Source organism: Pongo abelii, chromosome 2 (genome assembly GCF_028885655.2).
Source record: "Pongo abelii isolate AG06213 chromosome 2, NHGRI_mPonAbe1-v2.0_pri, whole genome shotgun sequence".
Lineage (NCBI taxonomy): Eukaryota > Metazoa > Chordata > Mammalia > Primates > Hominidae > Pongo > Pongo abelii.
The window spans coordinates 59,745,008-59,817,096 of NC_085928.1; the positions used below are offsets into that span (position 1 = coordinate 59,745,008).

At 33.9% G+C, this 72,089-nt stretch overlaps 1 long non-coding RNA gene across 2 annotated transcripts; it reads right to left on the reverse strand.

The window, feature by feature from the left end:
* Positions 1-3,213: 3,213 nt before the first annotated feature.
* LOC129058511 (uncharacterized) lies at positions 3,214-56,926 on the reverse strand. Of its 2 annotated transcripts, XR_010139399.1 has the most exons (6): positions 56,838-56,926; positions 46,755-46,851; positions 36,412-36,601; positions 35,325-35,451; positions 31,387-31,468; positions 3,214-3,431 (listed from the first exon to the last, which is right to left on the reverse strand). It is a non-coding gene; the product is annotated as an uncharacterized LOC129058511 (long non-coding RNA). The 2 variants fall into 2 exon arrangements; XR_008523657.2 differs by lacking the exon at positions 46,755-46,851 and having other exon boundaries at positions 3,218-3,431.
* Positions 56,927-72,089: the final 15,163 nt, after the last annotated feature.

Sequence of the window (72,089 nt, forward strand, 5' to 3'; positions counted from 1 at the left end):
TTGTTTTCTGCTAGACTTAAGTAGTAAATGTTTGGGGTGTAGCTAACCTGAAGGTGGTTATTGGATTTTCCTTTACTTAGAAAAGAATGCTGCCTAAGACCACTCTATAACTTTGCCCCCCATTTTAACAAATGCGTTATCACTTTAATGATTCAATGCAGTGGGTTTCTTTTATGCAAAATATGGATTTGCAGAGAGAAAAAGAGAGAGAGAAATCAAGTAGATAAAAAGTTTTTTCTCATCTTCTGCTGTATTTTATGGCAAGAATACAGTAAGGATATGACAGTTTGGGCATTCTTTGATGTATGGATAAAGAAGTCCATTTTATTATAAACACTGAAGTCTTGGTACCTGATAAACAAGTTACTTTTCATCGTGGATACATAGTATAGTCGACCTCACCTTTTCAATTTCTTTAATATGTCTTCTGTATGTAGTTTTTTTGTATGTTTTTTACACTTTTAAGAAGACTTGCCAACAATATTCTGTCATCTTTAATATCAAGTAGGACATCACTGACTTAAAGTTGCTTGGAAGAACAAGAGTACATTGCAGACACACATTGTTGAACTGATTCCTAGATAAAATTTGTGTTGATCAATGTCAATTCTTCCAGGATGCCAGATGGCATTTTGACTTACCCTTTCTTACATCAGTGGTATTGCAGAAGTGTCTGTCAGTAGGGAAAGATATAGGAAAGATGCTCTTTCAAAGGGAAGGACTGGTATCAGACCTTAGATACAATTAAGAGGAAAAAATAGGAATATTTAAAATAACCATTGTTTAAAAAAATTAATTGCACATGAGCTAAAGTAAACTAGTTTGCTCTTCCAGGAGAATCACAAAATAATTTATTTCCAACTCCATTTGAAGCCTGTGATAGTGAAGATATTCAAGGGCCTTTCAAACCATTAAACATCTTTACATATCATTTAAAATATTCTCATGTGCCAAGAATAATTTTGTCAAATTGTTCAAAGAAAATAATGTTTTCTGAAACTTGTCATCTGTACTTGGTTGATAGTTCAGGATAAATTATTAAAAATAATTTCACACATTTCATCTCAAATATTGCTTAATCCATTAAGTATGTATTGTCTTATAGTCCAGAATCTGTGTAGATTATCAATCAAACTGAAGTAATTTCTACAGGAGAAGTGTCTGACCTAACTGCAAATGTCAAATAAATATGTTGGAGAGAAAATTATTTGATAAATTTCAGAAAACATTTTCTTTTCTTGATGGGTGAAAAAACACTAGTTTGTGTTTACAAACATACGTGTGTGTTTGATGGTCAGTTTTTTCACATAATGCTACTGAATTCAAGTTGCTAGGGATATCTCAGGAAGAGGTACTAGCACTTAATATCTACTGTCTTTCAGTTCTTCTTATCATCGCTTTAACCCTCAGAATAAAGTGCTTTTTAGGACTTCTCAGTTTTATAGATGAGGAAGCTGAATTTGGAAGAGAATAAGAGACTTGCTTAATTAAGGTCACACAAATATTAGATTGGTGCAAAGGACTGCAATAACCACAATTACTTTTGCACCAATGTAACTTTATTGCTGGAATGTCAATAGAAGTTTAAGTTCAGAGACTATTCTAAGATATCTCACATCAAAGGCTTCTATGGCCCCGTTCTTAATTTACTCATAGGTTTAGCTCTAATTTCTACAGTACAAATGATCTGTTTTCTTTATAAATTTTCTGTTCAGATTGTATCTTGTTTTCCAGGGCAATGCCTTGATTTTATGGGCTAGAATATGTAAGCTGGTTAACGTTGCAGAGGCCTCAGGTTATATAGACCTGATATCAATAGAGGCAAAGATAAATAAGATCAAGTTGATATTAATTTGGTGGATAGGCATATTTCAATATTCTCTTGAGTTCTCTGCAGAAATCTGATTTTACAGGCTGATGATAGAATAGATTTGTGTGGGGAAACATTTATGTAAATAAATATTTTAATATTATACTTCTTGCCATTCTACTAATTGATTTCAAATGGGTTTGTTGTTGATCATATTTTTATAGATTTCTAAGAATATATTCTCCAAAGTAAGTAAAACTTATTTTACATGATCAAGTTTACCTTTTAACTTAAAACTTTTCAATTTGGAGTTGCATTACACCTCATAGAATAATTTGTATAGAAGGTAAAGCATATTTAGGTGGAGGTTTCTGCTGTGGCTTCCCCTGTTAAAGGATGGCTCATTAGCATACAATAATGAGAGAAAGAGCAGTAATTTGTGACTATGTCCCAATCTTATTTGTTTAGACTAGGGCATTGCCTGACTTCCCTATGTGATGGATTTCATGCATTAATAAAACTTTCTGCTTTTCTCAGACCCAACTTTTCTCTCTTTTTTAATTATCCAGTGTTCCAAAAATTTTTTTCTATTGGAATGATAGTTCCTGATTACATTAGTCTTCTCTCAGATCCCCACCTTCAACTTGTAAGTGATGTTATTCAAACCCATGATTTAAGCTTTTTTTGTTTACTAAAGCTATTTCTTAGTGATTTTTCAGAAACATACCTATCTTTCATGGACTCAGTTTAATTGTGATTGCCATATTCTGTAAGCTCTCACTTTACCTTCCTTAACTCTGTGAAAGTCTTCTTTTTTTAAAGTGTAGAACTGAGAGTAAAACAGTTCATTTTTATGAGTGTTCCTTAAAAATATTATGACAAATAATGACGTAGGTCATTAGCATATGACGTCATAATATAATTATTTTTGTTAGTAATCTGCCTGCCCTTTGAAAATTGCCAAGCCATTGTCTTAAAAAAAATGATTGAAGGTTGTTATTCTTCATATAGCAAAGGAAAGTGCTGGAAAAATTCTCTTTAAATTTAAGAGAAAGCAATAATTATTTAAAAAATGGGCTCCCTGAGTAGTTCCAAAACACTAGAATAGTTGCAATAAATTAGTGAAGTCATGTCTTCTTACATTAATTAGATGCATTGTAAAGTAAATGTCTTCATTTTTGTGTAATTGGGAAATATAATTTGAAGAATTAAATAATCTTTTTATGTAAGACACTATATTCAGGCAGCACCTAATTATTTGAATGTTTCATATTTCATATTTAGGTATGATATGTTTAGTACGGGTATGGGATCACTTATCCTATGTGGCAGTGGAACTTTTGATGTGTCTCAATCATAATAAGCTATATTAGTCTTCAGTCAGAAAAAAAGTCTCCATGTCTATATGGCTTAAAACAATTAAAGTTTATTTTCACTCATGCTACATGTTTATAGTTATTGGCTGGCAGCCTTCTTCTAAATGTCTTCTGTCTGGGACACTGTCTGGCAGAGCCTCACAGCAATATTCCTCAATGTCTAATGTGCACATAAATCACTTGTTAAAATTCATATATTGGTTCACCTTTGTGGAGGTACCTGAAATACTGGATGACATCTGGGCCTAGAACAAAAACAGATTTGGAAAGTATGAGCCATTGCTGAAAACCTCCGACTTCTAAGAACCCTTGAATTCCTGCCATAGTGAACTTAACTTCAGATTAATCCCCTCTCATACTTTTCCCAACATTTCAATAATAAAAGAAACAGTCCTCCAGTGCACCCTTTTTCCCCTCAGCAATTAATACCCTATTCAATAGTGAAAGTTTCCCTTACAACAGAAAAATTTGATTATGGCTTCTAATACAAACTTTGCTCTTACTTTAACAGACTATTGCTCAAAGTTCTCTTTGTCTATATTCAGTATTCTTCATCTTCAGAGTGAAAGTTATAAAGAAATCTAAAATGTTTTAGCTCCATTAAATAATCTGGCACACCCATGCTAACGAAATAACAATAACATAAAGATGCATCGTTGTATCTACACATCAGCTTGCAAATTACTCAGGTTAAACACACTGGCTTTCTCTGCATTTGAATATGTGGTCTCATCTACTACTCATATTAACTTCAGCTCACTGCTCATACATGTTAATCATCCAATCCCCTTGAACTGTCAACCTCCTTCTGACTGTTTTTTTAACCAGTCAAGACCTGATATTTGTTAAGACGCAGTTTCCAGGCTGGGTGAGGTGGCTCACACCTGTATTCCCAGCACTTTGGGAGGCCGAGGCAGACAGATCACGAGGTCAGGAGATTGAGACCATCCTGGCTAACATGGTGAAACCTCATCTCTACTAAAAATACAAAAAAAAATTAGCCAGGCATGGTGGCACGCACCTGTAGTCCCAGCTACTCAGGAGGCTGAGGCAGGAGAATCACTTGAACCCGGGAGGTGAGGTTGCAGTGAGCTGAGATCGCACCACTGCACTACAGCCTGGGCAACAGAGCAAGACAAAAAAAAAAAAAAAAGATGCAGTTCCCATATGTACCCAACAATGGAAAACTACAGGCAATGGTAACTCTATCTGGAACATTGTTCTGGCCTTAATTACTCTCTTAATGTAAGAAAGAACATAACGTTTGTATCTTGTGATTTCCTTGTACTTCTCAGTACTACCAAATCCACGAAACATATGAAGGGCAATAGATTATTTAAGAATATGGACAAAAGACCCTCATGAATTGGCTAAAATAGTGTAAGGCATACATCATATGAAACAGTTGTAAACAGAAGGAAAATGAAAAAAAAAAAGTATATTCGGCCAGGCTCAGTGGTTCACACCTGTAATCCTAGAACTTTGAGAGGTCGAGGAGGGCAGATCACCTGAGATCAGGAGTTTGAGACCAGCCTGGCCAACATGGCGAAACCCCGTTTCTACTAAAAATACAAAACTTAGCCAGGCATGGTGGTATGTGTCTGTAATCTCACCTACTCGGGAGGCTGAGGCAGGAGAATCATTTGAACCCAGGAGGCAGAGTTTGCAGTGAGCCGAGATCATGCCACTGCACTTCAGCCTGGGTGACAGAGCGAGACTCCATATCAAAAAAAAAAAAAAAAAAAAAAAAGAAAAGAAAAAATATATATCCACTATCTCTGTGAATGACATGCCTCTGCCACTTACCTGAAAACTGAACATATAATCTGATATCAATTAGCATTACAGGTCATCCAGCTATCTAAAACAAATTTCCAACCTTCTGTGCATGTATTTCCTCTTTCTCCATTCCCTACCCTAATGAGATAAGGCATTTTTGAATAATATTGTAAACATCATGGATAGCTTGTAATAGGAAAAAGTTTGTACATTGTAAGATAATTAATTGGAGAAGATGACAAGACTAGGGTCAAATCCAGGATTTGATTTCAAGGGACTGATAGTTACAGGAAGCATATAACCTAAGAAATGTGCCCTAATAGCCTATGTTATCTGAAAAGATGAAAATACTCATTGAGTGACAAACAAATTCTGCATATTTTACTACTTAATAAAATGGTTTCTTGGCCCTATTTTTGATTTCTCTTTTTCCTATAATCCTGATCAGTATATCACATCCTCTGAATGAGCTCCTCAATCTTCATTGGGGTATCAGTATGGGTAGCTGTGGAGCCAGAAAACCATGTGTGTGACATCATTATGGTGGCAATATGTACCTTATCATTTTATTTTGTGGGGAAGTTATTATATTCAGCCTTAGCAAGAAGCAATAAATGCTCTAGAGTCAATTGATAATGGAGGTTCAGATCTTGGGAGAAAGGTCAGAACAGAGTTTATAAAATTTGGAGTCATTCCCATAGAGGTAGTAGTTAAAAAGATAGAACAGAGCAAATAAACTGTAGACAGCAAAGGGTCATGGAGTGACTCCTTGGATAACACCTGAGTTAGTAGAGGAAAGGAGAAATGCAATTCAGCAGTAGAGACACTAGGAAAAAAAATAAGTCAAGAATAGAAAAATTGCAATTTAATGGGCTGAGGAATTAGAAAATTGATTTCATAATGTAGCCATCAATCGTGATGAATGATACAGAGAATTCAAGATAAGGTAACTTTATATCTTATTTATTTTGGATTTTGATTTCTAATAAGAAAGGGTCAGTTACTATGCAAGCTCTGCAATTAGACAACCCGGATTCCAGCCCACGTTCTGACACTTGCTAGCTCTGTTGTGCCCTTGGGTGATAGTTTCTAAGTTTTCTACACTTCTAAATTCTTACCTGTATGTAGGTAAAATTAGATAATCCATGTGAAGGCTTTAGGTGTTATGTGGCATAAAAAGCCCTCAATAAATATTAGTTTAAAAATAATGACATGATTATATTTGTAAGAGCAGTTGTGAAGAATGGTGAAAATCCATCCAGTTTGCAGCACAGTTAGAATTTCAGTGTAGTTACGTACACTACCATGTACTATGGTAAGTGGACACTACTTGTCTAACTGCAGTAGTAGAGTGGTACATCTATCACCTTCGATGAGCTGACAATTTGTGCCGTTTTTATTACTAGTTTTTAGAATAAGTCTCTCTTGAACATATTTTCAGTAGATTGAAAGGAAGAAGTAAAGAAAAAATTATTTACAAAGACAAAACCATACATGATAAGATGAATCAGAACCTCAGTGGGAATATTAGCTTTGGTAAGTGAGACTAATAGATATTCATCTGAACCCAGGGTGTAGGGGAGGAGTAAAGAAACAGGTATATTGATATTAGAAAATGGAGTTTGTTTTTTTTTCAAATATCCTCAGTCTGAAAACATAATAAGAAAGGTCAGCTATAGAGATTAAGAGTAGTAGAGATGAGGTTTCATACTAAGAAAGCAGAAAAAGGTTGGGATAACACCAAATAGAATATTAGAAAGTGTCATTTAATAATGACTAAAAAAAAAAATTCCAGGATTAGGAAGATAACATAGGGAGGGTAAAGATCTATAATATGCTTTCATCTAAATCACAGGACTTGGATGTAATTTTGCAAGCATTAAACAGTAAACAAAAATAAAGTTAATAACAAAAAATTAAAATTGAGAATGATCAATCTCAGAGTACTATAAAAAATATATTGAAGGAATGATCTTGAAACAAGAAGACTACTAAAATAGCCATCTTCCATGAAAGAACTCAGCGTGCAAGGCAATGGGAGTGAAAATGGGGGCAAGAGGGATGGAATGAATGGCAGATGCATATTCTTCTGGTTGAATGTAGTCATTTAGCTCTAAAACCTATCATAATAAAAATGTAACTGTCTGATATTTTCTACTTGCTAACAAATAATTATATCATAAAGTATGTCATGTATTTGAAACAATTAATTTTCAAATCAAATTAAAATATTATGGGTAAACTTTCTTCAACCAAGCAACTGACTGCAGTATGAGGAACCACAGATTTACTACACTGAAGATACAATTGATTAGCATGGTTTGAGGCAACGGAATCAGAAGTTTGGCTTATTTAATGAGGACCACAGTCTATCATGTTTTCACAATTACACTAACTCAACTGTTAACTTTCTTCAAATACAAAGCATATTTAAAAATATTTCTATATTATATATAATTGTATATAGAAATATATATATGTATATATAGCTTCTAAAAGTCTCTTGAGTGTGTGTTTGCAAAATTCTCATGAACTCACTGCTTCGTTTGAGTGTTTGTTTTGTTTTGTTTTGTTTTGTTTTTAAGTTTGGGGCTAGTCCTTGGAATCAAACTCACAGACCAATATAGTCATTTAAACTTTGTTCTAAAATGAATGAAATGAAAATACTGTTTGTGGAAGAAAACCATGTTTTTTTGTGTGTGGAGTTTTGTTTGTTTGTTTGTTTTTTGGTTTTTGGTTTTTTTGGTTGTTTTTTGTTTTTTACGTAGAGGAAAAAGCAGCAGAAAATTCTTCCCCAGAGAAAAACATTCCTTGTTGATTTATGTCTGCAATAGGAGAATAACGTAACAGATGTATACTGCCTGGAATAAAGTATATTCAACACATAAATTTAAATCACATACAACTTATGTTTTATCGTACAGTTGTGAATTGTGCTTTTTTGTTTCTATATGTAATTAGAAAGTAGAACAGATGTGAAGGTTAATTTTAATTTAGTGCGTCCATTACAAAGAAATATATATACTGCCTAGGGAAAGGAGGAATTTTGTTTCTTGTATAAATGTTCAGCTCTAGTTAGATATAAGAGCAGAGAAGTGGACTTTAGGACTCACTATTAGGAAACATACATAGTAAGACGAGTCACAAATATTGTAATAGTAATTTATGAAGCATACTTTGTATTATGTGGTAGATGGGGAAGTTGGAGTTTTCTGCTTTGAGATTTAGAGAGGTAAAGTACTCATTAAAGTAATACATTATTTCATAAGATATTTCTGCTTTGGGCTGGTTTATTGTGTGCACCTGCTCTTCGGAAAACATCTTTCTCCTCCTCAATCCCAATAATAGGATTAGAGGGTACAGCAAGCTCTCAGACAGGCTTTCTCTCCTTCCAACTGTGTATATTTTGGCTAGGGCTATTGCCAAGTGTCTGCTGCCTTGTAGGTTGGCTATGTCTTTGATACTAGAAAAAGTAGATAAAATAAATCAAGCCATGGTAAAAAGGCCCTAGAGCAGACTGTGGTAATAATTGTCAACTTTATATTTGCCTCTCACTGGATAAAATAGGCCTCTGTGTTTTTCCTACCATTAATTTAATTCATACACACCAAATTTTATGTTTTCAATTTGCATTGGAAGACAAAAATAGGATTGATGATGATCTGCCAGTTTTACCCTGAGGTTTAGAATAATACTCTGCACTAGATGAGGAAATGGCCAACTAAAAATATTTTGCACAAGATCATTTTGCCTTCAGCTTTTCGAAAGTGGAATTTAGGAAAGCTCTGTCTTAGGTGCCAAATTCTAGCTGCACATGCCATATTTGAACTTTGGATCTACTTTCCATATGAAAGAAGTTTTAATTTCAGAAAGAAAATTTCTTTAAAAAACCTCCTTATATTCTAAAAACCAGAAGTCAGGAATATAAAAACATTTGCTCCACAGCATTTTCTAAGAAAACAAGTATTTGGCATTAACTGACAATGATAAAGGAAAGAAAACTTTTAAAATTATTCCAATCATGGTCAAAATATGCAATGCATTCTTGGAGTTCAATGTTTCTTAATATTAAAGATCTATAATAAGACCAGTAAATAGAATTGTGCACAAAATACATAAAGAAAAGTAAAATATGAAATCCATGGTGATAAATTATTCCTAAAATACCTGAACCGGACTGACAAGATGAAGGTAAAACTTGTCATTTGTGACATGCTTTTTGATGCCATTGAGAAAAGATATTTTCAAAGACATCAGTTATCGTCTAAACACACGAAATGTACAATAGCACTTCACTTCCTCATGTTTTTATGTATAATATGGATAGTAATACCAATTTCACCATATTATTGTTAGAGTTCAATAAAATGTTGTATTAAACAGTATTGCTCTGTGACAGGGTAGCCATTCAAGACTGAACCTTCACTACATAGCTCCCCTTTGCACATTGACACTTATTTTGTTTCAAATCCAGGCCTCAGCAACAGAAGCTACTATTATTTGTAATGAATCATCTGGATCAATACATATACAAATATTTAAACTTGTCATCCAAGATTCACCTTTAACTTTGTCCTCAAGTTCTATCTCACTGCCTAATGTTTCCAAAAGCAAGAAAAATCGTCCAATATCTGCAATAATTTTCTCTGCTTCCATCAGCAATGTGAATCACAGCTTTCATTATTATTTGTTCTAAACTCTTGGACCTAAATAACCTTCATGCTAACATTTGTTGTTTGATCGTCAATTACCAGAGTGTATATTATATGGAGATAGAATTAGATAAGTACAGGTGCAGTTTCTTATTTAAAGCTCTGTGGGATTTTTCTTTAGTGAAACCATAGCAAATGGTAATAGCTCCAAATAGATGTTATTTGCTAACCTACAAGAGAACAAAGTAAGTTTTAGCAGCAGGTGATGGTCACAGTGTTCCAAGGAGGACCACATGAGCTATGGATGAAGGATTGAGCCTGGATAATCTTGCCTTTGTGACGCTGCCCAGTTCTGTAAATGACTTTCTCACTTCATTCAACCCCCTCCAACCAGTCATTGGCCAGCCTATTCTGTTTAAATTATCCTGTCTCAGCTTCTGGTCTAATCAGAATGGTAGTCAGCACTGCTCAACTCATTGTTCCTGCAGTGTTGAGCTCCACAGGAGCCAAAACTTAATGTACCTACATAATAGATGACTGAATTGGAAATAAAAATAAGCTATTTGTTTGAAATTTACCTCCCATTTATTATATACTTGCATAGGAGGTCTCCTAAGAGTCTGTAGGGGAGCCTTGTCTGGAAACGTTATATAATATATGTTTATGTGCTGAGAGCAGAATACACATGTGATTACAATACTGTTTCATAGCACTGATTTCTTTTCTTTTCTTTTTTAATTTTTTTTGGAATATGTCCTTGAGAAAATTGGAATGCAAGTTCTATCACCAAACATATGCCTAAATAACATTCTAGCCTTGAGACAAAGAGTTCCATAGATGCATATACACATAGATATAAATCACAGATTATAATTGCAATTTCTGTCATTAGAGGGTTTCAAATGTTCTTCAGCTTTGTGGTGTGCATATGATGGTCTTACCAAAATAAATGATTTCTCTATGCGTACTGTGAGCTCTGTCAAGATTGAGAGCCCATTGTCTAATAATTTAGAACATTACAAAGGTTTGTTTTCTGTATCTGAAAGAGATATTACTTCAAGCATAAATGCTGTTAGTGGGAGGAAGAAAATTTATCCATATTTCTCCCTATGTATCATTGAAAATGTACACGTATACATTTTACATTACAGGTCCCTCCAGTTGAACACCAGAAAGCTATGAGCTAGTATAATTTGCCAGCTCTGGAGAGGACTGTCACTTACAATTTGTGACTCTTAAATGGAAATTAAGGATGATATACAGAAGTTTATGGAATGAGTTGCCTTTGTGGGAAGAGGGTTAACATTAGTAGCCTGACAAGATTCAGGTGTTTCCTTAAAAGTCTTTTCAGCACAAAACCTTTATTATAGAAGCCTGTGTGTGAAAACTTGTGAACGCATCTAAACCATGCATTTTTTTTATTTTTTTGGTCAAAGTGTTAATAAAAAGCTTTATTCATTTCCAGGATTTCAGATGTTAGTATAAATCCTCTCTATATATACTAGAGATTAAGTTAGGTTATTCCACAACTTAAACAAAGGAAACAACAAAAAAAACATTGTGGTCGAAACTGAGTTAGGAAAGTCCACTGCTTTTAGCTATCTACAGCAAATCATAAAAATGGAGTGACTAACTCATTCCACTTTTCCTGGGACTGCCCGGGTTTTAAACCTAAAAGTTCCATATTCAGGAAACCTCTTTATTACTGGGAAAATTGAAATGGTGGTTGCCTTGGATGGTGACAACTAGAAAATGACAATGGCTCTTAATTAGAAACTTCTTATATCTAAAAATGGGGTGGTAGGAAGTAAACACATTTTATCTCCCTACCACAGACCACAAAGATACACATGCAAACATGCATGTACAAATGACTGGGTAAGATCAACAAAGAGTAACCGAGAGTTAGAAACTAGAAGTGAGTGATAAACACATTTTAAATGCAAAACGAAGTTTAAAAACAAATCAGTAGTATTAACCTTAGCTATGCTAATTATGAATCTCAATTCTCACAGATAGATGAAGTGTCTTCAGCATACTCTGGTGGTTAAGAGCATAATCTTTGAAGTTGGGTGACTTATCAAACATGAATGAAGATGTATCTCTTTTTATGAGTTAATACATATAAAGCACCCAGAATATAATGCGTGTTACTGCTATTCCTTCATCTTCAGTTTGTCATTTGATATGAGTGATGGTATATTTGCTGTTGGCTTTCTTTACAATTGCAAATTTGTCTCTTGAAACTGAGATGGCATCAAGCAATAAGCAAAATTAAAATGAGATGTCATATATTTAGATATTAATATTCACAACTTTTTTTCATATTATTTTAATCTTGATTCACATTTTCGCTGTTCTCAGATACATTTATACAGGTTCTTGTAGATATTTCACTTTGAGTTAACAGTTATATAGATGAACCATATTTGTATGACCACAAATGCAACACTAGTTGTCCTCTTTGTAAAACACCATTACATTATTAAAACGTTTGATAAAAATAATAAACATAAAAACATTTATTTTGCATTAATTGTATTAATCACTCTTTGGTTATAGGTATGCATCCCCAAGTATCATATTGGGACAGTCCGTGGAAAAATAAAAATTAAATTAACAACATTGGTTCAGCATTTAATTGCAGCTTTGCCAACTTTATATACAAATTTGTGTCTCTTGAATAAAATTCAATGAAAATATTGTGCAAGTCGATGCTGCTTTAAAAGCATCAACTGTAAATTTTAATTTACAGACAAGCTGAAGGATACACATAGTAAAGAATGGTGAGTAAATTGGAATTGGGATGTATTAATGAATTGTAGTGCATTAATAAAGCTTATATTTTCATTTTTAACCTATGAATAATAGCAAATAAAATATTTTAGAATCAGATTTATTCATTACACCAAATAAAATTTTAAAAATATCAGGGTCATAAATTACAAATACACAGGCATCTGCTTTTGCCTTTCCTTATCTCTGTCACTTCAATCAATATTGTGGTTTATGAAAGAAAGGAGAATAGCAATATAAGGAAAAAATAGTTTGCTTTATAGATAGGATTAAAAATAAAATTGATTAGATGTGTATTTGAAGGGATATTTCTGTTTTCCTTCCTACTGCATCAAATATTTACAAGAATCTATTTTGAGTTATTGGGGAATCTTCTATCATATTAACTCAACAAAGCAGATTTTTAAATAAAAATCTTATACCTCTATTATTAGTGCATAATTCAGTTGAGGTTATGTTTTTATTCATAAGTTATTGCAAGTTTCATGGACATTTACGTATATATATGCATTTAATTGTAATAATGTTCATTAATGGCTTCAAAAATTATTGTGTCCATAATTAATTAGCTACAGTTGAAAACATTCAAATTAAAGCCTGCTAAAGCTTATAAAAAATACACACATTTTATATAGCTAAAGAAAATATCTTTCCCATATAAACAAAAAATGTGAATTTATAAAAGATGCTAATGAAGACAGCACTATGAAATTAAACTTAGGGTGTGTTTTTTTCTTTAACTTCCTAGAGAAATGACAAACTGATATAGACTGATAGCTCCTTCCATTATAATTTACTCTGTAGAAACGATGAAAAAAATTACTAAACATGAAGCCAAGGAATTAAAAATAACTGTTAGAAGTACTTGTAGAGGACGGGCACAGTGGCTCATGCTTGTAATCCCAGCATTTTGGGAGGCAGAGACAGAAATTACTTGAGCCCACGAGTTTGAGACGAACCTGGGAAAATACAGCTAGACCCTATCTTATTTCAAATTTCAAAAATTAGGCCAGGCACGGTGGCTCCCATCTGTAATCCCTGCACTTTGGGAGCCTGAGGTAGGCATATCACGTGAGTCCAGGAGTTTGAGACCAGCCTGAATAACATAGAGAAACCCCGTTTCAATTAAACAAACAAAAAAACAAACAAAAAGTACTTGTAGATACTCAGTTTTTTTGAACTGAGGTAGAAGTAGGATACATTTCAGCAGCTAGGGATGTTGGTGGTAGGTTTATCAGAGGAATGATATATTGGAAAGCAGATTAAATTCCTGCTCTTGAAAGGAACATTGTATTCCCCACTTCCATTGTGAGTTGAAAATAAGCAGCAATAGTCCATCCCATGGGGAACAGGTTGTATGATACAAAAGGAGTACTAAGCCCAGCTATGGAAAATAACTGATGAAAACTGCTATAGGAAATCAATTACCCAATACTCTATCCTCTTTTGAATATTCGAATTTTGATGATTACAAGCTAAGGAGTATATCTTTTTCTAGCAATATTTGTTTCCGAAAGTTTAAATGAGATTTTCTAATTAGAGAAGTTGTTTGAGGCAGTGGTAGTAAACTGAGCTGCACATCAGTCCATCTGTAATACCTAGAATCTATCGACAGTCCTAACGTCTTATAGCACCAAGAGAGACAAAACTGGAGCCTGAAGGTCAGCTTTTCCTACAGTATCCAAGCAGAAACAAGGTTGCCAAAACCTCCAGAAAACATGAAATTGTAGATAAAAAATAATTAGACATCTGTAATGACAAAAGACCACTATAAAAATAAGCAGCAAACACAGCAATAGAGAAGCAATGAAGCAGTGGAACATAGATATCAAGGAGAACATATATATTTCATATATGTTTTATGTGCTATACATAAATATATATAAATTATACATGTATATATAAAAAAGGAAATACATTTATTTTGTAAATTAAATAAAATAAAGTCCAAAGTTGTGAGAAGGAGCACATAGAAGATGTTAGAAGGAGAACAAGAAGATTAGAGCCAATGGGAAAATTAAAATTATAGTCTAAAAGAGCATATTGAATAACTCTTCCAGGAGATGACAAGTTAGAATAAAAAAATGAAAATTAAATTAAATAGTTAAGAATGATAAAAATAGGAGAAATATAATCATATAAATAATTGAAGTTTCTACAGAAAAAAATGTGTATTGAAAATGTTTGCAAAATTAATGAAAATATTTTTAGAATGAAAACAATATAAAAACATAAGATAGACTGCTCAATAAATGCCAAATAAGATAAAAAATGAAAGATATACTAAGATATATTATATTAAATTTTTAGAAATTGAGAGATAAATGATTTTAAAACCTTTCAGAGAAAGACTACCACAAGTAACAAAAATTTAGAATGATAATACAGCCCTATACAGCAATCATAGAGCGATCATAAAAATGTTTTCAAAGTATAAACAGAAACATTTGAATACTAATTCTGCAAAATTGTTGTCTATATATATGTGTGTTTCAAATATTTAGACATTAAAGACTTCAGAAGTTTTTTCACTATAAGGTCATTTAAAAAACTTGCTGCAAGGAAGAACTGAAATAACAATAAAAAATAATTTCTTCCAGATAAAGGGGTATTACAATCTGAAATAACATATAAATCTTTGCCTCTCTAAAATAAGAAAACTAAATACTTTGACCTTATAAAAATATGCAATAACAAGTAATCTGTGGAATATCTTTACCTAATGAAAAAGTTAACTAAGTTAGTTTTTTCTTAGATTTAGATTTCTTAGGTTTATTTTTTATAGAAACTGGTCTAAATATCAGTTTCTAGAAAATGCAAGGAAGAGCAAGACAAATAATATTATGTCATAAAGAAGTACTCAACTTTCAGCAACCTAGCCCAACTAGAAACAAACTGACAAGATCTGCCTGGCTGAACTGGCATATTCAGCATCCTTGTCTTGACTAAATCGTAAAGGTCTATCACCACCAAAAAACTTACAAAGGCAAGAAGATGTGCATTTTTCTTCACGTGCACACACCAATGCAAGGACACAAGAATTACAAAGAATTAGGAAATATGAAACCATCAGAAGTGCTAGTAAATCAATAATGGATATGGAGGAAATGGAGATCTATGAAATGACTGACAAAAAATTCATTTTGGAAAAATAATTTTGAAGAACTTCAGGGAACTCCAAGAAAATATGAATAGGAAATTAAGTAAAAATTGAAAAAAGGCCATGAACAAAATAAAAAGTTTAACAAATTAAACAGTAAAAAATAGAAATACTAGAGATAAAGAATACAAGTACTAAACTGAAAAAATCAATAGAAAGCTCACATAACAGATTAGGTCAAGTAAAAGAAAGAATCAATAAGTTCAATTTTGTACAACCATTATGGAAAAGTGTATGGAAATTTCTGAAAAAATTAAAACTAGAACTGCTCAATTATTTAGCAATTATGTAGCCAATTATTGGCTACATATCCAACGAAAATAGAATCAGTATGTCAAAGAATATCAACATTTCCATGTTTATTTCAGCATTATTTATTATAGCAAAGATAGGAAATCAATCTAAGTGTTTCATCAATGAATAACTGGATAAGAAAACCTAGTATATATGCCAAATAAAATAATATTCAGCTATAAAAAAGAAGAAAATCCTGACATTGGAGACAACATGGATGAACTTGGAGAACATTATGCCAAGTAAAATAAGCCAGGCACAGGAAATCAAATACCACAGGGTCTCACTTATATGTGAAATCTAAAAAAGTTGATCTTCTAAAAGTAGAGAGTAAAATAGTGGTTACTAGTGGGGTGGTTGGTGGGAGGTTGGGACATATTTTTCAAAGAATATAAAATTTTAGTTAGGTATGTGGAATAAGTTTAAGAAATCTATTATATAATATGGTGACTAGACTTAAAAGAATTTCGAGGGAAGATTTAGAGAAAAGGGTCCAGAAAGCATTTTTAAGAAAATGATGGCTAAACATTTTCCAAATCTGGGGAAATATGACAACATCCAGGTACAGGAAGCTAAGGGGTTTCCAATCAAATTCAACTCAAAATGGGGTTCCCCATATAATGTGTTTACATTATAATCAAACTACCAAAAATTAAAGCCAAAGAAAGAATTCTAAAAGCAGCTAGAAACATGAAACCTATCCCATTCAAAGTAGTTCCAATACAGATATTAGTAGATTTTTCAGCAGAAAGCTGTAGGCCAGGAGACAGTAGGACACTATATTCAAAGTGCTTAGGGTGCCGTGCTGTTGGGCTTCCCAGCCTTCAGAACCATGAGGCAAATAATATTTTATTTTAAAAAAACATAGATTACCCAGTCTGTGGTATTCTGTTTTAGAAACAGAAAATGGACTAACACATAGGAAAAAAAATGTTTATGGCCTTGGTCTAGGCAATAATTTTTTAGATACATTCCTGGAAGCACAGGCAACAAAAGCAAAAATAGGTAAATTCAATAAAAACTGTGATGTGTTTATCAAAATGTTGAGAGTTCCAATATATCTATTAGAGAACAGAAAGAAAGAAAGTACAGACTAGACACTCAACTTGAATACAGAGGATACAAAGATAAAGAGCAAGGGAGCACTCTCCAAAAAAAAATACATAAATAAAGAATGAAAGTAATGACAGAGATTAATGATATAAAGAAAAGCAATAATAAATAACAAATATACTCCTAAATTTTCGGTTATTTGAAATATTATTAATATTATTATCAGAGATTGATAAGTGAATACAGTAGTGGAGATAAAAATTAACAAAATGTGAAGTAAAAAACTGAAATTACTTTGATACCAAATATAAATAAAATAATAAAACATTAAAAGCCGCTATAAAGTATAAAATTCTTATAAAAGTGCATCTATTAGTCAAGGTTCTCTAAAGAGACAGAACGAAAATGATAGATAGATGAATACATAGATAAATAGATATAGATAGATAGATAGATGTATGTGAGGGTATTTATTAAGGGAACTGGCTCATCAATTGTGGAGGCTGAGAAGTTTCACAGTAGACTGACTGCAAGCTGGAGACCCTTAAAGGCCAGTGGCACGGCTCAGTGCAAGCTTGATGGCCTCAGAACCAGGAAAGCTGATGGTGTAACTTTCGGTTCATGGTTGAGAACCCAGGGGCTCACTGGTGTAAGTTTTGGGGTTCAAAGGCCAGGGAGCCCAGAATTGATTTGTCCAATAACAGTAGAGAGGCCGGGCACGGTGGCTCACACCTGTAATCCCAGCACTCTGGGAGGCCGAGGCGGGCGGATCACCTGAGGTCAGCAGTCTGAGACCAGCCTGCCCAACATGGTGAAACCTCGTTTCTACTGAAAATACAAAAAAATTAGCCGGGCGTGGTGGCGGGCGCCTAATCCCAGGTACTCGGGAGGCTGAGGCAGGAGAATCGCTTGAACCTGGAAGGTGGAGGTTGCAGTGAGCCGAGATCACGCCACTGCACTCCAGCCTGGGCGACAAAAGAGAAACTCCATCTCAAAACAAACAAACAAACAAACAAACAACAACAACAAAATCACAGTAGAGAAAAAGCGTATCCCGGCTCTAGAAGGCAGGTTGACACATTTATTTTTCTCTGTTTTTGTTCTTTCTGGGTCCCCAGCAGATTGTGTGGTTCCTGCCTACACTGAGGGCAGCTCTTCCCCACCTCCTCCACTCAGGCTCACTTCCTAGTCTCCTCTGGAAACACCCACACAGATACCCTCACAGACACACCCAAAAATTATGCTTTCTCAGCTTTTTAAATATTTCCTAATCCAACCAAGTTGACAACTAAAATTAATAATCACAGAATACTTTACTGAAATTGGACCATTACAAAATAGAAAATTTTATTATTTTAATAAATATTAAAGAAACAGAAATTACCTCCCTTTCCACAAGAAGAAAAGAGAAAGTCCCAGATATTTTTATAGATGAGGTATTTTGAACTTTTATGAAAGAGATTATTCTTCTCTTACACAATGGTACAGAAAATATAAATAAGAAAACTCTTTATTTCATTTTAAAATAAAATCAAACCTTCATTATACAACTAGACCAGCAGTTAAAGAGCCCATTTCAGTTATAACTAGATGTGAACATCCTCAATAAAATATTAGCTAACTGAATCCAATGACGTATTAAATGAACGCTTTATGTTTAAATTAATAGGCTAATGAGAAAGAAAATCATTTGAATTACATCAATAGAAGAATGATTAATATTTGATGGTGTTAAGCCTCAATTAGGGTTTTTAAAAGCCTTAGCAAACTAAAAATCAAAGTTAAAATCCTTATTTAAGACAGATAAAACTTTTAAAAATCTGTAGCAATGATTATCCTTAATGGAGATACTTCCTGTACAAATATTCTGTTTTCAATGTCAGGGACAAAAGAACAAAGACTATCAAAATTAATAATAGATATATGCATAAGAAGAAAATAGATAATCTATTTTTATTTAGAAATGACAAATATGTGTGTTAAAAATAGATTTTAAAATTTGCAAAATCAGAATTTTTAATATGTAATGAATTCTAGCATATTTTAAATATGAAATCAATTATAAAAATTATTATTTGTCCTAAAGATTAATACAAATAGTGTATATAATTAAACTATGAAACCAATAAGAAGAGTAAAAAGCTATAAACTATCTAAAAATAAAGCTTAAATACACAATTAAAATCAAGTTCAGAATCTATAGTAAAAATTTTTAAATTTTATCAAAAATTACACATAAAAGTTTAACAGCTAGAGAAACATTGCATGCTCTTGGATAGGAAAATTTAGTGTTGTAAATATTTCAACTGAAGTTTTCAGTAAGTTTATTGTAACTCCAATAAATATTGCAGTTAGACTTTTGTATAATTTAGTACATATATTTTGCCTTTTGCATAAAAAGATACATTTCTCCGACAACATAGGAAAAAGGTTCAAAGATGAAGACTTGCTTGTTGGATATTAAGACATAAGAGAGAGACAGCGGGAAAGATGTTTTTGGGAAACCTGTAGATTATATATAGAATAGCGACAATTAACTTTAACATGTAATATGTACAAAGATAAACTCCATGGGAATTCAAAAATTAAATGTTGAAGCTAAAATTAATCAACTTAAGATGAATTTATTAGTATGTTAATTAAGTTAATATGATAATTAAGTTAATAAGGCCAATAATAATGCATGCAACCTAGGTGTTCAAAATTTCAAAGTCAAAACCATGACTTTAGTTTAGATGAATCAGCATTGGCATGTCTGCTTGAAAGCTGGCTGAATATATATATACATACATACACACATTAATATACATATACAAACACACATATCTTCAGTGAATCTTGAAAAAATAGCAAAAATATCTAATTTGTTTTTCTAAGAATTACCATCCACTCTTTTGTACTATAAGCATCATATTGCATCAAGAAAATAATAAATTTTTTATATGTACTATATTCATTAACTACCTAAAAGAATCGAATAGCTCTAAAATATGAATTTCTAAATATTTTAAATGTATGAAATACAAATGAATAATATTCTGTTTTTAACCCAAAACTGACAACATAAAACCGAGAATTTATTCTTATGTTTTTGAGGTCACATATACTCTCTTTTATTTTTATAGTAGTAAAAACTATAACATAATTCAAACAAATCAGACTTTTAAAAGTATTGTGGTTTCCTGTATTATTTTCTCTCCAAAAATGCTATTTTGTGATTCATTTATACCAATAATATGCCTTAATTTTAAGCTGTGTTCATTTCTACTACATGTCAAAAGAGTTATGGATGGAAATGAGGCAAGAGTGAAGATTTCTTATTATCCCAGACTCCTGCCCAAGTGAACTTCTCCCCATGACATTGCCACAATGTATTTCCAGCTCCTCTTCCCACATTTCTTTCTTAATATACGTGTAGGTAGCTTCTCCAAACAATAATACAAACAGCTGTGGAATCATATTGTTGGGGTTTGATAATAACTATTTCAATTAAAAATTTTGTGACCATGGAGAAGTCATTTTAAACATTTCATGCATAGTTTTTTTTTATAAGTAAAATAAAGATAATGTCAGTTCTGATCTTAAAACAGAGTGTGTTTTAAATCAGGGGTCCCCAGTCCCTGGCCACAGACAGGTACCAGTGCGTGGCATGTTAGAAACCTGGCCACAGAGCAAGAGGTGAACTCTGCGAGCAAGCATTATTGCCCAAGCCTTGCCTCCTATCAGATCAGCAATGGCAATAGATTCTCATAGAAGCAGGAACCCTATTGTGAACTGCATACGCGAGGGATCTAGGTTGCACATTCCTTATGATAATCTAATGCCCTATGATCTGAACTGAAACAGTTTCATCCAAAAACCCATCTTAACTGCACCCCTCCCCACACCGTGGTCCGTGGAAAAACTGTCTTCCACAAAACTGGTGCCTGATGCCAGATAGGTTGGGGACCGCTGTTTTAAATGAACTCTGGTCTCTGTTCCAGAATGGTTGGGCACTGCTGTTTTAAATGAACTAATACTTACAGAGTACTAGTATTTGCATGGGACATTGCACAAACTTAGACAGTATTGACTGTTATTAAATATTTCTTCTCTCCACTGCAATAATAGTTTGCATCATCTACTTTCTAGAATGGTGGGTTTTGGCATCTGGTGAGCATAAAAATTACTGACAGAAGTGTGCTAAAAATAGATTCTTGGGTTACAAATTAAACATACTTAATCAAATCTATTTTCTCATTTATGGCTCAGTTTAATTTGTTTTTTGTTTTGTTTTTGAGATGGAGTCTTGCTCTGTCGCCCTAGCTGGAGTCCAAGTGGTACAATCTCGGCTCACTGCAACCGTTGCCTCCCAGTTTCAAGCGATTTTCCTGCCTCAGCCTCCTGGGTAGCTTGAGCTCCAGGGCACCCGCCACCACGCCTGGCGAATTTTTTTGTATTTTTAGTAGAGACGGGGTTTCACCGTGTTGGCCAGGATGGGCTCGATCTCCTGACCTCTTGATCCATCCGCCTCAGCCTTCCAAAGTGCTGGGATTACAGGCGTGAGCCACCGCGCCTGGCCCTGCTCAGTTTAATTTTTAACCAACTCCCAAAGTGATTCTTAATCACTAATGTTTAAGTGCAGCCCAAAGGGAGGCGTCTTATGCAAACAAACCACCTGTAGTCATTTATGACATTAACCCAGTGATACTGTCCCTGAAATTAGTCCCACCTGTAAGGCTCTGATCTGTATAGCCGACCTATCTTTCTGCTCTCCTGAGAAGTTTTACTTAAAGGCTTGTAACCTTGCTTCAATGCACAATGCAAAGGTAGGGGACAATATCTTTTTCAGGAAGAGAAAAAAATGCCACTACTAAAATTTTTTTTCTATTTATAATTTTATATTTCTATGTGCCGATAGTACCCTCTGTAATATGGATACACTATATTTATTTATTCTTTTTTTTCTGATTTTTTCTAAGAAGAAGTAGCTTCCATGGCTTTTGTAACCTTAAAATGAAAAGCAGCCATTCTTTTTTTTTTTTTTTTTTTTTTTTTTTTTTTGAGACGGAGTCTCGCTCTGTCGCCCAGGCTGGAGTGCGGTGGCGCCATCTCGGCTCCCTGCAAGCTCCGCCTCCCGGGTTCACGCCCTTCTCCTGCCTCAGCCTCCGGAGTAGCTGGGACTACAGGCGCCGCCACCACGCCCGGATAATTTTTTTTTTTTGTATTTTTAGTAGAGACAGGGTTTCACTATGTTAGCCGAGATGGTCTCGATCTCCTGACCTCGTGATCCACCCGTCTCGGCCTCCCAAAGTGCTGGGATTACAGGCGTGAGCCACCGCGCCTGGCAGAAAAGCAGCCACTCTTAGAGATTTGCTTAGCCTATGAAGAATTTTATAGAAGAGTGATAAATGCTAGTGTCTTTATTCTCAGTTACTTTTACAAATCACATTCCTCAAGTTGGATGCAAAACTGTGTTAGAAACTAAAGACACGTAGAATGAAATTTTTGTCCCTATTTTTAAGGGAAAATGACTCAAGCTTGTTTTTCTCCTTAGCAATTTCAGCTTGTAAAGTACTGACATAAAATCTCCTCAAACAGAACTTTAAAATCTCTCATTATTAAGACAAAAAAAGAAACTCAGAGACAATGCTCTTTCAAACTGCAACAATTTTTGCCTGAGAAGTAAAACGGTGAATATCGGTTCCGAAAGCAGTTTTTAAATAACGTCTTTGTCTTAATTTCATAATGTTTTGCAAAATACATATCAACTATGAATAAAATATAAAACATTTTTGTAGAAAATAATTCAGGGTTTTATTTGATTTATATAGATGAAATCCCAGTAAGTTACTAAATGTTTTCAGAATCATATTTCCCTTCCTTTTTAAAAATTAACATTTATTCTGAAGACTGCAATTGCTGAGGGTAGAAAATGTCAGTTTCTAAAATACTTGTGTCCTGGGCAAACATTATTAACTTTCAGAGGAAGCATGCCATCTTCGTTCTTTCACAATCCTGGTATCAGCCTGGGCTTAGTTCAAGTGGTGGGAAAGGGGATATTTGAATTGCCCGTTCTTAACAGCAGCTGAGCAAATTCATGGCACCCTTAAGACAATATGATATGTATTAATGTGAGAAGCTGGAGATTCATCCCTAGGGAGATCAGGCCAATGTGCTGCAGGAGACAACACAATACTTAACACCCTCAAGAGAGCTTTTGGAAGCCAGCAAACATAAAAGCAAAAGCAAACCCAAGAGAGCCTGCATTATCCTATTCTTGTAGAAAAAGTTAGTGCACCTGTACCTTGAATACTGCAAGCATTTCTGGTCATCACATTTAAGAATGAGTACTGGAGAAGATCCAGAGAGATAAAAGTAAACAGTGAAAGGATATATAAAGGCACTTGAACCTAGTGTTTCTCTGATGATGGGGAGAGAAACAAGAAAAACAGAAATGAAGTAAGGCACAATTTTAAAACATAATAATTTAAGAGGCAAACATAAAAGATTTAAGGATGTAAATTAATAAAAACATAAATACATTACACAGAACTTAACAAAGCATTGGAATTTCTCACTGCAATGCATAACCCAAGAAAATTTGTAGTTTTAGGAAGGGCTTTGGAAAATACACAAATGGTAGCATGTAAAATAAATTCACGATGTTTAAGTAGGGTGCCCATATACTTTTATCATCTAAACAAGGATGATATTTAGAATAATACAATGGTTAGAAATAAGTTTGTAGAGACAAGTGTAAACCAGGATAGTCCCTGACAAACTGAGAAGTATGCTCACATTATATTTAGTAATATATTCTTTGGTTTTTTTAAGTTTATGTGAGGAACAAAACACATCTGTTGTGCTACAGCATAGAATAATGTTCTTGTGGCTACTGCTAAAGTAACTTCTGCCTTAAATATAGGCATTAGAGATTGTTACCTGAGAAGTATGGTGTTTTAAAATAAATAGAGCTAAGCTATATATCCTCTCACTTGGAAAACATGGATTTTTAAATTGCATCCTTAGAGTGACAATTCACTGAAAAGAGAAGGGATTCTCTATTTTCTAACCTGTTTTAAATAATTGTATTCTTAGAGTGATAACATATTCAATCAATTCAATATTGTGTGCTTATAACTTTTAAGTGTGTTTTTTATTACTGTAAGAAGGACCTAGGGAAAAGAGAATAGTAAACTCTGGGAAATCTGCAGTAGAGTGTGAGTCTTAAGAAGCATTGCATTGAAAAAGATCAATCTAACATGCATGACCAGATTCTAGGGAAGAGCTCAAACTTTAGATTTTTTAAATTATTATTATTATTATTATACTTTAAGTTTTAGGGTACATGTGCACAATGTGCAGGTTAGTTACATATGTATACATGTGCCATGTTGGTGCGCTGCACCCACTAACTCGTCATCTAGCATTAGGTATATCTCCCAATGCTATCCCTCCCTCCTCCCCCCACCCCACAACAGTCCCCAGAGTGTGATGTTCCCCTTCCTGTGTCCATGTGTTCTCATTGTTCATTTCCCATCTATGCGTGAGAATATGCGGTGTTTGGTTTTTTGTTCTTCCGATAGTTTACTGAGAATGATGATTTCCAATTTCATCCATGTCCCTACAAAGGACATGAACTCATCATTTTTTATGGCTGCATAGTATTCCATGGTGTATATGTGCCACATTTTCTTAATCCAGTCTATCATTGTTGGACATTTGGGTTGGCTCCAAGTCTTTGCTATTGTGAATAATGCCGCAATAAACATACGTGTGCATGTGTCTTTATAGCAGCATGATTTATAGTCCTTTGGGTATATACCCAGTAATGAGATGGCTGGGTCAAATGGTATTTCTAGTTCTAGGTCCCTGAGGAATCGCCACACTGACTTCCACAAGGGTTGAACTAGTTTACAGTCCCACCAACAGTGTAAAAGTGTTCCTATTTCTCCACATCCTCTCCAGCACCTGTTGTTTCCTGACTTTTTAATGATTGCCATTCTAACTGGTGTGAGATGGTATCTCATTGTGGTTTTGATTTGCATTTCTCTGATGGCCAGTGATGGTAAGCATTTTTTCATGTGTTTTTGGCTGCATAAATGTCTTCTTTTGAGAAGTGTCTGTTCATGTCCTTCGCCCACTTTTTGTTGGGGTTGTTTGTTTTTTTCTTGTAAATTTGTTTGAGTTCTTTGTAGATTCTGGATATTAGCCCTTTGTCAGATGAGTAGGTTGCAAAAATTTTCTCCCACTTTGTAGGTTGCCTGTTCACTCTGATGGTAGTTTCTTCTGCTGTGCAGAAGCTCTTGAGTTTAATTAGATACCATTTGTCAATTTTGGCTTTTGTTGCCACTGCTTTTGGTGTTTTAGACATGAAGTCCTTGCCCATGCCTCTGTCCTGAATGGTAATGCTTAGGTTTTCTTCTAGGGTTTTTATGGTTTTAGGTCTAACGTTTAAGTCTTTAATCCATCTTCAATTGATTTTTGTATAAGGTGTAAGGAAGGGATCCAGTTTCAGCTTTCTACATATGGCTAGCCAGTTTTCCCAGCACCATTTATTAAATAGGGAATCCTTTCCCCATTGCTTTTCTCAGGTTTGTCAAAGATCAGATAGTTGTAGATATGCGGCGTTATTTCTGAGGGCTCTGTTCTGTTGCATTGATCAATATCTGTTTTGGTACCAGTACCATGCTGTTTTGGTTACTGTAGCCTTGTAGTATAGTTTGAAGTCAGGTAGTGTGATGCCTCCAGCTTCGTTCTTTTGGCTTAGGATTGACTTGGCGATGCGGGCTCTTTTTTGGTTCCATATGAACTTTAAAGTAGTTTTTTCCAATTCTGTGAAGAAAGTCATTTGTAGCTTGATGGGGATGGCATTGAATATGTAAATTACCTGGGGCAGTATGGTCATTTTCACGATATTGATTCTTCCTACCCATGAGCATGGAATGTTCTTCCATCTGTTTGTATCCTCTTTTATTTCCTTAGCAGTGGTTTGTAGTTCTCCTTGAAGAGGTCCTTCACGTCCCTTGTAAGACACAACATACCAGAATCTCTGGGATGCATTCAAAGCAGTGTGTAGAGGGAAATTTATAGCACTAAATGCCCACAAAAGAAAGCAGGAAAGACCTAAAATTGACACCCTTACATCACAATTAAAAGAACTAGAAAAGCAAGAGCAAACACATTCAAAAGCTAGCAGAAGACAAGAAATAACTAAAATCAGAGCAGAACTGAAGGAAATAGAGACACAAAAAACCCTTCAAAAAATTAATGAATCCAGGAGCTGGTTTTTTGAAAGCATCAACAAAATTGATAGACCGCTAGCAAGACTAATAAAGAAAAAAAGAGAGAAGAATCAAATAGATGCAATAAAAAATGATAAAGGGGATATCACCACCGATCCCACAGAAATACAAACTACCATCAGAGAATACTACAAACACCTCTACGCAAATAAACTAGAAAATCTAGAAGAAATGGATAAATTCCTCGACACATACACTCTCCCAAGACTAAACCAGGAAGAAGTTGAATCTCTGACTAGACCAATAACAGGAGCTGAAATTGTGGCAATAATCAATAGCTTACCAACCAAAAAGAGCCCAGGACCAGATGGATTCACAGCCGAATTCTACCAGAGGTACAAGGAGGAACTGGTACCATTCCTTCTGAAACTATTCCAATCAATAGAAAAAGAGGAAATCCTCCCTAACTCATTTTATGAGGCCAGCATCATCCTGATACCAAAGCCTGGCAGAGACACAACCAAAAAAGAGAATTTTAGACCAATATCCTTGATGAACATTGATGCAAAAATCCTCAATAAAATTCTGGCAAACAGAATCCAGCAGCACATCAAAAAGCTTATCCACCATGATCAAGTGGGCTTCATCCCTGGGATGCAAGGCTGGTTCAATATATGCAAATCAATAAATGTAATCCAGCATATAAACAGAACCAAAGACAAAAACCACATGATTATCTCAAGAGATGCAGAAAAGGCCTTTGACAAAATTCAACAACGCTTCATGCTAAAAACTCTCAATAAATTAGGTATTGATGGGACATATCTCAAAATAATAAGAGCTATCTATGACAAACCCACAGCCAATATGATACTGAATGGGCAAAAACTGGAAGCATTCCCTTTGAAAACTGGCACAAGACAGGGATGCCCTCTCTCACCACTCCTATTCGACATAGTGTTGGAAGTTCTGGCCAGGGCAATTAGGCAGAAGAAGGAAATAAAGGGTATTCAATTAGGAAAAGAGGAAGTCAAATTGTCCCTGTTTGCAGACGACATGATTGTATATCTAGAAAACCCCATTGTCTCAGCCCAAAATCTCCTTAAGCTGATAAGCAACTTCAGCACAGTCTCAGGATACAAAATCAGTGTACAAAAATCACAAGCATTCTTATACACCAACAACAGACAAACAGAGAGCCAAATCATGAGTGAACTCCCATTCACAATTGCTTCAAAGAGAATAAAATACCTGTATATTTTTATTTATTTATTTTTATTTTACTTTTTTTGTGACAGTCTTGCTCTGTCACCCAGGCTGCAGTACAGTGTCGCAATCCTGGGTCACTTCAACCTTCTCCTCCCAGGTTGAAGCAATTCTACTGCCTGAGCCTCCAGAGTAGCTGGGACTACAGGGATTCACCACCATACCTGGCTATTTTTTAATTATTATTATTATTTTGTAGTAGAGACACAGTTTCACCATGTTGCCCAGGCTGGTCTTGAACTGCTGACCTCAGGTAATCCACCCGCCTTGACCTCCCAAACTGCTGGGATTACTGGCATGAGCCAAAGTGCCCAGTCTTAAACTCTAGATATTTCTTAGGAGATATGTTAATTCTATTTAAAAAGTACTTTGGAAGGTGCAGTATGTTAGTAATAAGTGATTTGGTGAAAATATACACAAATATAATAACATATCCTGTAGTAAATTAATAAAATTAATGATTAAATAATTATAATTTAAAGCAAAAAACATTCATGTAATATATCCTACATATGCAAGAGCCTATTTAACATTTAAGCTTGAAAATCACAGAAGCCTCCAATCACATGTTAAAAATTTACTGAGCTTCCAAAGACAGTCAGCCAAGAAGAGAATTCCAGACTCTGAGAAGGTTATATCCTTGATATAATTTTCTTGCTAATTATTCTGTCTAATAATTCACCAAATTCTGTTGACATGACTTTAAAAAAAAAAAAAAAAAAACTCTCATCTGTGAGCCTCTATCCACTTTCACCTTCAACTACAAAGAGCTACCAGCATCTCTTGCCTGAATTATGACAACAGCCATTTAAATATTCTTCTGCATATTCATGTTTTCCCAAATTCATTGTACACTCTGCAGCCAGTGCAATCTTTTAACATAATCATATCAATCTTCATGATAATTCTTTGCTGTAATAATAAAGACTAAGATCCTTCCTTCATATTGCAAGACCACAAATCCTCTGTTCTAGCCTGACTCTCCAACCTCATTCCAGATACTTTTTCTCTTAGTCTCTTTGGTCTAGTTTCACTAGCCTACATGAATGTTGATATATTTTCATGCCTCTATCTGTGCATATTATCTCTGCCTGAAATTCTACCATACTATCTCTACTTCATATCAAATCATATCGTATCATTACTTGTATTCATTCCTCAAATATGAGCCCAGAAGTTATTCACTGACTACCCAAAATCAAATGATGCCTCGAATATCTCTCTGGAGTTTTTCTTTATTATTTATAAAAAATTTATGATTTTTTTTCAAGTTTATTTTACAATCAGGGGTTTCCCGTGGAGATTTGTTACAAAAGTATATTGCATGATGCTGAGGTATGGAGTATGAATGAATCTGTCACCCAGTTAGTGAGCATAGCACCTAGTAGGTAGTTTTTTTAACACTTGTCCCTTCCCTTCCTGTCTGTAATTATGTTTTTAAAGATTATGTGATTAATGTATGTTTTTATTATTAGACACTTAGCTCAATGCAATAAAGATTATGTCTATCAATACATGTAAATAATTAATTTTGAATAAAAGTGTATCTCCAGTGCCTATATCTCCAGTGTTTATTTCATTGCTTAACATACTAAGGTTGTAAATAAATAGTTTTGAATAAAAATTGCCTCTAAATAAGGCCACTAACAACTTCTCCCTTCCCTGTACACACATTTGAACTTGCATTAAGCAATGGGATGCCACACAAGTGATATTCTACAGCTTCCAAACCCAGGCCTTCAAAATATGGCAGCTTTAATTTATCCTATTTTGTAAAACTAGCAATGCTGTAAGAAGATACAAACTATCCTGCAAGCTAGAGTGAGAGAAAACAAGAGGACGCCCTGGAGAGTAAGAGGACACAACGGAAGAAAGTGTCCATGTGGAAGAACACTGGAATGCCAAACATGTGAGTAAAGCCTGGTTGAACTTTTCAGCCTAACCCACTTGCCAGCTGAATACAGCCAAATACATTTTCCAGCTGATGTCACAGGAAAAGACTAAACACCTGGAGAAGCCCTGTCCCAAATCCTCATTCACATAATCATAAGAAATAATAATTTGTTGGCTTACAGCACTAAGTTTTAGGGAAATTTCTTACACACCAATTGGCAATTAAAATAAATAAATAAATTAAGACTCATTATTCAAGTTATCAGAATGGTACAATATGTTTTTAAAAGTAGTACTTAAGATTTATAATTTTAGAGTGGATATAGGAAGTGGTGGAATATAAAAGTTGAAATGTAGAGCCTCTTTAATGTTGAATGAACAATGGGTATAAAATAAAGTGTTTCTTGGTAGAATAGTGATGGTATTCACTATTCTTTAGCAACACTACTCTGTCTACCATGATACTGATAGATTTTTTCTTTTTACTTAGATAGCATTTTATTTTTATAGGACTTGGTAAAATACATAAAAGATAAAGATATATACATATACATAAATTGTATATATACACTATACATATATATGATATATGATATATGAAATGTTTTGATACATGCAATCTGTAATAATTACATCATAGAGAATGGGGTATTTATCTTCTCAAGCATTTATCCTTTGTGTTACAAATAACCCAATTACACTCTTTTAGTTATTTTTAAATGTACAATTATTATTGGCTATAGTCACCCTGTTGTGCTGTGAAATACTAGATCTTATTCCTTCTTTTTAAATTTATTTGAAATTTTAATTTCCGTGGGTACATCAGTGTATATATTTATGGGGTACATGAGATATGTTGATACAGGCGTACAATGCATGATAATCAATTGTGCAGTTTCTCTCATCTTAAACAAGGATGATGTTTCCCTCCTTTAGAATTCTACCTTTAGAGTACTACCTCCATAAACAATCTTAACTTGTTCTCGCAGAAGACAAACAATATACATGCTACCACTTATAATCTGTCCACATTTTCTATATTCTTGCACAAACATTAACGAGTAATTATCTAACTGGGTTTTTCTTGGTAATAGCTTCTCTATTTTCATATTAGAAAGGGTGCTTCTTGAAAGACTCCACAATTCTTATTCTGTACATATGGAGTCAAATATATTTTAGAATTCAACATTTTGAGATTGTAGAACTTTTATATTATCTCTCTCTCTCTCTCTCTTCATATATATATATATATATAGATAGATAGATAGATAGATAGATAGATAGATAGATAGATCGATCCATGGGACCTGCAGGAGTACTCTATAATAAAGCATATTAATATTACTGTTGCAAATATACAAATATTCACATAAAATGAGATTCATAAAGACTATAAATAATTTTAAGTGAACTTTTCTCCCGACATAATTTGGGAAAGATCATGTTTTGCTTTCAGATCAAGTTATTAAAGATATTTTATATTTTAGCCTATTTCAGATATCAAAACAATGGTTAATAATTGTGTTTCATCTTGCTGGATCATGTCTCTCCCTAAGGTAGCCATTTCAATCTCACTAAATCAATTCCCCACCTTTTTTTTTTATAGGAGTTGTATGGTTTCCAGTCATGTCCTTTTACAAAGTAAACAGTTAAAACTTCCTTTTTGCAACCTTACCTTGAAAAACATATTTGATATGTAAATATCTTGGATATATCCCTACTTTTCCAATTTATATTAGATTATAGATCTAATAGATTTATCCTCTGAAGCTTTAGGTCTCATTTGAAGTATGCCCCCCTGCTCTTTTATTACTCTTTTATTTTTCTGCCTGTCCCCATCTAGTACTGGCACTATTTCTTGAACCACTATCATTCTTGAACCACTATCTATTCATTTCAAGTATCCTATAATTTATTTGTCTTTTGTTCTACTTCCTTTGCACTGTGACTAATTATCAAATCATTTCAGAAGAAGTACTGTCCTCTGTGAAGATATCTTGGCCTTAACATTGTTATTTGTCTTTCTCTATCTCTTTTTTAGTATTGGTTCTATCTCCAATATGGTAGGGTGGTCTGTTACCTTTTATTTTTAAGAACGGTGTTTCTCAGATTAAAGTCAGAGGAAAGCAGGTCGATGCTTGTAGTTCCAAGGCTGAAATTTTCTAATGAACAAGACCACACAGAGAAATCATTAGACTGAGTAAAATTGTTAAATTTACCAATGCCTGTAAAGGTTATAAAGAGAATTTCCTTTAAACTGGGCTTTAAAATTAACTAAAATCGAATAATTTAGTTCAAAGGTTTTGGAGTCCAGAAGCTAAACCAAAAGACTCTTCATCAATCATTTAGGCCTGAATATTCTACTCCCTTCTTTACTTCCCAGTTTCCCCATATTATGCACCAGATGCTACAGTCTCTTAGATAGCCTTATTAAAACTATCTCTGTACTTACTGCAAATTATGAACAAACCCAACACCAAAACAAGTAGCAAAAAACCCAAAAGTCAAATCACCACTTTTCTTGTTGATACAAACTAGGGTAAAGAATGGAGCTTAATGAAACGCCAAAGTGTCTTGTTAAAAAACCATCCAAGAGTTAGGTCTCCTTAGGCAGAAATAGAGAAAGAGAATTATATCATTTTCTATGTCTGCATAACAAATTACTGGAAACTGAAAGGCTTAACCAATAGACATTCATTATCTCCCAGTTTTTGTGGGTCAGGAACCAGGCATCTCTTAACTGGCTTCTCTGCTCAGGGCTCTCAGGTAGCCACCATGCTGCATATTCACCTAGAGGCTTAACTAGAAAGAATTTGCTTCCCAGCTTAGTAATATTGTTGGCAGAATTTATTTTCTTCTAGCCATATGACTACAAATCCCCATTTCTTAGTGGCTATTGACAAGAAACCACCATTAGTTCTTAGAGGCCATGACAGCTTCCTGCTTCTTAACCCACTCTGTAAGAAGTTTACAGTACGGTTCTTTACTCCTGCAAGACTAGAAGGAAAATCTCTTGCTCCAGTCTGCCAAGTCAGAGTCCTATATAATGTACTATAATTATGGGAGTGATAGTCCATCACAATTGCCATGTTATATTTGTTAGAAGCAAGTCACAGATTCTGTTTAGACTCAAGGGGAGGGGAATCTGTACAAAGATGGGACTCATTGAGATCATCTGAAGGTGATTCTATTACAGAACTTATGGTCAGTTATTCATGGTACCAATAAGAGAAAATAAACTGAATCATATCAAGCAAACAAACAAAAATATCTTCCCCAGAAACATATCATACATTCCTGGTCCCAAAGATTGGTGAAACAGTCTACTCTGAAGCTACATCAACATTATATAAACTATTTTGATTATGTTGGTCAGTATTACGCATCAACTTGGCTAAGCTATAGTTCCCAATTATTTAATTAAACACTAATCTAGGTGTTTCTGTGAAAATCATTTGTATATGTGATTAACGTTCATAATCAGTTCACTTAAAGTATGATAGGTTGTCCTAGAATAAGCCTGATTCAATCCATTCAGAAGCTTTAAGAACTAAACAGGTTTCCCTGAAGAAGAAATTTCACCTATAGATAGCAGCTTCAATTCGTTCCTGAAAGTTCAATCCTGCCCTTCTTGATGGTCCTATTGATTTCAGACTTGCCGTGTCCTCCACAATCACATAACCCAATTCCTTGTAGTAAGTCTCTCTCTATAGAAAATCTTCTCTTATTTCTGTTTCTCTGGTTGAACTCTGACTGATACAGTAGCAAATTAAAATTTTTAAGACATTTGGTATTATTATATGCCATCTTTTATATAAAATACCACAATGTAGATAAATGGCATAACACGACCCTTGATTTAAATAATTTGATAGGAATGTTTTCCAGCCAGTTTCAAACTGAGTTACAAAGAGAGAATGATAACCTTGTATCTTTGTATTGTCCCATTGTAAAAGAAAGATACTGCTTACAAACAGAAGGAGACAGCCTAAGAAATCCAGCCACCCCAGGCCCTGCATGGCCCTCTCAAGCAATGATGAATCCACACTGCAGTACAAGTGTGATGTAGTGAACCATGAAGCAGTGTTTTGGCAGTCTTGGGGAATCAAAATAATACAATCTGGGTATTTTTTTAATCTGTGGATTTACTTAATTCAGAAATAGATTTAGAAAAAGAATGAATAGACTACATAACTCCCAAATAATTATCAATAAATATATATTTTCTTACAACAGAAGTTTTTATAAGTATTGCACTGAAATAAGTTAAACTTTACTGATACAGATGAAGAATTGTTACATTAAACCATAATACTTATAAAGAAAATGTATATGTGCATCAATAGATCAATAGATAGATAAAAATATATGATTTTAGAAGATATTTTACGGATGTATGTTTTTGTTTATTTCAGCATAAAGACATATGTTTGATCAAGATCCAAAAATTTAAATTATAGCCATAATAACTAAATGCCCCACTTGAAGGAGAACCCATACATTGTTTAATTTTGAGAAATGTAAATTCCAGTAAGGCTTTCAAGATTACTCTGGGTAAAATATATGCCTAGATAACAGAAAAAGTTGTTTTTCATTGCTTTTATTGTTGTCATTTTATATAAGATTATAATTATGAGTCAGATAAATATCACAGGATTCCTGCTGAAAATTATTACTTGAAATTTAGTATAGCCAAGCTGTCAGTTTATACAAGCTGCTGGAAAGCAAAATAAAAATATGTAGAAGGAAAAATGTGTGGGTTCTGTTGTTATGGCCCATAAAAAAGTTAGTTAGAAATCTAAAAATATTGGGTGGCAAAGATTCTATTTATAATGTAAAGATAAAAACCACAAAAACTTGAGTTTCTGGGTAGAAAAAGCAGCCAAAAAGTCAGAGTTTTGACATCTAGGTGATTGTTTGGATAGTATTTCCTTGAGAGAAACAGTAAAACAAGAAAGTAGACTGTTGATGCAATCGAGCAGAGAAAATCAGTTCTCAAGTATGTGGTTCTTGTGGGACCTGCTAAAATTGAGGGTCATTATCTGAGGACTGTTTCTACAGGAAATACAGATTGTGAAGACTTCTACGTAGATGTGTCATGACTTGCAGGCTAAATATGGTGAAAAGCAATGCAAGGAATCTGGAAATGAAAACACAGCATCAAAGCAATATCCAAAATTTAGGGGGTCAACAGAATAAACGACTGCATCCTGCCATCCAGAAAAACAGAGGCAAAACCGGTAAATCAAAGTGGTCCATACTTATGAGTGAGACTACCTCAGGCTGAGAAATTCTTATCACCTATTTTTAAATCACAATCCAATAATTTCTAGATTGTGGCAAATTTAGGGCGGCAGCAACTTTTATACTCAACATAAATTCATCAAGAAAAAAGCACACGCATTATGAAAAGAATTAAAAGCAAGCATAGAAAAAAATATACCACAATTTTGCCAATAGCTGAGGCTGATAGTTTTATCTGGCTAGAATAAATTTATTTACTGTGAATACACTGTGGAAACTTTATAGTCCTAATTTGGGTCCTTATAAAAGCACATCAAAATCAAGAAAGGAGGCTTAAAATAAATTCAACTAATTGCCATGTAAACATTTAATGACTATTCACATTCGTGTATGATATACAGTCATTTAGAAAATTATCATTTAGTACATTCATTATGTTTTCTTTTGTATATTTATTTGTTCATTCATTCATTATATAAATAGTTATTGTGCACAAAATATCTCCAAGGCACTAAAACGCAAGGAATGAAGAGATGCTCCTTGCTATCAAAGGTTGATATTCTTAAGAAAAAAAGATACGTGAATAGGTAATTAGTATTTATGATAGAAATCACAATATTAGGAATAGGTAAGTATCAGGAAGGCTTCCAGGAGTCTTTTACGTCTGATCTGAAGTGTAAAGATTGGTCGGCAAAGCACTAGATCTTATTTTGGTGAGGACAACATTCCAAATAGAATTTACAAACAAATACAGGAAGATGAAAAATAACTTACCAGGTGCAGAGGCTTAGAGGCATTTTATAATTCCCAGAGCATAAAATTAAAGACCATGACGATTCTAGAGAAGCAAACAGCGGCTAAAACCACATGTTAAGAGACTTGACATTATCCTGGGGCCAATCTGGAAAAGCAGATCTGCAGTTGTTAATATATCTTATAAAGGAATAAAAAGAGTTCACTGTTAAGTCAATTTGAGAAATACAAATTAAACAAGATTAAGCAGGCATTCTTTGTGTTTTAATATATCTGTGTGCTTTTTCAATTACCAAACATAATCCCTAAACTCATTTGTTCAAGGTAATTTTTTACAAGGAATATCTCACAGGACTAAGATTCCACTAAAATTATCCTGAATAGTTCATATGTGGAAATAACAAGAGCGGATTTGCAAGTTAGAAATATCTCCCTGGGGATTTTTGTGGAGGCTTGGTTAAAGGTTAAAATAAATGGATGAAGGAAGGCCAGTTAATTGGCTAGACCAGGCAAGAGAGATAATGAAGTACCGCAGGAGCAGTAAAATTAGAGAGGAACAAGTGAAATATGTTAAGGAATTGAAATCTGTAAGATTTGTGTCTGGATGAAAAGGTAAGAGGAGAAAAAGAAATCAATTTCCATACTTCTGGGTTTGTGACTAAGTGGCTGAGAAAGGTACGGACCGCCAAGTAAGATTTAAAAATATAGAATCTTTGGGGAGAGAAGTGATGAGTTAGGATTTTGAAACACAGGGCATGTAAAGACCACTGGTAATTTCAATAAGCTATATTTACAGAAACCTGAAGCTCTTGGAAAGATTTGTCCCATAAGAGAGAAATTCTGACATCAGTAGCTTTGGCTTTGTGTAGAAATCTTCAATGAAAAATTTCATCTGTAATCTCTGTTTATATTACCTCTTCCCATTTACAGGATGGTATCAATCAATTTTCTCATCCATGGTTCTTAAACCAGTTTGTTTATACTCGAACACATGCACACACACACACACACACACACACACACACACACACACACTCACACACTCACACACTCACACACTCACACACTCACACAGACCTTCTATCTGTAAAATTGGTAAATGTCTTACCTCAAAATAAGCATTGGTATTATTCAGAATTAGGTAAATTGGCTTTCAGTAACAAGTAATCCACAAATATCAAAAGATCCCAGCGTATTGCTCATTGTGAGTACAGGCAGGTGAGGTAATGGTTTCGATCCCAAATACTCTAATTTTGTGGCATCTCCATATCCGTAAGTGTTTTCCCTTTTACTGTGACCTGGGGAAAACAAGCATGGAGAATCTAAAACTGGTTTTTAAAAACTAAATGCTTCCACTTAAAAGTGAAACAGAAGTTCTAATTACAAGGCAATTCACTATGCCTCCTATAATTTCAAAAAGATGGGAAAATGCAACAAAAGAAAAAAGAACCAGAAATATTGGTGAGTAGCAGGAGACACTATTCTAAATTAACTAATCAGCTAATTATTATTTTAGGGTCTAGCATACTTGTAGCACTTTGATATCATGTTACGTATAAATGATAAAAGGTAAGTTTACTTAAAGCTGTTTCCAATTCCTCCCTCAAACACCAAATAAGACTCTAATAATGGATAATTACACAAAGTTGCCACCTAGAATTTGCTATGGAGGATATATTACCTGTTGCTGGCACTTCATTCCAGACTTCTTAGATAGAATCTGAGTGGAAGAGAATAATACGAGTACTACCTACAAATTGATTAAGACCTATAAATGAATACTACCTACAATGAGTACAGCCTACAAATGAGTACTACCTACAAATGTGAATGTAGACCAAAAAAATATATATATATGTTAAGGAAAAGTAATTTTCTACTGGATGCTCTATGTTAGAAGAATCACATTTACCCAATAAGTGCTCTATCACAAAAAAAATAGCAAAAAAATAGTACAATACCTTCCATGTTCCACAACCACTCATGAATATCACAGTCTACAGTCTAGATTATAGAGGACAGATCTTTGCTAACATAATTAGAAACGAAATCAGGTATTATGTGAAGATGGAGGATAATTTTTCAAATGTGTTACAATTAATACATAGTTATTTTGTACTTAAGAAAAAAATCAAAATTGTGTGTATTTAAATAAATTTTTAGTTTTCTCTCCTAGGTTCTGCCCTTGTAAGAGAGAAGCTAACACAATCATTATGCTACATATTTACTCTGAGGCAAGATTAACAAATTTTGCTTCTAGAGATTCCTCCACTGGCCTTAGCTTCTGTATTTCACAGAATCATTTTCATTTTAGGAAACTGGTGTTATAAAGTGTAATGTGCCCTCATGTGATTTCTCAAACAAATGAGTGTTTTTAAAATATCACTTTGTAATAATAAAAATATACTCATGAACTTGAATTATTGCGCTGTTTGTAACTATTCTCTTGGTGTGAATTACTTTGCAACAATTCATGGCCTGCACACTTGACTTAATTAAAGTATTCCTATCCTTACAAAGTGCACAAATGAAGTAGAATTATTTTTAAATCTGTCATTTTAGGGGAAAGAGTCTGATTACTATTTGATTCAGTGGCATGGAGAAATGAATTTAGCCACAGGCAGCACAGCTCTGAGACCAATGAGAATATTGGGGAAGGTGAAACTAAGATTTTAAAAAGAAAATACTTTCTGACTTTAAGCCTGTCTCCCCAAATCATTAGGGACAGAATAATGCCACATCCTCTAGTATTTGTTTTGTTTGTTTGTATGAGAAAGTCAAGGTGATAGAAAGTGAAGATCCCCCTGCTTCCTGAGTTCTACAAGCAACATGCAAATGTCAGGTTTAAAATAGTATGCTATATTTTAAAATCTTAGTAAGTTTGATATGCCATTACAGATCATTTTAAATGCTCATAGTTACAGTAACGTATCTCTGTTAAAAATATCACTCTTATTTTTAACTAAATTTGTGTACAGTATACAAGAAAGAAATATATGATCACTTGAAAGTGACAAACTATCTGATTCTCTAAAGATCTATCTCATATAAGAATTAGAAGGCTGGATTATCTCATTAACCTTAAGACATGGCATGCTGTAATGATGTCTATAGTTTAGCATTACACAAAAATATACTCTTGAATACAAAATATATGTCATTATGATTAATATCACATATGTTTAAAAGTTATTTCAGAATAGGAGACTTGTTTGCTAGAAATGTAGCATTTAACTAAAGTACTGCGTATCCAACTTCTATTATCCATGCACTCACTCAAGATCCAAACCAGTGCTTAAGTGTTTTATTCATCATCTTGTGGGAGCCGAGACAACTATATTAATTAACATAAAGTGGGAGAAACATATTTAATACTAATAGCAGATTGTTTTACAAATGGAGGCACAGAACAGATAACTATTTCTTTCATGCGATTTCTGGCATTTCTTCATCCATGTAACTGCCCTTCATTTCAGTAGCAATAAAGAGCAAAACCCCTAGATATCAAAATGATAAATTTCTTTCACTTAGAATATCTTTCTCGCTCTCGAATCACTATACACTCACTAAAAGGGCATTATTTCCTAGAAATGTGACAGTTAAATTTTTTAAGCATCATGATACGGGTGTTGTAATGAACACCATGCTGTATTATCATGACTTCAATATGATCAAATGCTGCTTAGGCATCTGAGATTCCTGAAACAGAACTGAGAGGATCACAAGGATTAAAGACATATGAAATGTTAAATCTTTAATCATTTTTCACACATTTTATGGCTAGCCTATCCTTTCTCACAACTCAATGAAGTTGAGATGATGACAAGTGGAAAATAGTCAACTAATTAAATTTCAGCCTTTCAAAAAGGTCAAAATAGTACGGTATATTACTATACTTCACAGAATAAATGAAGCATGCAAATGCCAATACTTCATTCCAGTGACAAAAGCAGAAAAATATATGAGAGAAAATGGAGCAAAATTGTCTCATTGCTTCAAGGTGTGGCAGTCAAAACTTAGCTAGGATTTAAATTTCATAGTGAGTTATTTGCTCTAAAACACAAAAGGTTGCATTTGTTCTTATAACTATATCTTGAAAGTTACTTCTAGGTTGTACTTCTTGAATATATTTTGCTATAGACTATAAATGTGAGCCAAAATCTCCCTTAGCTACATGTTCCAAAAGCTTTCTTACACTGTCTTTAACAATAATCTGAATTCCATCTTTTGTCCACTTACTGAACAATCACACTTTATCAGTATGGTCATAAGGGACAAAATCACCTACATAAATAACATCAAAAAATAATCCCCCAAATAGATTGTTTTGTATATATATAGTCACATATATATAATTTATATTATACACACATAATTATTAGTGTGTGATGTTTTTGATATTAAAAAACAAAATGCACTAGATATGAATGCACCTTTTATCCTTGCTGCTTTTCACGCTGTTCTCCAGCAACCTAAATGCCACCCATCTCCCACCCTTCAAGGCTCAGCTTTTGTCTCAATTTTACCTTAAAAAATAATATTCTAACGATTATTTCCTTTCTTTAAAATTCTCGGTTATAGTCAGTCTCAACAAAATTATATGTTATTAGTAATAAGATAATGCAAGTAAAGCACATATCACAGGGATTGGCACAGACCAGATGTTTTAGAAAACATGGCCTGTTGGAAATAGGTTTTGAACCCTGACCTGCATTAGCTAAAAATGGCAATCTCACTCTTTCATAACTATATATTATCCATAATATTATTAACCCTCTCCACTGAACATCAGTTTTTACATGTATAGAATGATCAAAATGAAACCTATTTCAATGGGTTATTGAGGTGGTTATATTTGATAATGTTTCAGATGCTTAACACATTTGATACATAGTATTCAATAAAGATTTGTTTTCTTTCTACCATTTTTGTATAACTCCGCTGTCTATTTAATGATTTCAATTAGCTGAATTCTCTCAGGCTTCTAGATGTGTGGAGAATTCAGGAAAACTCCACGGTATTAATTCCTCACTATTGCTGTAACAAAATCCCACCAACTTGTTGGTTAAAACAACATAAATCCGTGATCTGCTGACTACAGTGACCAAGAACCTACAATTCTGTAGGTCAGAAGTCTGATACGGGTCTTGCTAGGCTAAGATCACGATTTTGGAAGTGTGCGGCTCCTTTCTGTGGGTTCTAGATTCAGTTGCTGTTACTTGTAATTATAGAAACAAAGCCTCTATTTTCTGGTCGCCTATGATCGATGGGTCAATCCTAGCTTTTAGAAGCCCCCTCATTTCTTGGTTTGTAGCCATCTTCATCCTCTTCAAACCCAGCAATGGCAGGTAGAAATCATCTTGAGTTTTAAGATCGTGTGTAATTAGATAAGGCCCATCTGGATAATCAGAGATAATCTCATTTCAAGGTTGATAACAATAACATATATGTAAATTTGCTTTGGCAGGTTTGGTAACATACTTACAGGTTTCAAGGAACAGGATTCAGACATCTTTGAGGATCTATTATTCCGCTATCTGTACTGTTTGTAGGGTTATGTCATTGGACCTGTCAGTTGGACACATTGTTTTCATACACGAACGCAATTCCACTATGCCGAGTGTGATAATTTGTAGTTAATTGCATTTAGGAATTCCCCAGGAGTGCTAATATCTTATCATATATGTGTTTATGCAACCTGTACCTGGCCTAGAGTTTTCCCCAACTGCTGCAATGGTCAAGTGTCCAGTGGGTATACATGTGGCTATATATTCCAAATTTAGTCAGAATGTTAACTTTATACTGACATAGGTGCTATAAAATAGCAGTATAAACTCATTATTTTTTAATATGAGTTTAATTTTTAATATAAGCATATGATTTTTAATGTGTATATACAGGCATGTATATGTATGTATGTATATTTACACACAGAGATACATATGGTTATTAGATACATATTGATGTGCATATCTATGTATGTATGCTAGAAGCAATGACATGCTAGTAACAATGAACATACCATTTTGCTTTCTAAACATCATTTTCCAATAAAACAAACCATAATTTTCACAGATTGGAGTTATTTCAGGGCAGAAGAAATATAATGGAAGCTGGAACAGCTTACAATGTCAGAAAATAAAGAAGGGCTCAAAAAAGAAGGAAAAGATAAGATCTTGTTGAAAGAACACAGATGCCAACAATTTGAAGACTCTGCAAGTGGCCAAAGCTGAAAAAAGAAAATTGAATAGCAAGATAAATAATGATAGTACTGGACTTTAATCCATAAAAATATAAATATTCATGTCTATATTAACAAAATTGCTCATTAAATAAACATATGAGGATGACAGTCTATTCTTCCTTACAATATAATTCTAATTGATATATGTACAAGGTAAGAAAAAAGTACTGTTAGGCAAACACAGTAATAATAAATCTTTAAGACATGTTCATTGATGGAAGCTGAAATTATATGGCAAATTTTGAGAATGAGGCTTTATAAATTCCAAATATTTCCCCTAAGTTATTTATCAACTACAAAGAGAAAGATAGTAAATTTAGAATGGAAAATCCTGGAAGAAGCTAGCTGAGCTAAGTTATCAAGGTTAACAACACCTAAAGTAAGATATATTTACATTATGAACCACTTGATATGAAACACCAAATAGGATACAACATTGTCTCTGTGGTATTCTTTTAAACAATATATCATAGCATTGCTATAAGGAGACATCATCAGACGAACCCAAATTGAGGAGCATTCTACAGAATAATTGATCAGGGATTTACAAGTATCAAGGTGATGAAAGACAAGAAAAGACTGAGGAAATGTTAGAGACTGGAGGATACTCAAGATAAATAGCAGCTATACATAATGTAGAGCCTGGATGGAATTCTGAATGGAAAAAGGACATGTGTAGATAAGCTGATGGAATTTTATTAGAAGCTAGAATTGCAAAATAGTTAATAGTATCTTACCAATCTTAATTTCTGGTTTTATGTAACCCTGGTTGTGGTTTCATAAAATGCTAACATAGGAAAAAAATAATAAAGAGGAAAGAAAATTCATTTCATAATTCTGGCAACTTTTTGCATGCCTTAATTTAAAACAAAAAGTTGAAATGGTGTAATCTAATAAGAGTTATTAGAACTATTCATGCACAGGCACAGATTACTACGCTGTAAGTGGTAATAATGCTAACATGGTTGAGCATATACTATTTAGCAATCATCAATTAATTTCATGAATTAATTTATGTAACACTCATGGTCACAGTATGAAATAAGTACTATTGTACCATCCACATCTTACATATGAAATAACTGAGGCACACAGAGAGTGAATTCTTTAGCCCAAGAACTTTGAAACCAGGCAAACCCCAAGCTTTTATCTCCCATGCTGCATAGCCTCTTTCGTAGAAAGCTTAATAAAGGTTTAATTAAGCTGATATTTAGATTGAAAGTAGCATAATTAAATTATTAAATTTCGAGAAATGGAGTTAAGAAATAAGTCAGTATAACTTCACAGTAAATACCACATGCTATTTCTCAAAGAACATATTTTGAATTACAAATAATAAAAACGAAGAAAATAATGAGAAAATTTCCAGGTTAGTATCTATTTTATTATGATTCCTTCAGCTCTTATTTCTGTGCTTTAAAAAATATAAAATCAGGACCATTTTGATTTCTGTTTATTGTTCTTATCTCCAAAATTTTTGTTATGGGGCTTCCTGCCTGTTCTCTATTATTTTTTCCCTTCTCTTTTATCTATATTCCCTTAAAAGATCACTTGTCTATCTTGTGCTAGCTCCTCCTCTTATATTTGCCTTATTCCATTTTATACCTCACATAACTTGCTCTGGGTAGAAAGATAATATGTCTCAACACAGTACATTTTCTCACGGCAGAGCAGCTAAAAGAGTAAGCATTAATTTTCAACTTAAGTATCAATATAAATTTCACTTTAATATAAATCTGAAGTGTTCCAGTAAAATCTTTATTCTTGCAGCAGGTCTCTCTGATAACCCCATATTCATGATGACTTTAGGCAATGACAAACACCACACTGTGTCAAATTCTGACTCTCCCTCATTTCTTCCCTTTATCAGCCTCTCTCAAATAAAAGTGGCAAAACTCACTGCTGAGAACATTATAAAATTTGCATTGTACTTTCAGATGTAGAATAGTAATTCTCATGGATGAAAAAAAGAGTAGGAATTATCTTTCACTTTACTAGTTCAGAGATCATAAGTATTTCACATTGAACTTTTATACTAAATGAATGGAATATTTATATCAAGCCTGAAAATCAAAGTTCTTAGTACAGTTACAAAACAATAGGTGAGACTACACAAAACTATTCTTCACCTCTTCACTCAAGTGTTTTTGGGGAAAAAACACTTTTCTCCCATCTCCATTTGGATGAATGAATCAATGAGTATCTTAAACTCAATATGTTAAAAAAACATTCTCAGGGTGAGCTATTGTATTAGTCCATTCTCACACTGCCATAAAGACATCCATGAGACTGCATAAGTTATAAGGAAAAGAAGTTTAATTAACTCACTGTTCCACAGACTGTACAGGAGGCATGGCTGCAGTGGCCTCAGAAAACAGTCATGGCAGAAAGTGAAGCAGAAGCAAACACATCTTACGTGGCGGGAAGAGGAGCAGACAGAGTGAAGGGGGAAGTGATACACACTTTGAAACAACCAGATCTCATGAGAACTCTTGCATAAGAGCAAAGGGGAAGCCTGTTCTCATAATTCAATCAGCTCCCACCAGCTCCCTCCTCTAACACTGAAGATTACAATTTGACATGAGATTTGGGTGAGGACGCAGAGCCAAACCATATAATTCCACCCTGGCCCATCCCAAATCTCACTTTCTTCTCACATTTCACAGCCAATCATGCCTTCCCAACAGTCCCCCAAGTCTTAACTTATTCCAGCATGAACTCAAAATACCAAGTCCAAAGTCTCATCTGAGACAGGGCAAGTTCCTTCCATCTGTGAGCTCATAAAATGAAAAACAATTTACTTCTGAGATACAGTGGGAATACAAGCATGGGTTTAATGCTCCCCTTCCAAATGGGAGAAGTTGGCAAACATAAAGGGGCTACAGGCCCCATCCAAATCCAAAACCCATCAGGGCAGTCATTAAATCTGAAAGCTCTGAAATAATATCCTTTGACTTCATGACTCACATCCAGGTCACACTGATGCAAGGGGTAGGATCCCAAGACCTTGGGCAGCTCCATCCCTGTGGCTCTACAGGGTACAGCCCCCACAGCTGCTTTGGTGGGCTGGTGTTGAGTGCCCATGTCTTTTCCAGGTGCATGGTGCAAGCTGTTGGCGAATCTAGCATTCTGGGGTCTGGAGGACTGCAGTCCAGTAGGGACTCTGTGTGTGGGCTCCAACCCCACATTTCCCCTCTCCATTTCCTGAAGAAAGGTTCTCCATGAGGGCTCTGCCTCTGCAGTGGACTTCTGCCTAGACATTCAGTTATTTCCATACAACCTCTGAAATCTAAATGGAGGCTCCCAAGCCTAAGCTCTCTCCCTCTGCACACTCACAGGCTTGACACCACGTGGAAGTCTTGGTGGCTCCAGTCTGGCACTCTCTGGAGCAGTGGCCTGAGATGTATTTAGGGCCCTTTTAGCCGTGGTTGGAGGTGGACTGTCTGGGATGCAGAGCACCATGTCCTGAGGCAGCACAGAGCAGTGGAGTCCTGGATCTGGCCTTCAAAACCATTCTTACTTCCTAGGCCTCCAGGCCTGTGATGGGAGGGACTGCTAGGAAGGTCTCTGAAATGCCTTGGAGGTACTTTCTCCATTGTCTTCGTTATTAACATTTGGCTCCTCTTTACTTAGGCAGATTTCTGCAGTACACTTGAATTTCTCCCCTGAAAATGGGTTTTTCTTTTCTACCACATGGCCAGTCTGCAAATTTTCCAAACTTTTATGCTCTGCTTTCTTTTTAAATATAAGTTATAGTTTCAGGTCATTTCTTTTTTTATGAAAATGATCGTAGGCTTTTAGAAGCAGTCAGGCCACATCTTGAATGCTTTGCTGCTTAGAAATTTCTTCTGCCAGATTCCCTAAATCATCGTTCTCAAGTTTGAAGTACCTCAGATCTCTTGAGCAGAGGCACAATGCTTCCAGTCTTTGCTAATGCATAGCAAGAGTGACCTTTATTCCAGTTGCCAATAAGTCCCGTATGTCCATAAGGAGGCCTCCTTAGACTGGACTTCACTGTTCATATCACTATCAGCATTTTAGTCTCAACAATTTAACAATCTCTAGGAAGTTCCAACCTCCCTCCAACTTCATGTCTTCTTCTGATCCGTCCAAACTGTCCCAACCTCTGCTCATTACCCAGTTCCCAAGCTGCTTCCACATTTGCAGGTATCTTTATAGCATTGCCCCACTGCTCAGTACCAATTTTCTGTATTAGCCTTTTCTCACACTGCTATAAATACATACCTGAGACTGGGTAACTTATAAAGAAAAGAGGTTTAATGCACTCACAGTTCCACAGGCTGTGCAGGAGGCATAGCTGGGGTGGCCTCAGGAAACTTATAATCATGGTGGAAGGTAAAGAGGAAGTAAACACATCTCACATGGTGGAAGCAGGAGCAAGAGATTGAAGGGGGACGGGGGTTGCTGCTCACTTTGAAACAACCACATGTCATGATAACTCTATCACGAGAGCAGCAAGGGGGAAGTTTTCCACCAGGATTCAATAACCTTCTTCCGGGCCCTTCCTCTAACACTGAAGATTAGAATTCAGCATGAGATTTGGATGGGGATACAGAGCCAAACCGTATTAGCTACATTTGCTTCTCCAGGTTTAAGGGTATTCCCATGGTGTTCCACCGTCCTTTATTGGCTTCTCTTTCACTTCGCCATACATTTGAAAATAGCCTCTTCATTAAGCATCCTTCATCTGCTCTTTTGACGTACTGTGTCTATCCTGGTGGATCCTTTTTTCAATGCAATGAACAGTTTTCCTGTATAAAGTTCTTATAACTTGAAAGATAAATTGCTAGCAACAATTAGAAAAAACTCTCATTCACAGCTAATTCAATACCACTGCCTTTCCAGTTTTTAGTAACTGAGTTTACCACCTAAATCACATCTTAAATATAAACCATTGAACAGGACCAAATTTTATTCATTCATTTCTGCTGACCTCCATTTTAATAGGGGAAGTACTTCTCATCAAAGGTCAATATTTCCATCTATGCTTTGGATCCCAAAATTCCCACTTTCTTAGAAATGTTAATGCTTGGCTGAATACAGTGGCTCATTCCTGTAATCTCAGCACTTTGGGAGGCTAAGACGTGGATCACTTGAGGCCAGGAGTTCGAGACCAACCTGGCCAACATGTCAAAACTCCATCTTGACTAAAAATACAAAAATTAGCCAGGCATGGTGGTACATACCTGCAGTCCCAGCTACTCGGAGGCTGAGCCAGGAGAATCACCTAAACCTGGGAAGCAGAGGTTGCGTTGAACCAATATTGTGTCACTGCACTCCAGCCTGGGTGACAGAGAGATACTATGTATCAAGAAAAAAAAGTTAATGCTTGATTAGCTATTTTTAATCCAATTTCTTCCTGTCAATATTTTTCAGCATTTAATTACATAATATTTTTGCTCCTATCTTAAAATAATTCCTGAACTTCATATCTCAGACTACCTTTTTTTAAAAATAGTCATTATTCTTGAAAGCGCAACAGAATGTCATTTTTCTTCATCTCTGCGTTTCCCACTCACTCAGATCCAATTGGTGTGAACTAGGCCAATGTGCACATTTGCAAGGCAATACAGGTTATAGCTTCCTTTTACTTAGAACAGATTTCGTATAACCCATTTTGCTAAAGATTTTATTTTGTCCTATTCTCCCAACAAAGCTTACTTATTCTACTATGCACACTGATTTCTAGGTACATTGAACGGAGACTCCATTCATTGCTTTAAGATTTTACCCCATATATACACTGGACTAGGATTACACATTTTCTGATACATTCTGCTAAGAAGAAGTGCCTCACCTTTTTTTTCTGTCATTTTCTTTTGACATATATTTTCTTTTCTGAATACATTTGAAGTCAAGGAAACAGTATCACAGAAACAAGTAAAATCTGAAATTGTATGTGTTGGTTCAGTGTAACAGCAGTGCATCTATAACTTTATTAATGCAATTTAATTTTCAGTGGATTAATTTTTTCAAGAAAATTAACAACTATACTTGATATTGATATATTTATAATCAATGGAAGAAGCATCCCAAAAAGGGCAAATGCTATATGGGCTCAGTGAAACTGGGTGAAAATTTCCTGGATAACAGAGATTACAAAAAGTATTTAAAATGAGAACAAGTAGAATTAAAGGTCAATGTTACTACAACACTGCTTATTAAATGAAAATCTTTGAACATAAATGTTTACAAATCTCAATTATTGGCACATTTTCCAAAATAAGAACTAAACATATTTCAATAACAGAAGGATAGTAGAAATCAGTGTTTAACAAAATAGAAATTCACTTTTAAAATATTTTATTAAAAAGTCAATATACAGTAAACATAATATATTATTTTAATATCCTTCATATGTTCTTGAGTGCCTCCTATTATATAATACCAAAGATCTGAAAAAGATATTGATAAATCATAATAACTTTTATTAGGGAATGATTTTCAATTACATATCTCTTTCTTTAGAAATTACATACCACAGGTGAAAACAATGTTTCTTAGGTACAATTTTACTGTGTGATATATGAGAGGTGTTTTATGGTTGATAATGCAAATGAATCATTAAAAGCAATCCAAGAATAAGTCAAAAAACACAAGAAAAGATAAATGTGTATCTTATATTGTGAGACAGAACTGGGATAATGTGGAATGTGGCTTAGGATAGAGCAGATTATGAATAACATAACTTTCAGTTATGTACCACGCGCTGTCCTGTTTGTAGCACACACATTATCACATTTATAAGTCTGTAAAGAAAGCCTATTAATTTTATGGCAAGAGAGCAGCTGTGGGAGAAGTGAAGACATAGGCATAGAGACTTGTGCAGGGACAGCTGCCTTTTGGGTCTGAAAGAATCTGGTGAAACTGAAAAAACTTTCTTCTATCCAACTTTCTCCATTCTTTAAGTAATTACCATATAGCTGCTATGTAGTAGGTTCTTTGCTAGCTGCTGAGATGTATTGGTAAGTAAGAGAGACATGCTTCCTTTTCTGATGTATTATGCATGAAGCAAACACAAAGCAAACAGCTAAAACACTTTACAAATTGGGAAAATGGTTGAAATAAACATATTTCTTACAGTATAGCAGAATATAATTCTCAATAGTTCTCTCAAATAAAACAACTAAAATGATAGGCACAATCATACCTAGATACTTGGTAAACACTCTGATGAAGTGCATTGAAAGAAACCCAGAAGTTAATTGAGAATAAGAATCTTGCTTTTTATTAAAAAGTAAGTATTAAAGATGGCTTTACCTATTTTTTTTTCTGTACTCTGGGATCATAAGCTTCTGAACTGGCAGTTGAACATCCCAGACAAGGTGGAAAACCTAAAGAACCCCTTTATGAGACTTAGTAATCCAAACTTAGAATCTTACAACTTCAGGGTAGGACTCAACAAGAAATAAGAAGCATTGAGGTGGACACAGAAATGAATCTCAACTACGTCAACTTTGGCAAAGTAAATAAAAATCTCTTTTGCAACTTTAAAATCTTAAAGTGGCTCTAACATTGCTTTTTTTTTCTTTTTATCCCAACATGTTACCTGTGTTCTCTGAAAAACATCAAACATCAAAGCAGGAATTAAATTTAAAGTCATCCTGGCTATTAGTGGCTCCAGGCAGGAAACAGAAGCAAATGCAAATCCTGTCTGGAGAAACTTAAATCAAGAAATACCAAAAAAAGTGACCACAGATAAATTTATATTAAAATCAAATACCCCACAGGCAAAAATGACACAAATAAATTAGCCACTATTAAGGGAGAACCAATGTAAATAATAGACAGTGGATAAAGTCAAAAATTATTTCAAATATTGGAACTATCAAACATAATTTTAGAAAACAAATCTGTTTAATAAATTCAAATAAAAAAAGAAAAATTTGAATATATTTGCAGGGAACATAAAAGTATGAAAAATTACTGAGAAGCCATTTTTGGATCTGGCATTTAAGAAGCTTGGGAATCAAAAATATCCTAATAGCAGGTAAAAACCTGAACAAACTAAAAAACAACAAATATAAGATCTATAAGAAAAGTGGAATAATGGAACATACCTCTGTTCCCCAAATTAGAGAGATCAGCAGGAGAATAATAAGAATCACAACTTACTGGAACAGAAGCACACAAGTTAAAACTTCTGCAGGAACCACTGTCTGCATAGGGAAGTCTGAACTGTAATTGATGAATTGCTGGAGGCTCCCTGTGGTCAAGTACGAGAAATAAAATCTCCAGAAGGACCCAGTCATGTTAGGGGTCATACTTTCCTTAGTTTTACCTCCTGGAATTTTATTTGATTCTCACAGTGAGTATCAGAGAAAAACTTTAATGCTTCTAGCAGGAGGAGGATAAAAGAACCATTTTGAAATATAGCAGAGAAATGTATCCTTTTTAATCAAGTATTCCTTCAGGAGAAACTATTTAACCAGAATCCAAGCTACTGGAGTTTTATCAGAGCCTAAGTGACATGGGGAAAAGATAATACCCAACTCCAGCCCACTTTAGCTATTCTGTCCTATTTAAGGAAGGAGTCGGACTAGAGGTGTCACGTTTTTCAAGGTCTATTTACGGCTGTTTTTTATTCCTGGAACATCATGTCCAGTTTTTTTTTTTTTCTTGGTAATTTAAGAAAAAAATTACAAGATGTACTAAAAGGCATAAAAACACAATTTGAGGACACAGACCAAGCAATAGAATCAGACATGGCAGGGATGTTCAACTTAGATTGGGAATTCAAAACAATTATGATAAATATGCTAATGATTCCAACAGATAAACTAGACAGCATTCAAGAACATATGGGCAATATAAGCAGAGAAAGAAAAATTCTAAGAACCAAAAATAAATGCTAGAGCTCAAAAGCACTGTAATAGGAATATCTTCACTGGGCTTATTAGTAGACATGGCACAGCAGAGGAAAAAATCTGTGAGCTTGTGGATATCAAATGGAAACCTCTAAAACTAAAAAGCGAACAGAAAAAAATACTAAAAAGAGGAAAATAATATAAGAATATTCAAGGACTTTGAGGCAACTACAAAAGGTATCATGTATGTGTAATGAGAACACTATAAAGAGAAAGAAATTGAAGAAATATTTGAAACAATAATTGAGAATTTTTACAAGTTAAAGTCAGATACAAAACTACACAACCAGGAAGGTTAGAGAACTTCAAGTAAGACAAATATCTAGTCATTTATCATTTTCAAACTACAGAAACACAACTGTAAAAATGAATCAGTGGGAGCTAAAAAAAAAAAAGGTTAAACAAAGAAAAAAATATAAAACTCATATACTAAAAAAGAAACGAAAACCATATAAAATGCTCAATTAATAACACAAAAGGAATAAAAGAGTATAAAACAAAAATAGAAACAAAAACTAAGGCAATAAATAGAAAATATGAGCAAACATGTTAGATATTAATCTGACTGCATCAGTACTCACTTTGAACATCAATATTTTTTTTTTTTTTAAGAAAAGTGTATCACTCTGTTTCCCAGGCTGAAGTGCAGTGACACACTCATAGCTCACTGAGGCCTTGAACTCCTGAGCTTAAGTGAGCCTTCTGCCTCGGCGTCCTGAGTAGCGAGGACTCAGGTTCATGCCAAAACACCTAGCTGAGATTTCAGGTGTGAACCATGAACATCAATAGTTTAAATGCAGCTATTAAAAGACAATATCAGAGTGGGTCAAAAAACAAGACCCAACTGTATGTTGTCAACAAGAAACCTACTTTAAATATAAAGACACGTGTAGATTATAAAAACTATCTAAATTGGAAAAGAGAAAATCCTATTATTTGTTCACTAATGATATAATTTCATATCAGAAAACTCTAAAGACTCCTCTGAAAGATTCCTAGTTTTGATAAATGACCTCAGTAAAGTTTCAGAATACAAAATCCAGCTACAAATTGGTAGAAGTTTTATACATCAATAACTATAAAACTGAGAACCAAATTAAGAACTCAATCCCATTTCAATACCTACAAAAACAAACATAAAATACCTAGGAATACACTTTAATCAAGGAGATGAAATGTCTCTACAAGAAGAACTACAAAACACTGAGAAAAGACACAAACATGGAGATAAAACATCCCATGCTCATGGATCAAAAGAATCAGTATAATTCAAATGACCATACTGCCCAAAAGGATCGATAAAATCAAGGAAATTCCTGTAAATTACCAAGGTCATTTTTACAAAATTAGAAAAAAGCAATCCTAAAATTCATATGGAGCCACAGAATATCCTGAATAGCCAAAGCAATCCTAAGCAAAAAGAATAAAGCTGGAGGTATCACATTACCTGACAACAAATCATACAACAAGGTTCTAATAACCACACAGCATGGTACTGGTATAAAAACATACATATATCAGTGGAACAGAATAAAGGACCCCAAAATAAAGACACAGACCTAAAAGCAACCAAACTTTGACCAAGCTGACAAAAATATACACCAGGGAGGCCAGGAGCCGTGGCTCACGCCTATAATCCCAGCACTTCGGGAGACCGAGACTGGCGGATCACAAGGTCAGAAGTTTGAGATCATCCTGGCTAATACAGTGAAATCCCATCTCTACTAAAAATACAAAAAATTAGCCGGGTGTGGTGGCGGGCGCCTGTAATCCCAGCTCCTCGGGAGGCTGAGGCAGCAGAATCTCATGTACCTGGGAGGTGGAGGTTGCAGTGAGCTGAGATCGTGCGACTGCACTCCAGCCTGGGCAACAGAGTGAGACTCCATCTCAAAAAAAAAAAAAAAAAAAATATATATATATATATATATACACACACACACTCACACACACACACACATACACACCAGGGAGAGGATACCCTATTCAATAAATGGTGCTGGAAAAATTGGATAGCCATAATGCAGAAAAATAAACCTGTACTCATCTTTCTCATGATATACAAAAACTAACACAAGAGGAATACAGTACTGAAATGTAAGACCTAAAACTATAAAATTATAAAACAAAACTTGGAAAAACTCTTCTGGGCATTGGTCTAGGCAAAGAATTTATGACTATGTCCTCAAAAGTAAGCACAATAGAAACAAAAATAGACAAATTGAACTTAATTAAACTAAAAAGCTTCTTCACAACAAAATAAATAATTAATAGAGTAACATGAGAACCTACAGTATGGGAGAAAATATTCACAAATTATGCATGTAACAAGGGGCTAATATTCAGAATCCACAAGAAACTCAAAGAACCCAACAAGAAAAAAAAACTAGAAGGGAGACTAAAAACTTGAACAGACGTTTCTCAAAAGAATACATATAAGCAGACAAAGAACACATGAGAAAATGCTCAACATCACTAATCATCAGATAAATTCACATTAAAACACAATTAGATACATCTTACACCAGTAAGAATGACTGTTACTAAAAATATGATATCATATTTTATTTATCCCCTCTTCCACTGATAGAAATTTGCATATGCATATACATGTATATACACATATATAAACACACACATATACATAGGTATATATATGTATACACATGGAATATTACTCAAGCACAAAAGAAAATAAAATCATGTCTTTTGCAGCAACATGATGGAACTGGAGACCATTATTGTAAGTGAAATGACTGGGAAACAGAAAGTTAGAAACTACATGTTCTCAATTATAAGTGGGAGCTAAGAAATGAATACACAGTGATAAAAAGTGAAATAATAGATGTTGGAGATTACAAAAGAAAGAGGGGTGAGAGTAGGTGAAGAATACAATACTACCTTTTTTTTTACAATGTACACTATTTGGGTGATGGCTACACTGAGGGCCCAGAATTCAACACTATGCAATATATCTGTGTAATACAACTGTATTTATATCACATAAATCTGTAAAATATTTTTAAGAACTAAACTGATGGAGAAAGATATAGCATGCTTATACTAATCAAAAGAAAGCGAGAATAGCTATATTAATTTCAGACAGAGGAGTCTTCAGAGACAGAAGTTATTAGGCTGTTTATTCTGTTGGTAATTTCATTTGATTTGTAGAAGCTCTTTGGTTTAATTAGGTCCCATTTGTCAATTTTGTGTTGGTTGTGATTGTTTTGGGGGACATCGCCATAAATTGTTTCTCAAAGCTGTTGTTGAGAAGGTATTTCCTAGGTTTTTCTTCTAGGATTTTTGTAGTCTGAGGTATGATATTAAAGTTTTTAATACATCTTGGGATAAAGATGGGATAAAGAAAATATATCATATTTGGATTGATTCCATGAATGCTCTCGTGAATGCTGCTGTGATGAACATATGAGTGCAGGTGCCTTTTGGATACAATGATTTCTTTTCCTTTGGGTAGATACCGAATAGCAAGATTGCTGGATCAAATGGTAGTTCTATTTTTAGCTTTTTGAATTCTTGTATATGGTGACAGACAGGGGTCCAGTTTCATTCTCTGCATATGGCTAGTCAGTTATCTCAGTACCATTTATTAAATAAAATGTCCTCTCATTACTGCTTATTTTTGTTAATTTTATTGAAGATCAGATGGTTGTAAGTGTGTGAGTTTATTTCTCATTTCTTTATTCTATCCCATTGGCCTATATGTCTGTTTTTGTGCAAGGACCATGCTGCTATAGTTTCTGTAGCTTTATAGTATAGGTTGAAGTTGGGTCACGTGATGCCTCCGGCTTTGTTGTTCCTGCTTAGGGCCGTATGGCCAATTTAACAATATTGATTCTTCCAACCTATAAGCGTGGAATATTTTTCCATTTATTTGTGTCATTTCTGATTACTTTCAGCAGTGTTTTATAATTCTCCTCATAGAGATTTTTCACCCTTTTGGTGAGATGAATTCCTAGGTACTTCATTTGTGTGTGTGTTGTTATTGTAAACGGGATTTTGTTCTTGATTTGTTTCTTAGCTAGAACATTATTTTGGTGTTTAGAAATGCTACCGATTTTTGTATATTGATTTTGTATCCTTAAACTTTACTAAACTCATTTACTAGTTCCAGGATCCTTTTGGTGGCGTCTTTAGGGTTTTGTGCATATAGAATCATATCATTAGCAAAGAAAGATAGTTTAATTCTTATTTTTCTGTTTGAATGCCTTTTATTTCTTTGTCTTGACTGACTGTTCTGGCTGGGACTTCCAGTACTATTTTTAATAGTAGTAGTAAGAATGAGCATTCTTGTCTTGTTCCAGTTGTCTAATGGCTCTAGCTTTTGCCTATTCAGCAGGATGTTGGCTATGGGTTTGTCCTAAAAGGCTCTTATCATTTAGAGATATGTTCTCTCAATGTCTAGTCAGCTAAAGGTTTTAATCTTGAAGGAATGTTGAATTTTCTCTAAGGTTTTTTGTTTGTGTCTATTGAGATAATCACTGTTTTTTCTTTTTATTCTGTTTATGTGGTGAATGCCACTTACTGATTTGCATATGTTGAACCAAACTTGCATCCCAGGAATAAAGCCTACTTGATGGTGAATTAATTTTTGAGGTGCTGCTGGATTTGGTGTTCTAGGATTTTGCTGAGAAATTTTGTATCCATGTTCACCAAGGGTATTAATCTGAAAATTTTCTTTTTTCATTGAGCCTCTGCCAGATTTTGGTATCAGGAAGATACTGGATGCACAAAATGGGTTAGAGGGAATCCCATTTTCTTTTTCTTTCTTTCTTTTTTATTTATTTATTTTTTTGGAGTGGTTGTGGTAGGATTCGTATCAGTTCTTCATTGTATGCCTCTAGAATTTGGCTGGGAACCCATCTAGTCCAGGGCTTTATTTGGTTGGTAGGGCTTTCTTATTACTGATTCAATTTCTGAACTTGTTATTGGTATGTTGATGTTTTCCGTTTCCTTATGGTTCCATCTTGGGAGGTTGTGTGTTTTTAGGAATTTACCCACTTCCTCTAGATTTTCTAATTTGTGTCCATAGAAGTGTTCATAATAGTCTCTGAGGATATTGTATTTCTGTGGGATCATTGCAATATCATCTTTGTCATTTCTGATTGCACTTATTTGGCTCTTCTCTCTTTTATTTATCCAGCTAGCAGTCAACCAACCTTGCTTATTCTTTTAAAGAGTTGTCTCCTGGTTTCATTTACATTACTGATGGGCTTTTGCATGTTAATTTTGTTCAGTTAAGCAAATTAACAAGCCAAAATAAAAAAATTAAAAATGTGCAAAGTACATACACAGACACTTCTCAAAAAAAGACATACAAGCCACCAATAATTCTAAAGTTTATATGGAAAGATAAAAAAATCCAAATAACCATGTAAATATGGTCAATTGATCTTGATAAAGGAGCAATGACAATTCAATGAAACAAATGCAGTCTTTTCAACAAATGGTGCTAGAACAACTAGACATCCACAAGCCAACAAAAAGAAGAATCTAGATACAGATGATATGTACCCTTTACAAAATCTTATTTAAAATGGATCACAGACCTAAATGTAAAATGCAAAACTATGAAACACCTAGAAGATAACACAGCAGAAAATATACATGATTTTTGGCTTGATACTGACATTTTAGATACAACAACAAAGGCAAAATTTTAAAAAGAACAAATTAATAAACTGGTCTTAATTAAAGTTAAAAATGTCTGCTCTGTGAAAGACAATGTCAAGAGAATGCAAAGACAAACCTTGAACTGGAAGAAAGTATTGGCAAAAGACATATCTGATAAACAAGTGTTAACCAAAATATGCAATGACTTCTTAAAACTCAACTATAAGAAAACAAACGCCGTAATTAAAAATGGGCCAAAGAATTTAGGAAACACTTCACCAAAGAAGATATACAGATGTCAAATACCCTATGAGAAGATGCTCCACATCATATATAATCAGGGAAATGCAAATTAAAACAAGGTGACACTACACACATATTAGAATGGCCAGAATCCATAACATTGATAACATCAAATGCTAGTGAGAGAAATTCTCATTCATTATTGGTGAGAATATAGAAAGGTACAGCTGGTTTGGAAGATAGTTTGGCAGGGTTTTTTTTTTTTTTTTTCCAAAACAAAACATGATATTATTACATCATCTAGCAACTGTGCCTCTTGGTATTCACCCCTAAAAGTTAAAAACATATGTTCACAAAAACTCTACACAAAGATGATAACAGCAGTTTTACACACAATTACCAAAGGTTGGAAGCAACAGTAGATAAATTGATAAATAATCTGTGATACAACTAAATAATAAAAAGGTGTTTAGGACTGAAACCAATTAGCTATCAATCCATGAAAAAATAAAAAACATAGATGAAACTTACTTGCATGTTACTAAATGAGGAAAAGGCAGTCTGAAAATGCTATATGCTGTGTGGCTTCAACTATATGACATTCTGGAAAAGGCAAAACTGTGAAGAGAGTAACAAGGTAAGTGGCTGTTCAGGGGAGGAGGGAGGGAAGAATAAATAGATGGAGCATTGAGGAGGTTTGATGTAGTTACACTAATCTGTATAATTCTTTAATGACAAATATATATATATGTATAATATATATGTATAATATATATGTCATTATATATTTGTCTAAATCTGTACAATGTACAACACTGAGAATGAACTTTAATGTAAATTATGGACTTTTAGTGACAAAGACATGTCAAGGTAAGTTCATCAGTTATAACAAATGTATCACTCTGTGGGGGAATGTTGATAATGGGAGAGGCTATGCTTGTGTATAGATTGTTGGTATATGTGAAATCTCTGTACTTCTCAATTTTGGTGTGAACCTAAAACTGCTCTAAATATAGTCTATTTTTATATTACAAAGAATTTGTTTAAAATAACCAGGTAGATAGTTTAGAAACAGTAATAGACATTGCAATCATTGAGTTCATAGTAATTCAAATTAAAAAAATGTGGATAAGATTAAAGATGAATAAATGTTAGAAGTGATTTTCCACAGCATGGCCTACGGAGGCAAAAAAAATAAAAATAAAAAGACTTAATGTCTGAAAGATAGTTTAAGTGATATGAAGTAATATATGAGAAAATCTTCAGTCTCTTCATGATTATTGTAAGAGAGGAATGAGAGAATTGTTCAGAGGAAAATATTGTTGTGACAGTTCTATAGAATTACAAAGGATGACAACCCAGAAATTCAAGAAAAGCAACAAATCTCAATTAGAGTAAATTAAACAGACAACCATCTGAGCACAGTGGCTCACGCCTGTAATCCCAGCACTTTGGGAGGCAAAGGCAAGTGGATCATCTGAGGTAGGGAGTTCCAGATCAGCCTGGCTAACATGGTGAAACCTTGTCTCTACTAAAATTACAAAATTAGCTGGGTGTGGTGGCATGTGCCTGTAATCCCATCTACTTGGGAGGCTGAGGCAGGAAAATAATTTAAACTTGAAAGGTGAGCCGAAACTGCACCATTGCACTCCAGCATGGGTGACAGAGTGAGACTCCATCCCCCCAAAAAATAAATAAATAAAAATTAAATTAAATTAGACATACATCAGCACATAGGCATATAATAGAAAACATAAAATGTGTTATAGGTCTCAATAGAATCACAAAATAAAGATAAAAATTTTATATTTACAAAAAATGCCCTCAATAACTATTCATGTGAAATTAGTTTATCAACAGGCTGAGAGAATATATTTTTAAATTATATGTCAACCTGCTATCCTGAATCCTTAGTAAATTCTACTTGTAGTGTTTGGGAAGTAACCCTTGTGCAATTTTTTTTCAATGACTCTTGGCTCAACTTCTAGAGTAGAAGTTACAAACCAGAGTATTAGGGTCAAATCTGAACGTTAGCCAAATGTGTTTGTAAATTTATTGGAGCATAGCCACAAATATTGATTTAAATATTTTTACGGCTATTTTTGTGTGAGAATTGAGTAGCTGCAATGGAGACTGTGTGGCTAATAAAGCCTAAAATACTAGTGGCCCCTTTATAAAAGAAGTTTGCTTACCTCTTCTCCAAAAGAGTTTCATTTTCCTTTGTTGTAGCTAAACTCATTATTAGGTAATATTCTTTCTCCCTGGAAACAACATGACATTCTCAGCCCACTTCTTGTTTATAGAATACTGAAAACCAAGGTTTATTTGAAGACTAGCATGGTCACAGGATTTATCATTCTAGACTGAAAATGTCTTTGGCAGGATGACTATGTGCTTAAAAAAATATTAGTAGAGGAGTTTCACATCTAGTTACGAAAAAAATAGGTCAAAGGGAGTCCAATAACTAAAAAAGGAAGTTTTGATTTAGGTAATATTTAAAATAGCCTTAGAACATAAAACTTTATTTACAGAACTAATGAAGGAAATAAACAAGCTGACAATCATATCAAAATAAATCATCAGAATTTTACCTCTTTATATTACAGAATATTTGAATGATATGATTAATATACATCACCTAATAAACAAATATAGAACGCTACACCCCAAAATAATAGAGCACACAGTCCTTAAACCCATAGCAGATTAACTGATAATCAAATCAATTATTATGAAAATGTTTAATAGAAAATACACATATTTGGAATTTTTGAATCACTTGCCCAAGTAATCATTATATAAAAAAAGATATAAGAAAACACTTCTAAGAATCTTAAGCACACCATTCCAGAATAGACTGACACATGGCTCTAAATAGAATAAAGCTTGTTTTTTAAAAAAAGTGTTGATTTCATTTTTGTAAAATGCTGTAGACTAAAGACTCAGGGGAAACCCATACTAACTTCAAGGGAGTTGTACCAACAAAGCACCACCTACCCTAAAGAGAATAGAAACTATAAAACCACAAAAGGGAATAAAAACAAAAAAAATGCACAAAAACTGTAAAGACACAAAAACAAGCCTCTGGAAAATTTACTTTTTTAGAAAAGAAGCAAGATAAAAATGCTACACCGATGAAAACAGAAACCATTTCTTATGTAAAAGATTGATACCTCAGAGCTAGACCCAAGAACCCAGATGACGGGTCTCACAAGTAGAGGAAAAAAAAAAAATAATTAGAATACCACTCTCAGATTGCAGAAAGAGGTGCTAGTCAAAAACTCCTTTAAGCCCCCAGAATCAGGGAGGAGTTGTCAATTGTGCTTGAAGGGATTTAAAAATTGCTATGAATTAGTGACTTCTAGATATATTTTATTATTTCCATTTTTGATTGGCAGGATGTATTGCTGTTGTCTTGCATGGTGTCTTGACTGTGTAATAAGTTTGAGGGAGAATTATACTTTATTTTTTTCAGTGGCAGGTCTTTTGAAGAGGAGAAACTGCATCGCAAGTGTCTTCCAACATCTAGACCAAATGCAGATGAAGAGAGAATAGATTTTAAGCCAAATATTATAACTGGAGAAAACTTTTGGTAATTTTGGCATGAAAGTAGAGCTATTTTAGTGTAAGAAGCACTGAGAATATGTTGTGACTTAAAATTATTTGTAACTCCTCCCATCAAAATGTGGAGTCTATTTTCCCAGAATTTAAATCTAAGCTGGATGTGTGACTTGCTTGACTAATAAAATGAAGTGGACATGATTCTGTCTCTGATCCAAGGCTCAGCCTTGAGAAGCCTTACAGTTCTTGCCCTCACATGAACAAGCCTGAACTTCAACCTTGCAAGACCTTAGGGAGGAAAAGGTCCAGCCATCTCGGTCATCCTTGCTGAGCCCCCAGACATTTGTTTGCTCCTAGCAAACATTATACAAAGAGAAGATTAATCGTTCTGGCTAAACCCAGCCTAAATTTCTAATCTAAAGAATCATGAGTTAATAAATGATTATTGTTTTAACTACCAAGTTATGGGGTAATTTGTTCCCCTGTAATAGATAACTGATATATTTTTAACAACATTTTCCATAATATAGAAAAACTAAAAATAACCTGGTATTTTCAGTAGAAAATTGATGATCAAGACAAAGTTGGATTGTTACTAAACACTGGGAGTGAGGAGTTTCTCTAGAAGGCCAAAGATATCCTGGGGCACTTCTCAGTGCCGTCCTGCCCTGTGATTAACAAAGTAAAATAACAGCAACCTAATATAAGCAGATCTGAGAGTGACCCACATACTTCAGGGATGAAGTTTTGGTGAGCTCACCCCAGAAGGCATCAACCAAGCCAGGATGATTGCTGAGCATAAGAAGAATCTAGAACGAGTAAAAGAAAGTAGTTATAAACATTAGTTGTAACCATGTGACCACCTACTATACATATTTTTTTGAATTTTATATACATGTATAAAGATTTTTTAATTTTAGATAATTTCTATGAAGGCTGTAAAATATAATATATGTTTATATATTTTGTTATGTCATATATTAATACATGATGCTAATTGTAATATTTTTCACATAAATATGTGTTTAGGAAAGGGAGGATAGTGTATCAGTGACAACATGTTATTGCAGAAAGTAAGTAAATCAGAAACAAATACATACAGTACAATTCAATTTATGTAATTTCAAAAGCAGATAAACTAAAACAATATACAACTGAGAGATAAATACAAAAATCGTTAGACTTTTAAGAAAGAATAGGAATGCTTATTAAAATTGGGATAATACTATTAATAATTATAATAATATCATACTATAAACAGTGTTTATTAAGCCAGGAGTGTTCTAAGGACTGTTTAACATAATTACCTAATTGCTACATTAATTCTACGAGTAAGTTATTAACATATGTAATTTTAACAGCTATCCTATTAGTTACTCTTATGAGCCACGTGTTACTTATTATTATCACATTAATATTCACATGTATCAGTCGGGATTTGATCATCAGCAAGTAGAACTACCAGCAGCCTTATGTAGACTGCTTAATTAGCTCTTATAATTGGATAAGTTCACATTTCTATGACAAAACCTTTATTGTATATATAAACAATGTATAAGAAATTACATTACCATCTAAATATATTATAATTTTACAGCTATATTGTGATGGTTAATATTAAGTGTGAACTTGGATTGAAGGATGCAAAGGATTGTTTCTGGATCTATCTGTGAGGGTGTTGCCAAAGGATATTAAAATTTGGATCAGTGGACTGGGAGAGGAAGACTCACCCTCAATGTGGGTGGGCACCATCCAGTCCGCTGCCAGAGCGGCTAGAAAAAGCAGGTGAACAAGGTGGAAAAAGCTGGCTTGCTGAGTCTTCCAGCCTTCATCTTTCTCCTGTGTTCGATACTTCCTGCCCTTGAACAACAGACTGCAGGTTTTTCACCCTTTAGACTCTTGGACTTCACCAGTGGTTTGCGAGGGGCTCTCGGGCCTTTGGCCACAGACTGAAGCCTGCAGTGTTGGCTTCCCTACAGTGTTGGCTTTGGGACTTCAACTGACCCACTCTGCCTTCCTTGCTCCTCAGCTTGCAGATGGCCTATCGTGGGACTTTACATTGTGATCATGTGAGTCAATTATCCTTAATAAACTCCCTTTCATATATACATAAATCCCATTAGTTCTGTCCTCTGGAAAACCCTGATAAGTACATACAAATATATGTATATGAATGAAAAACAAAAAAATGTTATGTATGTATTTATATCAAAACTAGGAAGAACTGTGTATATCAAGTGGTCACATGGTTGCAACTAGTATTTAAAACTGCTTTCTTCAAGTTTATAGTCTTTTTTTTTCAGTGGGTATCTTCGATTGTTTATTTTTTTCATGGGGTAAGCTCATTCCAAACTTTATTCTTAAAGTGCGTGGGTTACTAGTAGATTTGCCTGTATTGACTTGTAATTTTACCTTTTTAATTATAGCACAAGAACAGTACTAAGGGATGCCCCAGGGGATCTTTTGCACTTCAGAGATACTCCTTCTCACTCCCACCATGGAGTAGCAATCTGATTTTCCCCTGGTCATCGAAATCATTCAAACCAGCAAATACAGCAAGCCACTTTTTTGGCTGTTGATTTATCAGCGTAAGGAGCCAGCTGTCAAGATTGTGAATAACCCTTGGCAAGATAAAAATGTAGCTGATGATGCTTGTCAGTGTTTCAGAAGTTTGTCTTGGAATGGACTAAATGGGACTATGAGTGCAGCCTAGTGTGACCTCAGCCAGATGAGAAATCAAATGGGAATCACAGCCAGATATCAGGGGAATACATGAAAAACGAAATAGGATTGAGCCATCCAGGAGGACTCCGGGCTCAGATCAAGATAAAAGAGTGTAGTCCATGTGTTCAACAGCTGCAGTTTTCAAGGGCAGAGACCCATGAGCAATAGATGGCCAATGAAAACCTTCATCTGAGAGTCACCCAAGGGCCCAAGGAGTAGCACAAACTCATTGTGAATATTCCAGACTCCACTCCCTTTGTCAGGAAGATATAATGAACACTTTTCATCTGAGAAAGAAAAAAGATGAAAATGTTAATATCAAGAAAGACTGAGTAGCTACCTTAAAGTCACTACTGTAATCTGAACAGAAACTGCCAAAATTAGAAGCAACTGCTAGATAATGTTAGTAGGAAAAATTAAGTTACTCTGCCATCCCACAAAATGGGATCTACATTTCTTTGGTTCCTGGAATGTTAGGTTATCATAATTGCCACACTACCAAAGTGAGCATCCTGTACTGCAATGCATGTTTACTTCTCTATATTCCTACTAAGCTGTTAACTCTATAGTGACAATATTTGTTCCTTTTTCTTTATTTTCCACTGTATTATTATCAGCCAACATCATTCCTGTAGCATATTTGAAACTTAGTAAATATATGAAGAATAAATACAGAAATGAATGATTTATGAGGATAGGAGAAGAGGAGGGCAGAATAGGAATGCGTTGAACCTGTAAAATACAAAGAGGGAAAATATGCCGTACGAGAGGTGAGGAAAGATAGCAAACTTGGCAGGTGGAGAGCATCATTTTACTTAAGATTGACTCTCTGTACCATCATTTAGTGCCAGGAAGCATTTTTTTCCACTGTTACGCAAAAGCACATCTGCTTTTATGATTTACATAAATGCCTTTGATTGTTGTTGTTGTTTTTAATATGATTGACTTCATTTAGAGCAATTCTTGCTAAGAGGATTCTATGACAGAGGACTCACTCCATCTCTAGTATTATTTCAAGTAGGTCAGTTCAATTAGATACATTTTGATTGCATCTATGGAATTGCTATAACATCTATAGATACTAACTTTAAATATCTAAAAAAACTAATTTTTTGAAATTTGATTAAAATATAACCAAACTCCCTTATGTTGTAATTTATGTTCTGTTGTTTCAGGCATAATCAGAAGACTTAGAGAATACAATATAGCATTCTCTGTATAATTGTCTGCCGTCTGTTATATTCTTAGCCTATAATTCTAACTTATCTCTTGCCTTTCTAGTCTCCAGGCTAAACAATTACAGTCCCTTTAACCTTCTTTCAGAGGTCATATTTTTAATCCTTTAATCATTTATGGTACTCTCTTTTAATCCTCTGTAAGTTCCCTTTTAAGTTGCAGAGCCAAAACTAAATGTGGTACCCATGAAAGGTTTTAACCATGCTGAGATGCTGAGTATAATAGGAGATTTATCTCATGGTATCAACACATTCTTCTTCTCACCATGAATCCCAGTATTGCAGTTTTTAATAACTAAGAAATGACATTGTGCACTCATGTTCATCTTGTTAGTTCATCTTATTACCCACTGCTAATGAATAGCTACAATTGGGATTATGAACCAGAGAACCAAAGACATCACTTCAGGATCAAATGTGAATTATACATTCACAATAAAAGAAGAATCATGCAAATTCAGTGACCTTCCTCAGTAATGAAATGACTAACAACTATTACTTACCCTAGGTATATTATGTACCAGTGTAGGGAGTTTGAGATTCATTTTATCTTTCATCACTATAATAAAAGGTCTGGGCAGGCAAATGTAGAACAAAAAAAGATGGAAGGATTAATTTTAAATTAAGCAGTATGTTTCTAACATATGCCTGATAGAGATTCTATGCTTTTCAAAAACACTCCAACTAAGAATGATATTTTTAATAATAGTATAATGTTCTTGCCACCAATGGAAGAAGTGTTTATGTAACAGTCATATGAATTTTCCCAAAAGTTTCCTACGCAAGGATTCCCAGATGTCAGTCAGAGCAGAGTGAAGAGGCTGCATAAAAGTAACCTGGGAATTTCCTTTTCATAGTTAGCTTTCTTTTTTGAAATAATTGCAATTTATAGGAGGTTTCAAAGAAATGAACAGGAAGGTTGCATGTACCCTTCACGGAGCCTCTCCTAATATCAACACCTTTTATCACCACAATACAATCAAAACCAGGAAAAATAACATTGTTACAGTCTTGACAACTACTCTGATTTCACCAGTTATGCATAACACTGAGCATGTGTGTGTTTGTGTATTCATCTCCATGCAATTTTATAATATTTGTAGCTTAATGTAACCCTATGATTTAGTCATTACACGAAATAAATATGTATCAAAACATCACATTTTACTCAATAAATGTGTACAATTATTATATGTCAGTAAAAAATAATATGAAACATGAACTTTACATTTTTAGAAGTTGTTAAGGTCCTTTAGTCATTTTGAGTGTTCCTCGATTATCACAAGGATCACTGGCAAATAATAGAATCGAGGTCTAATAAATAAGACTCATTCATAATAAATTGTGGTTGTCCTAATAATATGAAGAAATTCACAGATTCTGGTGTAGGCATCATTTTACATATGCTGAGAAAATTTCCACATATTCTGATTTTACATGTCATATGTTAACAAAATAATAATTTAATTTATATTTCACTCTATAGTACCTATGCTATAGTATTATGAATTCAATAAATAAGAAGTCGAAGAATTTCACCCAATTCATTCAAAATTATTGACTGAGAATTATTAATATGCAACACTAAAAAATTCTGTTCTTACACATTTTTAATATTAATAGTGGAGATAAATGATACAGCTCCAAAACCTGTATCTAGTACTCAAAGAGATATATAAGTACTAACACAAATACAAATATATAGGTAAAGTATGTGCAGATGATTATGTAGACAATTCTAAAGAAACTAAAAATAACCCTTAGAAGTAATAATTAAGTTAAGATTGCAGGATACAATATCAGCAAACAAAATCAATTGTGTATGTACTGCAATAAAAACATAGAAATGTAAACTGAAGTTACAATATTATTTACATAATTCAAAGACAATGAAATACTTATAAACAAATATAAGAAAACTCATGTATAGGATTTGTAGGCCGAACGTGACAAAATGCCAGTGAAAGAAGTCAAAGATGACCTAAATAAACAAAGAAACACACTATGTTCCTTGATTAAAAGGCTCAAAATAATGAAGATGTAAATTCTCCCTGAAAAAAAAATTTAGCAAGGTTATCCATTGACAAAATTATTCTAAATTTAATGTAGGAAAATTAACTAGAATAGCTAAAATAACTTTAGGAAAATAATAATGGAATGAATGAATCACTCTACCTGTTTTTAGGATTTGTATACAGCTATAGTAATGAAGAATGTGTGGTACTGGTGGATATGCAGACATATGTGTCAATGCAACACAGCACAGAAACAGACACACACAAGTACAGATGACTGATTTTCTACAATGGCAGAAAAGTAATAAAAAGTAGGAAGAATCGTCTTTTCAAAAAATGGTGCTGGAACAGCTGGATACAAAAAAAAAGCTACCTGTGGTTCGAATATATTTTCTTACATTATGTAGTTTTTATTTTCATTCTCCTAACAAGGTCTTTCATAGAGAAAAATATTTTTATTTTTATAAAATCCAACTTATTGTTTTTTTTTATGGATATCGGATAAAGGATTTGAATCTAGAATTTATATGGAACTTTTTAAATTCAAAATACAATTTTTAAAAATCCAATTAGAATGTTTTACCACAACGTTTCTTCTCAAATTCAAAAATGTCAAAATTTTATTTATGATCTTGCATTTGCCAAGCATGCCTAGTATTATTTTTATTTGTATAACTTGAAAATAAAGTTGGTTAATTATATATTTTGAAAACCTAATCAATGAATTTGCAGAAAACCAAGACAGAAAAATCTTGTGTTTAACCAAGATATTACATTAATAAAATGTTATTATTTGTATTAAAATATGACACAGAAATGTTACTTTTTGCAATTCTTGTTTATGTTGTTTCTCATGCACTACTATTAACCCTGTTATGTTTCATAAATAATAAAATACCTTTACAAAAAAGAAATGTATATATAAAATATGATGGAAGTTAAAAAGGGAGAATATTTTCTACTGAAAGCATCAAAGAAAGATTGATGAAGAAAGAAAAATTGGAAATGTACCATAAAGCATAGACAAAGATTTGATATTTGAAAAATGGGAGCAAATGTATGAACATAAGCAAAGATTATGAGCAGGGCTATAGTGATCATAAAAGGAAAGAGTGGAAAGCAATATCAGAAAGGTGATTTAGAGTCAGGTCATGGAGTGCTGGAAAACAAGCCAGGTCTTTTCTCTTTATTCTGTAGACAATGAGAATTCAGCAGAGATATTCAACACTACAATATTTATCAGATCAATGTTTCAGAAAGGTGCATTTAGCAACTGTGCATATAATAAATTGGAAGACATACAGAGCAAAGATAGTCCAAAAGTTAGTAAGCAATTTTGATTCTTTAGGCTTGAGGAATAAAGATTTACACTAGGCTGTTAGAAACTACGATAAGTTGGAGAAGAACTGTGCAAGAAAAATAAAAGCTTTTTTTTTTTAAATAAAAAAAAAATAAAAGAGAAAGAAATGACAACTGATTGCAAGTGGTTTTTCAGTACTACATAGCAGGAAAAGTTGCTAGTACTTTGAATCTGTGTCCTATTAAGAGAAGTTAAAAATACAGGAATGAAAGGCAAAGCATTATTGTGGAAGAAGTAAAGATGAGTGTATAGTAATAAAGTGGGAGCAGTAAATATAGACTGATTTTTCAAGTTTAATGACTCAAAGGAAGTGGATGGTTGCACAGTTGACTAAGATTTTATTAGGATAGAAAACAAGTAAGTGGAAGAGTAAGTGGAAAATTTTAATTGAGAGGAAAGTAATGAAATGCCAAGAAGAATATGATACAAGAAGCAAAATTCTTCAAAAAGCAGATAGCTTCTGAGACTCATCAGAGTACATTGCCTTGGAAAGAAGAAATGATACCCTTCCGAGATCAAGGAAAAGGATAAAAGTCAAGGTGCCACTGAATTTATGACAGAGAATGAAAGGTGAGTTCCTACCACATTGTGTCAATATTATCAATTTGTTTCTCAACATGAGCAAGTATACAGTGGAAGGCATAATAAAGTTAGAAAGGTCTAAAATACATTATCTGAAAAATATGTAGTTTTCCTTTAAAGTACAACCTGTTCAAGGGAAGCTATCATATATTTTAACTTGTTATAAAACACGCCAAAGCCTAACAGGTTGCTAAAAATGTTTGATACATACAATATGCAATAACTGACACACGAGTATATTTCTATTTATTTATCCCAACTCTTAAATATAATTTAAATGTAAAAATCCAACGGAAAAATCCACAGTTAGGAAATTAAATTTTTTTATTTATTTGAAATTCATTTATGCTGCACAGACACTTTCCAGTTAATCTACCATTTATGCTCCCATGTAGTATTAACCCTACATAATTCCTGAGGATCAGTAGTATCCTGTGAAACTCCTCTCCATCTAGTGTTCCATGAAGTCCCAGAGAACTTCTTCATGATACTGGAAAAAATTCTAAGAGTTTTCCCCCCTTATTGAATTTCAACTCATAATGATTTCCCTTCAGATCTTTTGTATTCAATATAAGTGGTCTTGCTCTGGTAAAATTATAGGTTCCAAACGAGTCTGCTACTAAAAAATGCGTTTGTATATTATTTCATTTTGTTTTACCACCATAATAAACAATATTATTACTTTGTAGTTTCTTCAGCACAAGATAAGATAAGCAGTCATAAAAGTATGTCATGTCATTTGCATTATTACTGTTGTTGTTTTTTGTTTTCTTAGATATTCCACAAAGTTTCAGCGTAGCAGGTTTTAGCTTGGGAAAAGGTAAAAATGCTATAGAAAAGACAGATATACTGAAATAAAAGAAAAAAAGGCAGCAAGTACATAAGTTTAGAAAACTAATCAGGTGACACATTTCCTCATTGTTACATAGAGTTCTATTCATTTATCTTGGCAATAAAACTGTCATCTGTCAGATACACGAGTTTTATTAAGCAAAGACTTTTTTTGTCAAGATCGAGAAAAGTGAAATAGCAACATGGTGTATTAGTTCGTTCTCACACTGCTGTAAAGAAATACCTGAGACTGAGTGATTTATACAGGAAAGAGATTTAATTGACTCAAGTCCTCCATGGCTGGATAGGCCTCAGGAAACTTACAGTCATGGCAGAAGGGAAAGCAGTCACCTCTCTTACATGGCAGCAGGAGAGAGTGAGTGTGTGAAGAAGGAACTGTCAAACACTTATAAAACCATCAGATCTTGTGAGAACTCATTCATTATCACGAGAACAGCATGGGGAAACTGCTCCATGATCCAATCACCTCCCACCAGTTTCCTCCCTGGACATGTGGGAAGTATGGAGATTGCAAATCGAGATGAGATTTGGGTGGGGACATAGAGCCAAACTGTATCACATAGCTTACAAAAAGTTTTCTGCAACGTTTATGTCTGAATATCTTTATCTTTTTGCTATTTCCTCCAAAGAGGAATAGACTGTTAGCTATAATCCTGGGTAATCTTCCATAGCATGTGTAAAAAATAATTTTGTCTTTCAAACATTAATCAAACAAAACATATATTTGATAATATCTGGCTATTTATACAATAGTCACTTCAGATTCAGTTTATTATAAATGTACTTAATTTACGTAAGTGATTATGAAAATGATTTTCCTTCATTTTTTCTTTTCTTATAACATTCTTTTTAAGTTTAAGTGTTAACATTATACAGGCCTTCTAAGATTCAGTGGGAGATATTACTTAGTCTCCATTCTTGGGAAGAATTTTGATAACGTTCACATTATTACTTAATTGTTTAGTAAACTTCACTAATGGGCTCATCTAGGTTTAATGTTTTCTTTGTGGCTGGGTTATTAAGTATAGATTTGAGTCCCTTAATGATTGTAAGACAAGTTTGATCTGTATCAATTTTATCTGTCATCAAATTTAGTTATATATTTGTAATATTATTTTAATAGTAAACAAAAAGGTTAGCATCTGTTAGTTGAGTTTGGTTGTAGCTGTTACTGCTATTTAACTAAAGTGATATTGTCTCATTTAGCTTTTTTTTTTAACTAAATGCTATATCTTAAACATGAAAAATTATAGAGTATGTAATAAACTTAAAGATAATGTTATCTTCCTTGGATAAAATTTACTTTTGTAATGGGCTAGGGTAGAGGTGCTAGAAATAACAAATTTACTTATTCCATTCAGAGATTTAGAGAATTCACATTTGGCTGCAATCATAGGTGTTTATCTATCTCCTATTCACGTTTTTCGCTAAATTGTAGGCCTTTGGGACTCCAACACAAAGACTAGAGGGATACCAGGGACCTCCTTTCACCAATTATGAACTCTAATATTTGTTGAAAGCATTGCTTAGCTTGTCAGTCTCCACTTAAAAAATTGTCAGTCGCATTAAGAGGAAAAACGGTAAGGTAGATCTGACATGTCACTCTGGATTCCTCATTTCCTAGATTTCGGCCCTGTAATTATTTACTTTTGTGTGATACATTCAAACTAAGACTTCGACATTTTTTTCCAGATTTTTTTTTCTTAATTATCAATGGGAATTTGTTTGGAAACATCGTAAAAATACTTTGCCAGAAGCTATTGCTTTATTTTTTCAATACACAATGTGTGAGGGAAGCCTGCAACATGAAAGGTAGAGAACAAAACAAACAGAAAGGAAAAACAGAGAACAGATAAAACAACAGAAAGAAATAAAACTACAAATACAATCCAGAGAGATGAGAGGTAGGTGCATTTAGGGAGAAAATAATTTATCATTAAAGTATGACATTTAGAAAACATGACAGTGTTCCTGAGAACTCAAAAAATATAATAACACTAGTAAAATAATTCAAATGTGGAAAGAAATGTTGATAAATTCTCTAAAAAATTTGACTGTATAAAATATAATTTATGAAAATAAGGATTAAAAAGTTACAAAAAAGCATAAAGGACTAATAACAACATCTACTAAGAAAGAACAGAAGAAATTGGAAAGATATTAATTAAAATTAAATTTTCCAGAACTAATGAGTATATAGAAAAGTCTTACTAAATTGAGTAAACACAATGAATGAAAGAAAGGTCATGAAATGTAATTTCATCTTGAAATTAGGAGAAAATAATACATTTATTCTGAGATAAATAAAAAGTTAAGAATAAGAATATGTCAGTTTTAATGATTGAAAGTAAAAGGAATAAATATATATGTATATATTTTTAATTCTCAACCTTCTGGAGAAAAATATAGCTTAAAATACATTGTTAAATTATTAATTAAGGATGAGGTAGAAAAAAATTACATTTTTAGATATGTCATCTTTTTTAAAATTATTTTATTTTGAGCCAGGGTCTCTTTGTTGCCTAGGCTGGAGTGCGGTGGTGCCATCTCGGCTCACTGCAACCCCTGCCTGCCTAGTTCAAAGGATTCTCCTGCCTCAGCTTCCCAAGTAGCTGGAACTACAGACACGTGCTACTATGCCTGGCTAATTTTTGTAATTTCAGTAGAGATAGGGTTTTGCATGATGGCCAGGCTGGTCTCGAACACCTGACCTCAAGTGATCTGCCTATCTCAGTCTCCCAAAGTGCTGGGGGGATATAGGGATGAGCCACCATACCCAGCCACATGTCACCTTTTAAAAATACTATCTCTCATCATTTTTGAGAGATAGTATTTTTAAAAGGTGACATGTGGCTGGGTGTGGTGAGTTCATGTCCTTTGTAGGGACATGGATGAAATTGGAAATCATCATTCTCAGTAAACTATCGCAAGGACAAAAAACCAAACACCCCATGTTCTCACTCATAGATGGGAATTGAACAATGAGAACACATGGACACAGGAAGGGGAACATCACACTCTGGGGACTGTTGTGGGGTGGGGGGAGAGGGGAGGGATAGCATTAGGAGATATACCTAATGCTAGATGATGAGTTAATGGGTGCAGCACACCAGCATGGCACATGTATACATATGTAACTAACCTGCACATTGTGCACATGTACCCTAAAACTTAAAGTATAATAATAATAAAAAATAAAATAAAATAAAATAATAAAAAAATAAAAATATTATCTCTCATGCGTGTTTTCTTTCTTGGGAAGTTGTTTAAGGATATATTTAAAGAAAAAAGGATTAACCCAAAATGAAAAAAAAAAAAACTGCAGTGTCTATTTTTAAAAAGCAACAAACAAAAATTATAGATCAAATTCAGGATAAAAGGCAAATGAAAATGTCAAGAGGATTAATAAATACATGTTCTGAAAACTCGTTGTAAAGCAGCCTTTGACTACAGC